Here is a 67,905-nt window from a genome sequence, read left to right on the forward strand (position 1 = left end):
TATGCTGTATTTATAAAAAATGTTTATGGAAACAAGTTCATTGGCCAGTTAGTTCCTGCTGGCCAAAGCACAGTTACTGTTCTAAAAAAGAAACAAAGCTCCAAAATGTTTTCTCCTTCTCTTTTATCCCTCTCTTCCATTTCCACTTGTGATTTTCCTGAGTGTGACCATATTTGGGGAGGGGTAGAAAAGGATTTTGGAGAAGGAAATGGCAACCCACTCCAGTATTGTTGCCTGGAGAATCCCAGGGACAGAGGAGCCTGGTGGCTGCTGTCCATGGGGTCGCACAGAGTCGGACACGATTGAAGTGACTTAGCAGCAGCAGCAAAGGATTTAAAAGTTGAGACAATAAACAGATCACCTGCTTTGTTTAAATTGCTTTGCTGCTGCTGCTGCATTGCTTCAGTCGTGTCCGACTCTGTGCGACCCCATAGACAGCAGCCCACCAGGCTCTGCTGTCCCTGGGATTCTCCAGGCAAGAACACTGGAGTGGATTGCCACTGCCTTCTCCATTGTGTGAAAATGAAAAGTGAAAGTGAAGTCGCTCAGTCGCGTGGGACTTGTAGCGACCCCATGGACTGCAGCCTACCAGGCTCCCCCATCTATGGGATTTTCTAGGCAAGAGTACTGGAGTGGCTTGCCATTGCCTTCTCCAATGACAACCACACAACTCATATTCCCTGGGCATTTCCACTTCAAATGCTCTGTCCTTTTGTTTGCACGGGTTCCTGTGTCATATTCGGAGTTCCCATTTTTAGTTGGGAAATAAGAGACTGCACGAAATTCTATCCGAGGGCCCAGGGAGGGGCCATAGGGCTCCGAGGACCATCCGCGATTCTAAGACCCAGGGGTAGCAGAAGCAGGGCAGTGGGGGTGAGAATGCACAGGATTTGGGGCCAGAACACCGGCTCCGGGTTCTCCTTGGGCCGCTGGTCCCTCCGCTCCGGGCCTCCCCTTCCCCATCTGTAACCAGAGGAGATAATAATACCTGTCTGGGCCATCACCCCGCAGACCCCAGAGTAGCCCGCACGCAGCGACAGTTCGCATCTCCGCGCTGGGGGCTCAGGAGACAACTCTCTTGACCCAGGGGCGGGAAGGCCCCGCCGACTCCGCCGCAGGTCCTGCGGGGTAGCCGGTGGGCGCAGCTCCCAGAGTCCAGGTTCTGAACCTTTCGGAGGTCAAGGTTCCTCTCTCTTACAAGCTGGAAGGCCAGGGCCCCTCACAGGGGTGTCCCGAAATTAATGGGGATGCCACGCGGAGAACCGCCCAGGCCGGCCGGGGGCTGTGGACGCGGCCGCCGCCGCCGATCCCCGGCTTGCGCGGCTGTGGAGAGACGCGACCCCTCCAGCGCCCCGCTAATCCCGTGGACGGGGAGCTCGGCTCCTCCCTGGGGCGCCGCTGCAGGGCGCGCTCAAGATGTGAACACTCAAGGGGCGCGCAAGTACTTTCTGTAGGCATCACCATACTTAAGTATTTAGAAGGTGCAGAAGGACCTGAACTCGCCAATACCAGTTCAGTTCAGTCGCTCAGTCTTGTCCGATTCTTTGCGACCCCATGGACTGCAGCACGCCAGGCCTCCCTGTCCTTCACCATCTCCCAGAGCTTGCTCATGTCCATTGAGTCGGTGACGCCATCCCACCATCTCATCCTGTGTCGTGCCCTTCTCCTCCCGCCGTCAATCTCTCCCAGCATCACGGTCTTTGCCAACCAGCCACTACTAGGGTTAACGCCTTAAAGCAGGGGGGCGCGCGCGGCACACTGTCCCTTTAAGGCGGTGAGCCAGGCCGAGGCGGTCTGTCCCTCGTCGCCTCCCGTAGCTCGCCTCCGAGAGGCCGGCTTTGTGCGTTTGCCCCGCCCCGTCCGCCTCCGCCCCCCGCGCCCGCGCACGCGCACTGCCGCCCAGCCGCCTAGTCAAGCTCGGCCCGGCTCCCGCCCAGGCGGCGGCCGACGCGACGCCCGGAGCGCCCACCTCAGTCCCCTCACCGCCCCGGGCAGGTAAGCGGGGGCCGCCGGGCCGGCGGGCACGTCCCGGGGGGCGCGGGGCCGGCCGGACGCCGGCGCCCCCCGCGCCCCCGGCCGCCGCACGTGTTCCGGCGGCCCGGGCCCGGCCCGGGTCCAGCCCCGCCGGGCCTCGCAGCGCGGACGCCCCGCGCCGGCCGCCTCGCCTCTGGGCGCCCGCGCCGCGCGCCTCCTGCCTGCCGGACGCCGGGCCCCCGGCGGCCCTCTGCCCTGACGCGAGCCCGCCGCGAACGGGCCCGCCCGGACCGCCGGACCCTGGGGGCCTCCCCGCCCTCAGCGGTCAGGTGACGAGCCCCCGGCCCCGGGACTGCGGCCCCCAGCGCAGCCGAGCGCGGCGCCCCCTTTGCTTCCAGAGAGAGAGAGAGACCCCCGACCCACTGGGCCAGCCCGCGCCTGGGTGCCCTCAGCCGCAGAGACGCCCCCACCTCAGCCTGCCGCCCTCCCGCCCCCTGCCCAAGGCAGCCGGGCTCCCTGCTCCCCGGAGGGCCCGGGGCTCCGGGGATCGCGGGGCTGCCGCGGCCACGGGCAGCGCACCGCGCTCCCGCAGTGGAGCCTCAGACCCCTTGCAGCCTGGCCTGCGAGAGCTGTTCTGGGGGTGTGGAAGATGCTGCCCGGAGCCCGCTCACCCAGTTTCTTCCCGCCCAGGTTCCCTGTCGACGCTGGCGGGTCTTGAGCGAGACACTGCCTCCGAGCTTGGCGAGGCTCCATAGGAGGCAGAGAGGTAAGCTGGCGCGTCTGAGAACCCGGGTGGAGTGCCGGGAGCAGGGGGTCCCAGACTCTTCAGCGGCTCGTGGCCCCTCTCTCTTCCCACGGGCGGGGGCCCAGTCTCTGGGGCGGAGCCCCGAGCGTTTTGCGTTTTACCGGTTGACCAAGAGCACTCCCCACCCCCCAAGTCGGTTGGCTCAGCCTTGGGTGGCCAGGCTCACCTGGGTGCCAAGAGGGGTCTGTCGTTATTGCTCTGGAGGCTGGCTCCACATGTGAAGAGTCAGGCGATCGTATTTGCAAGAGCTGGGCTGGATTTCCGCGCTGATGTTTTGTGCAGTTAATGATTTGCTGGCGGAAAGGTAGGGCAAGGGTTGATCTGGGAGGAGTCGGGCACCTTCTCTGTGAGACCCCCTGTGTATCCCTGCTCCTCACCTGAGGGCAGCAGGTTTGCAGGAGTCGAGCCTCACCTCACCTGGTGCCCTTGGCTTTTATGCTAACAGGAGCTACTCAGGCCTCAGAGCTGCCGTCCCATCCCGAACGGAGCCTCTTCTGTTCCCACTTGCGTTGGGCGTGGACACGCCTCGGGCTTCCCCTCTGTCAGCCCTAGCTGTGGTCTGGCTCCCTGAGGGGCCGACTTCTGTGAAACAGACCCTCCAGCTCTGGGCCTTGGCTCTTCTGCCCACCCAGTGTGCCGCCCACCCAGGGGAAGGCAGCGCTTGGGTCCATTGGCGGGGCCTGGTTGCACCAAAGGTATTCACTGAGTAGCCAGCGCTTCCTGAGCCGCAGCTTTGTGCCTGCACCTTGCCCCCGGGCAGGTTTGCCAACCAGCCCCTGGCCTCCCCCGCTCCATTCTGGGTGCCCCCTCTCCGTCCCTAGGCCACGACCCTCACAGCAGGTGGCCGGCCGGGTGCTCTGCACTGCCGTGTTGCGAGATGTTCCTCTCCCCTCCTCCTGGAGGAGACCGGGGATGTGCTCTTTTGGATGGCTTCCATCCATTCCGCCTCGGTGTGATTGCAGTTTTCAGTGCCGAGCTAGAACTTAGAGTGTGTAAACTCCTTGGCTCACGGTGGTGCCAGCTTCTGGACTTGGATGGCCCGCGATGCTTGTGGGATGTCTCGGTGGCTCTGCTCTGGAATAATGCCTTCCCTTGTTTTCAGAGTCACCTGGCTTCTGTGCTATGTATCCCAGTGACGGCATGTCCTCCTGTGATAGGGGAAGCCAGGCTCTTGCCACGCGGTGTTCCCCAGGTTCCCGTTTGCATGCTGCAGTCTCTCCATCCTCTGCAGCGAGCTGGCTTGCAAGGTGTCCGGGCGTGCTTCAGGCGAAGGCTTCTAGGAAGGCCGGGCGGTGGGGACTCCATGGCAGGGCCAGCTCCGGGCTGTGCTTTCCGGCTGCCTGGTCGATGCCTCACCGGGGACAGAGAGCCTCTCGCTGTTAGCATTCTTCAAGGGGCCATGTGTCTGCAGCCTGCACTCGGCAGCCCTGGAGCCGGGACGAGGGCCACGGGGGTGCGCTCCTGCTGTCGGCCCTGTTGCGTCGCTGGGGTGCTGTTGGGGACTTGCATGCATTCCTGCAGCTCAGCTCCTGTCACTTGGCATGTTTGTTTCCTGATCAAGAGTTCCTTGGTTACTTTTATTATCATTAATACACTTTTTTATTTTTAGTACTGCCGAGTCTTGCTGCATGAGCTTTCTCTTGTGGCAGAGCACGGCCCTAGGGTGCTTCAGGGGTTGGCCTCAGTAGCTGCCGCACGTGCTCTCAGTCGTTGCGGTTCCCGGGCTCTAGAGCAGGCCCAGCAGTTGTGGTGCGCGGGCTTTGTCGTTCCACGGCACGTGGGATCTTCCCAGACCAGGGATCGAACCCGTGACTCCTGCATTGGCAGACGGATTCTTTACCACTGAGCTACTAGGGAAGCCCTGATTTGTTTTAAGTGTATCAGGGGATCTTTGAAGAGAATTGCCTTTTGTCTGCCTGGACTTTGCTGTGTTTCTGCAGACGTGTGGGTAACAAAGCAGGAAACGCCGCTGAAGGTGGGTCCTGGGCTCTGATCCACAGGTGGGGCGAGAGTAGCGGTGTCTGAAAAGGACTAGTGAGGCGCGGGTGGAGCAGACCCCTGCCTGGACCAGCGCCCGCTGCAGGCTCAGGAAGGCCATCGCTGTGTGTTCTCTTTCCTGGACACTAACTGTTTTAATATATTTTATTTGTAAGTTTGTTTATTTTTGGCTGGATCATGCAGCATATGGGGTCTTTGTTCCCCTATCAGGGATTAAACCCGTGGCCCCAGCCGTGGAAAAGCAGACTCTTAACTACGGCACTCTGGGCGGGTCCCTGGAGGGCACCCATCTTTGCAGCATGGTTTGTGTGTTGGCCCGTCCCCTGCTGCAGGCTTGGACCAGCAGACGCCCTCCCACGGCGCGTCCTCCACTTGGGGCTGTGACCTCTCTGCCCGGGGTGCTGCAGAGCCATGGCGACCGAGGAGAAGAAGCCGGAGACGGAGGCCGCCCGAGCACAGCCCACCCCGTCATCCTCGGCCACACAGAGCAAGGTGCGTCCCCGGGGGCCCCAGGGAACGGCCAGGGCACGGAGGACGCGAGACGCTCGGAAATGGTATTTCAAGTGCGTAAGCCTGTTCTCCCTCCCCACTGAAACAGTGCCGGCTTTCACTCCAAACCACATCCCCAGCCAGTGCTTTTATGGGCTGTGTTGGGGATGCCCCCCTGTCACCTGGGGAGGGGGCTTTGTCAACCCTTGGTCTTGATCGTAAGAGTCTCTGTGGGACTCAGACAACGTCTCTTGTTAAGCTCCCCAACTCTGGTCCCACCCTTCCCTGTGGAGGTAGCCCGCAGGCAACAGGCAGGTCTGCCCAGGGGCGCAGGATTCAGGGGAGCTTGCGGGGGGCGGACCTTGGCACGGGTTGGGGGCTGCTGAAGCAGGGCTGGCGCTGCTGGGGCTCCCAGCTGCACGGTGGGGGGCAGGTGCTTCCGGGAGGGGTCCCCGTGTTTCTAGTCTGGATGGTAGAGTACGGGAGAAGCAGGGCTGGTGTGCAAAGTCCGGGCTCAGGGTTAGGCACGTGTGTTCAGCCGGATGAGGGCTCTCGGAGGTGCTGTCCAGAGCTTGACCTTACACCTTGGGCATCACGTCCAGACTGGCGATCAGTGGGCAGTGGGATAACTGTTTGCTGACCAGTACTCTCTCTTTAACAGCCCACACCGGTGAAACCAAACTATGCTCTTAAATTCACCCTGGCCGGCCACACGAAAGCTGTGTCCTCTGTGAAGTTCAGCCCCAACGGGGAGTGGCTGGCGAGTTCGTGTAGGTGCCCCCGCCCTGTGACTGCTGGTTGAGACTCTGCAGAGACGGGCCGGGGCGGGGGAGCCTGGTGACAGGTGCTGAGGACGCGGCTCCTTGGGTGCGGCTGTGGGCAGCCCAGATGTTGACTGGAGGCCTTGACTGCCTTTCCTCCCTTTCTTTCAGCTGCAGATAAACTCATTAAGATTTGGGGAGCATATGATGGGAAATTTGAGAAAACCATCTCTGGTCACAAGCTGGTAGGTGTCCGCCCTTCCCCGACTGAAGCTCTGCTGGGCGTGGGGGGCCCAACTCCCAGACCTGTCAGGTTAGGGTCGGAGCCCCCCGCTCGGGCCTTCTCCCCAGTTTTTTAGGTGGTGATTTGCCTCCCAGCTTTGATGTCCTCAGGTGCGTCTGTGCCAGGCTGTAGGCCTGGCAGAGCCCCAGGGAACAGGCTTCTGGGCCTGGCCTGTGTGTCCATCTGTGCGGTCCTCCCGAGCTGAGGGCATGATGTCCGGTTATCTTCAGTTGGACGTTGGGGGTCTGACTCTGGCTGGCTGGTCCCGTTTAGTCAAAGCAATGACCGTGTGTCTCCTCCCGCAGGGCATATCCGACGTGGCCTGGTCGTCAGATTCTAACCTCCTTGTTTCTGCCTCAGATGACAAAACCCTGAAGATCTGGGACGTGAGCTCGGTAAGCTCCAGGAGCGGTGCGGCTGCTGAGCGGCTGTGTGTCGTCAGGCGCTTTACCGCTGTTGCGAGTTGGGTGAGGCGGGGTCACCCTGACACCGATATTTGGGGAAATAATCCCCAGGAACGATGTTATTTCAGGGAAAGTGTCTGAAAACCCTGAAGGGACACAGCAATTACGTCTTTTGCTGTAACTTCAACCCCCAGTCCAACCTCATTGTCTCGGGCTCCGTAAGTGTGTGGCTCCCCTGGGCGGGGGTGGTGGGGCTCCCAGGCTGCTCGCTGAGGGGCTCGGGGCTGGGGGGCTGTCCCCTCTGTTCCCCCCCGCAGAACCTCCGTCACCTGTCCCTTTGCCTTCAGTTTGACGAGAGCGTGCGCATATGGGATGTGAAGACAGGGAAGTGCCTCAAGACCTTGCCGGCCCACTCAGATCCCGTCTCGGCCGTGAGTCCCGCCGCCGCCCCAGCGGCAGAGGCCGTGCTCGGGGACCTGTGCCCGGGGGGTGGGGGGTCTCACGGGGCAGGCAGGGAGCCGGGTCTGCAAGGGCTGAGCTGCGCAGGTGTGACCACTGGTGCGGGGAGTGTGGCACGGAGGTGACTGTAGTGGGTAGAGCATCCCGGGGTCGTGGTGGCCAGTTGTGGGGAGACGGGGGGAAGGTATCCTCCCTGCATGGTCCACAGTGACTGTTCTGGGCACCCACGTGTGCGGGGTGAGTGTGCAAGTGTTAAACTACCCACGTGTCATAAACTGCCCAATGTACGAATTAGGCAAAGTGTCTCTTTGTCAATGAAGAGCCAGAAATGGTTTTTTAGCCAAGTTTACCTTTTGAAAAGTAGAAGGAGTCATGTATAAACAGGTTGTCTGTCGTTACCGAATGGTTGGTCCTTTTCAGGTTCTGAAGTCCTGTAGGTGAGCGATTTTAAGTGTTCTAAGCCATGGACGGCCTTTGTCCTGCTGATGCCGTGCTCAGGGCCTTGACCTTTTGGGGACACGTAATGAGCTAGTTATCGTCACTGTGCTTATTTAACTTAACGTGCAGTGTGCATCATGAGAAACTCGGGGCTGGATGAAGCACAAGCTGGAATCAAGATTACCGGGAGAAATATCAGTAACCTCAGATATGCAGATGACACCAAACCTTATGGCAAAAAATGAAGAAGAACTAAAGAGCCTCTTGATGAAAGTGAAAGAGGAGAGTGAAAAAGTTGGCTTAAAACTCGGCATTCAGAAAACTAAGATCATGGCATCCAGTCCCATCACTTCATGGCAAACAGATGGGGAAACAGTGGAAACAGTGACAGACTTTATTTTTGGATGGCTTCCCAGCCATGAAATTAAAAGACGCTTGGTTCTTGGAGGAAAAACTGTGACCAACTTAGACAGCATATTAAAGAGCAGAGACATGACTTTTCCAACAAAGGTCCGTCTAGTCAAGGCTATAGTTTTTCCAGTAGTCATGTATGGATGTGAGAGTTGGACTATAAAAGAAAGCTGAGTGCCAAAGAATTGATGCTTTTGAACTGTGGTGTTGGAGAAGACTCTTGAGAGTCCCTTGGACTGCAAGGAGATCCAACCAGTCCATCCTAAAGGAAATCAGTCCTGAATATTCATTGGAAGGACTGATGCTGAGGCTGAAACTCCAATACTTTGGCCACCTGATGCGAAGAGCTGACTCCTTGGAAAAGACCCTGATGCTGGAAAAGATTGAAGGCGGGAGGAGAAGGGGATGACAGAGGATGAGATGGTTGGATGGCCTCACCGACTCAATGGACATGAGTTCGAGCAAGCTCCAGGAGTTGGTGATGGATAGGGAGGCCTGGCGTGCTGCGGTCCATGGGGTCACAGAGTCGGACACGACTGAGCAACTGAACTGGATGAGCTGTTTGAAGCTGCCTGGCATGGTGCTGGCCCTCGGGCTTGGCCCTGCTGGCCCCGTGTCGTGACCCGTGCCTGGGGCTAAGGAGGTGCCCGCTGCAGTTTTAACTACGTGTTCTCCAGTGCACCCCTGCTCTGCTCCAGCTCTGCCCGCTGGGGTGAGGGTCTGGGGCTCCTTCCATCTCTGTGCCTGCTGGTGGCCAACACTTTGTGCTGGTCTTCCCGACGGGTGCTGACTGGCGGCTCTCACTCCATGGAGAGGGGTGCGGCCCAGGTCGGCACGCTCGTGCCGCGGCGCCCGTGGGCGGGTGTTGGCAGAGCCCGGGCCTGCATGCCGCTTGGTGTGTGGCCCGCACTGTGGCTGTCGTGCCCTCACCCAGCACTGGTGCAGAGGGGCACCTCGCTGCGTTTGCTGGCTGTGCCCTCTGAACGTGGGCAGGAGCAGGGCGCAGCGCTGTGCGGGCTTTGGGCCCGCTCAGCATCACCTGCAAGGGGTTTCCATCAGATCACAGTTGACAGGTTCAAAGGGTGTAGTGTGATGAGCTCAGGTGCTGCGAGTTTGAAGGTCGGTTTGGGAGGCTGAGGAGCTCGTGGGGGGAGCCGGGCGGGGCCAGCGACCAGGGCTCCTCAGGGGCCACGTCGTCCACACGGAGGCCCCCAGCCACCCGGGGCAGCGTCCCGACTGAGGTGTGAGGGAGTGTGAGACAGCGAGCCTCTCAGGTTTCCAGGACTCCGTGCACCGAAAGGGAGAGTCAGGTGCCGCTGGGGTTTCTAACCCTGGTGTGTGCCGAAGTGTGTCAGATGCAGGCGTGTGTGTGCTGAGCCGCTTCAGTCATGTCTGACTCTGCACCCCCACGGACTGTAGCCCCCAGGCTCCTCTGTCCATGGGATTCTCCAGGCGAGAACGCTGGCGTGGGCTGCCATGTCCTCCTCCAGGGGACACTGGGTGAAATGAAATACCTTGGGCTCGTTTCACCTGTTACTGCCCTGCGCAGCGGCTGAGAGGCGGAAGGGGCGCACGTGGCCCCGTCACGGGCCCTGGGCCGTGTGGACGGCGGTTCTCCCAGCTGTGGTCCCGGACCGGCCTCCGCCGGGAGCGTGGGAGAGACGCAGGCTCTCGGGGGCCTCGCACAGGGCAGGCACCACGTGCGGCAGCAAGCATGGTGTTTCCCCCGGGGTCACGTGTTGTGAAACGGCTTGTCCTGCCCAGGACTCGAACTTCTGACGTGGATTGCTCTTGCCGCTCAAGCAAAGAGTCAGTCAGAAAAAAGAAAGAGGACAAACCAAAGACCCACCAGTCGGGAGTTGGGGCTGGTCCGGTGGCTCTTGCTTATCAGCTGTGTCTCACCTGTCCCCGTTGTGGGCAGGGTCAGGCATTCAGGTGGAGTCTCTGTGTGGAGACAGCACAGCCCGCCTCCCACCTGGGGCTCCACCTCTCCCCAGACGCGCGGTTTGGAGTAGCCTGGGTCGTGCTCCCGCCTAGTCTGGAAAGCTCACGCTGGCTCGCGCATCCCAGGGGTCGGTGTCTGGGCACTCGGAGCAGCGATCTGGGTGTCTTGTGGTTCTGGGGGGTGCTCGGCGGGCAGGGGTGCACCCATGAGTGACACTTGGAGTGTCTGAATAGGTAGGCGTCTCTCCTGACTTTTCCCTCTGGATGGAGGCTGTGGTCAGTCACGTCTGCGTCCACAGACAGGCTCCAGCCAGCTGGGCTCTCCCCGCGGAGCAGGGCGTCTGGGTTGGCCGTTTGTCGTTTTCCCGGGGCGTTTTTTTTGTTTTTTCACGGGGCGTTTTGTAGTCCACGATTGAAAGACCCCAGACGCTTCAGGGTTGGTTTTCCTTGTGTGGTTCAGTGTCCGTCATGAAACAGACTTGCTTGAGACGCCAGGTGAGAACGATCACTTCATCCCTGTTGCTTGTGCGTCTCCGTTAGAGGCTCAGGAAGCCGGGGGAGTTCAGAGCTGCTCCGTGTGTGTGTCTGTTGTGGGGTTGGAGTGCGGGAGCCGGTGTTGGTGATCGTGTCTGTGTTGACCTCAGAGCGAGTCTCCCCCTCCCTCTCCTTCATCCTCAGGTTCACTTTAACCGAGACGGATCCCTGATAGTTTCCAGTAGTTACGACGGTCTCTGGTAAGTAACAGTCTTACTTGGCTGAACCAGCGAGCATTTAAAGGCCTTTCCTTGCACCGTTTGTGCCTCTCGGCGTCCGGCGGGGTCTGTGAGGCAGGTGGGGTCGGGGAGGCGCAGCTGTCCCAGACGTGGCTCCTTGTGGGCCCTGGAGGGTGGGCGTCCTAAGCTTGTGGCCCCGGTAAGGGGCGTGGTGGAGGAAAGGTGTGCCAACATGCGCATCCTCGAGTGCCCTGTTGGGGATGTCAGGGTCCTGAGCAGGTGCTGAGAGCCCAGGTCCGTCCCAGGGGGTGTGTCGGGGAGGGGAGGTGGGGCACTGTCTCGAGAGCATGCTGTCTGAGGTCAGGCCTGTGGCCTTGACACTTGGAGTGGAAGTGTTGTCTGGACGCTGTGAGACGTGTGGGGAGCTGTAGGGAGAATGTTTTAAGCTGACCTTAGCATGTAGAGTGCGGAGCGTCAGGAGGTGTCTGGGAGTGCAGAGTGGTGTCACAGCAGTCACTGGCCAGACCCAGGGCCCACAGGGGACCTCCAGCTATGAGGGAGAAAGCAGCCTTAGAAATTTGTCCACGTTTAGTGCCAATAACAGAGAAGCTAGAGTAACGAAAGTGATGTGCGCAAGACACCGCGGCAGCACCGGAGCGCGCGGCGAGCGCTGCCGTGCCGTTCGGCCTGGCTGCACACCGCAGGAGAAGCTGTCACGTGTGGGTCAAAGCCCTCTGCCCTCTGACCGCTTGTTTTCAAGAAACACACCTGAAACAGGGCGTGTCGGTCCAGGCTCGAGAGAGAAGGGTGGGTAGGTGGGCCGGGCAGAGATGGGGCCTCGGCCAGGGGCTGAGCCGGGGTGAGCAGGTGGAGCTGCAGGAGACCAAGGGGGTCAGGACCGGCTGGGGCTGCGCCAGGCCTGGCCACGCAGGACCCGGTGTGTGTGAGCACGCTCAGCCGGCGGCGGCTCTGCAGTAGGGCTCCCGGGGCGCGGCAGGGCTGACCGTGCTGCAGGCCATGTGTCTGCTGCGTGTGAGGAGTTGCGTGTGCCTGTGGACAGTCCACCTGTCCCCGTTTCCTTCATCACTCAGTGCAACTTGGGATTTCCAGCTAACGTGATGAGAAGGTCATTGCGTGAGAAGTGGATCGAGGCTGATCTCTAGGTCATGGGGTGTCGTGCTGGCAGAAACCGCACACGCACCGAGGCTGGACTGGCGTGACGCCTGCATGTCCAGCCAGGGAGTGTCGGCTCTTAGAACAGGCTCTCTTGTCCCTGAACCAGAGGCCATCCAGACAAGTGCCATGATAACGCTGCTTGTGTGAGAAGCGCTGCCCCCGGGGCTGCGTGCTTGGCGTGCCGGTGCCTGGAGAGCCTGTGGGGTGGCAGGTCGGGCCGGTGGCCATGGGTGCGGAGCGGGCCGGCCATGCCCTCCTCCGCTGTCTCCCGTGGCGCTGAGAGAGTGTGCGAGTGAGCGAGGCGTCAGATGGGAAGCGGCCGGGCCCGTGCTCACCGCTCTGCTGTTGCTTTGCAGCCGCATCTGGGACACCGCCTCGGGCCAGTGCCTGAAGACGCTCATCGGTGAGTGGGGCGGCCTGTGGCCGCGCCCTGCGCAGACACCCTCTCTCCCACAGGGGCTCCTCCTCTGCTGCCGTCCCTCCTCCCCCGCTCCTTCCTGCTCAGCTCTGCCGTCCAGCCTGGCTGGGGCCCTCAGTGAGCCCTGTCTGCTGGGGCTGGGGGCTCCGGGGTCTCCGCAGACGGTGTGGGGCTGTGCCGGAGTGGGGTGGCACCGTGGGAAGGCAGCGTGCTCTGTGTGGCCAGAGGCGCCGCCGGGCAGGGTGTGTGTCTGGCCAGACGGTGGCTGAGGGGCCCCCAGGGCCTCGGGCCTAGGAGGCTGATGGGGGCGGGGAGGGTTTACTGTCAGGGAGGCCGATCTCTGAGTCCCGATGGAAGGCCTCTGCTGTGTCGGGTGAGTTGGCAGGCTCCATGGGCCAGGCTTGCCTCCTGCCCTGGGCTGTCATGGGAGCAGGCGTGGCTCTGAGGGTCTGCTCCAGCCACCATCACAGGAGTCTGCAGGCCAGGTGGGTGGCTTCAACAGCAGAAATCTGTGCCCATGTCTGGAGGCTGGAATCCACGGTCAGGGCATGGGCAGGGCTTGCTCCGCCTGGGCCCTCTCTGTGGCCTTCCCCGCGAGCCCTCTGTGGGTGTCCTCACCTCCTCCTGCAGGTCACAGGACGCTGGTCAGATTGGCTTGGCCCCCGCGGCCTGCCCAGCTGCCTCATCTGACGTAACCTGCCTCTGAGGCGCGGTCTGCGCGGCCAGGCTTAGGCCAGGAGGGCGGGGCGGGTCCCCGGTGGCCTTTGAGGCTTTCTCACTCTGCACGCTCTGACTGAGACGTTGCCCCGTGTGTCCTGTGGCACCGTCCCCCGGGTCTGGGCGCCCCCACTGGTGCTGTGTCCTCGTGCCCGTGGCTGAGTGAGGGCTCCTAGCTGAGTTTGTGGCCGCCCCATGACTGGGCGGGAGCCGAGGCCCGAGATTACAAGCAGCTGCAGCTGCATCCCGCCCGGGGCGTCACGCCCTTAGGCCTTCCTCAGAGGAGCCTGTCCCAGCTGCGGGGCGGCTCTCACACACCCCCCATGTGCCTTTCCAGCGTCCGCCCAGCAGAGGGAGCAGCGGCCCCCCGCGTGCGGGGCGCAGGCCTGGGGCCCCCGAGGTGGTAATGGGCGGGCTGCCCCGGTGCTCGGGACCCAGGGCCACGCGGCCCCTCACCAGGGTGCACTCGGGCTCCTCCCCAGGTGGGGGCGGCACGGTCACCAGGCCACATGCCTCCCAGGCCGGCCCTGCTCAGCCAGCAGCTCCGCCCCGCCTCCCCAGGGCCCCCGGGCGCGCTGCACCCCGAGTGTCAGGAGCGGGGGTGTGGGCATGGCATTGCTAGGTGGTTTCCAGAGAGAACCTGCGCTGACGCAGTGAAACCTTCAGGAGAACGGCCGCCACGATTCAGCAGGCCGGCCGTGTCCTCAGGGCAGCTGGGTTGGGCAAGGCCCGTGCGAGATGGCTACCCCGAGGCTTTCTCTGTGCCTTGACTGGAAGCGGCCCGGGGGCGGCTGAAGACCCGGCCTCCTGAGGCCGAGTGGCCACAGGGCCTTTGTTCTTGAAGCTCTCCTGCCCGGGGGTCACGGGGTGGAGCGGCTCTCACGCTGGCATGAGTGGTGGGTGGTGGCAGCGTGGGCACGTGTGGCGGTGACCTCACTGGGCAGTGGTGGGGGAGCGCCCCTGGCAGTCAGGGCCCCCCGGCAGCCATGTCTGTGCTCCACACAGATGACGACAACCCCCCCGTGTCCTTCGTGAAGTTCTCTCCGAACGGCAAGTACATCCTGGCCGCCACCTTGGACAAGTAAGCGCTGCCGTGCCCACCCGGGGTGGTTGTGTGGCCAGGCCCCAGCCCGAGACCCGCCCTCCCTGCCGGGGCCATGGCGGAGGCCCATTTGTGCAGCCAGGGCTCAGATCCTCGGCTCTGTGGTCACTGGGGACCCTCCTGTCCGAGGGGTGGTGGGCACTGCTCCCGCTCCCACTGGGCACCCTGCTTCTCCCTGGCAAGCTGCGGGCAGGTGTCACCGGCCGTCAGCTGCCCTCCTGGGGGTTTTTGGGGCTCGGCCTCCTGTTCACGGAGGGCTGCCCGCAGGTGGGCTCTCAGGGTCCACCCCGGGAGGAAGAAGGACCGTAGCTGACACCTGTGCTGGACGGGCTTCCCCCGCCCTTACTGGTGTGCCTGGGGCTCCCACGGTCCGCTCGGGTGTCCTCAGCCCCGGCCGCTTCACGGGGCCCCTGCCCACCATGTGCTGACGCGGCCCCTCTGCCTTGCAGCACGCTGAAGCTCTGGGACTACAGCAAAGGCAAGGTGGGTGACGGGGCAGGGTCCCCGGGGCTCCTGAGGGTCCTGGGCTGTGGCCGCAGGGCACAAAGTGCGACTTTGTGGAGTTGGTTTGGTGCAAATGTCCCCATGATGCGGGTTAAACTCGGCCTGGGTGGGCTGTGGGTGGGGCTCAAGGTGCTCACAGAGCCGTCCAGTCGTGGCTGGGGGCCACCGGCGGTGCAGGGCGGCCCTGACTGAGCGGCGGCCATGGCTGTTTCAGTGCCTGAAGACGTACACAGGCCACAAGAACGAGAAGTACTGCATATTCGCCAACTTCTCCGTCACCGGGGGGAAGGTGAGTCGTCTGCCCCCGCGGCTCCCCGGCCCCTCCTGCAGGCGGGCCCAGTCCTCACCCACACAACAGGCGGGAGCTTTCTGAATGTTACTGGTATGAAGACTGCCTCTGCAGACTGCTGGTTTGGGGACATGCTGCTCCCTCTGCCTGGGCCCCCCTGGCACCCTCCCGACCCTCAGGCTTAGGCAGGAGCCTTGTGATGAGCAGCTGGGCCGTGACTGATGGCCAGCGTCCCAGAAGCCGCCCCGAGGCGAGCGGCAGGCGGTGGGACGGCATCTGGACGGGGTAGTTTGGGGGCTGCATGCCCTGCCGGGGCCGTGGGCGCAGACCGTGGTCCGGCCGCACGGGCGCCTGACCGGGCTCTGTCCCCGCGCCCCTGCCCCGTGCTGTACCCAGTGGATCGTGTCGGGCTCGGAGGACAACCTGGTCTACATCTGGAACCTGCAGACCAAGGAGATCGTGCAGAAGCTTCAGGGCCACACAGGTGAGCGAGCCATCTGCTGCCACCGTCACTTCCCAGCTGCTCTGGGAGCCCCTCCTCATCTGCGGGTGCCAGGGTGGTGCCTCCCGATTCAGGGCTGTCGGGGGATGGTCTGACGCCTCCCCTTGCAGGGCTGCGGGGGGACGGTCTGGCCCCAGCTTTAACCGCTCATTCCCGGCAGCTGGCTGCCCAGCTCTGAAGTCCCTGTGGCCCATGGCCTCCCGGGAGTGGCTGGGGCCCATGTGGAGGTGGCGCCGTCGACACGGGCTCCTCCCGGGCCCCTGCTCCATGCTCCTCTCCCCAGCGCTCAGGGGCCAGCAGTGTAGAGCCCTTAGCTGCCCAGGGCAACACCCTCTCCCTAAGAACTCAAGTTCCCCGGGAGCAAGGCCTGCCTCTACCCTCCACCTTTGGCCTCCACTGTCAGCTTGCGGCTTCTGCTGCGTGGCCGGGACGCTCAGAGGCTCACTTGAAGTCGCCCCAGCCAGAGGGAAAATGCTGGGGCTCCGTTTCCTGAAAAGCTATAAACGCACTGAGTTGCCTGATGCCGGGGCCAGCTCACAACGGGATCTGCTGTGCCCGCCCTGGATGAACTTGCAGAGCCAGCCCCACAGGGCATCAGGGCCCACGCTGGGGTGGGGGGCAGTGCAGCTCTGGTCCAGGTCGGGGGTGCGACCTCCGCTCTGTGAGCTTGACGGCAGCCCTGGCACACCCCTGGCCCGTGGGGCACCCCTTGCCTCTCCAGGGTCTGGGCGGGGCCCCCTGCTGTCCTCCCACCCTGAACCCCGGCTCTGTGTGCTGAGCGTGGGGTCGGCAGCCCCGTGCAGAGGGCCGGGCCCAAGGGGGGAACCAACGTCGACCATCTGTTTGCAGACGTCGTCATCTCGACGGCGTGCCACCCGACGGAGAACATCATCGCCTCGGCCGCCCTGGAGAACGACAAGACGATCAAGCTCTGGAAGAGCGACTGCTAGGCCCGAGGTGCTGGGCGCTGCCGGGAAGTCCACCCGGACTCGTGGGAGCGCAGCTCTTGGAGGGGCTCCCGGTCCAAGCCCGGGGACCTGTGGGGCTTGGCCCTGAGCTGCCTCTGAAGAAACTTGGCTGGGGCGTGTCTCCCACTTGAGGGTCTGGAGGTTGCTGGTGACGTTTCTGCCAATCCCTTTCTCACCGTCCGGGGGAGAGTTCCTAGTCTGTGTTGTGTTCAGAGTCCACAGAAATATTGTGTTCAGAGTCCACAGAGATTTTTAATTTTTTATTACAAAAAGGTGAAGTTCAATTTATCACGAGTTGTGTTTTTTTCCGGTAACTATTCTGTACCATTTTTGCGATTTTATCACCCAGCGCCAGCGCTGTGCCATCGCCACCACGGGTTCTGGCTGCCAGCCTTGGAGGCTGTCCCTTGCGTGTGTTCAGTGACGCTCTGGCGACAGCGTCCTGCCTGTGACCACGTGTCCTGAGTCTGTCTGGGGAGCACAGAGCGCTCACTGTGTGATGGCCATGGAAAAGCCTGTGCTTTGGGGTCATTGCCCCCCTGAGGCTGGCATGGGGACCACCCTCAGTGCTTCCTTTGGTGCCACGGCTGGTCACACGACAAGCAGCACCCTGAGCCGTGCTGAAGGCAGCCGAGCACGCGTGTGCACACGTGGCAGCCGAGTTCTCACCCGGCGCTCTTCTCTGTATGGCTCTTTTACGAGAAGTCTCACAGTCGGCAGGAGGTTGAAAGGATTTTTGACAGATCCCCCTAATGACATGTCCACTCCATCCCGCATAGCCCAGGACCGCAGAGGACTAGCCAATGCCCTGCCGGCTCGCGGCGCGTAGGTGTGGGGCTGCAGGCAGGCAGTAGGGTTCCTCGTTGCAGAGACGCCCAGGCCTCTGCGATGTCTCGTGGTCTATGGCAGACGCTGGCGAGGGCAGGGGCGGGGAGCCCTGGTCTGGTCCCCCCACCACCAGCCTCAGGACGGGTGGGCTCAGGAGCCGGCTCCTCACAGGGAGATGGTGTCATCCACCCGCCTTGCCCACCTAGGCTCTGATCAGGGGCCTCTTCCTGCCAGCGGGACCGTGGGAGTTGGGGGCGCCGACTGCGGGGCAGCGCGGTCAGGGAGCTGCTGCCGTCCACGGGGGCCCCTCTCTGCAGTGGGTCCACCTGGCGTCCCGAGGCCTCTGCGGTGGAGGTGTGTCCCCTGCCTGGGTCCAGGTGGCGAGGCCAGTCCTTGGCCTCCAGGGAGCCCTGCAGGTGGGGAAGCAGGAGGCACCATGGACAGTCACAGGTGTCTGGGGACAACCTGGCCGCTGCTCCCCCAGCCTCCCCTTCAGAAGCAGAAACGCCGATGGCTTGGCTGTCATAGGAATGAACCGCTCCAGCGCAGGGAGCCCCGAGCCTGCAGCGCCTGAGCGTCTGGGCGGGAGATGCTGAGGCCCCATGGCAGGGGCGGCCTTGGTTTTCCCTGGACCAAGGTTGAGGTTCTTTGGGTTTTGTTGGTTCTGGTGTCAGACTTGCCCCAGGGCAGGGGCGTGTGTGCAGAGTGCCGTGTCCTTCAATATAGTTTATTTTTTCTACATTTGAATTCTCTGTTGTAGATTTATGTAAAAATGCATTCTCTTTTTGAAAATAAAGAATTTCCTGTCTTGTAATTTTGTTCCCAAAGAAGCACTTAACCTTCCTTAACATGCAGCTGTTACTGGGGTGGGAGGCGGCAGGGGTGGCACGGAGGCAAACGACCACTCAACCAGCGCACACTCGGCGGGGGTTTCCTCAAGTCAGGGAGGAAACTGTAAGAGGCAACGACGGGTTCAGAGGAGATTTCTACACAGGCAACAGGAAGTGGGTTTGCAGAGGGATTCAAAACTGGTAAAAATCCATAGGACGCTAATGATGGACATCCCACGGGGCACAGTTTGACGTTTCTGAGGATGAGGGTCTGTGGACGGCTTGCGATGATGGTTGTGAAACAGCCCTAAGACCACAGTGGGGACCTCTGCACGGCACTCTGGACTGGACACCTGGCCATCTTACTTTGGCCTATTTCAAGGTCACGTGTTTTCCTGACATTATACCTGTTCATCAAAAGATTGGGGTGCAGGGGAGTGGGGAAGGTGGAGGTGAGGCCTTCGGGAGATGGTGGGAGGGCCAGAGAGCCGGGCTGGTCGGGGGGAGCAGACTGACTCCCCGAGACTGCGGGGACGGCCCCGCCAGGCCTCAGGCCTCACTCACCTCTGTCCACGCTCTCCTTCTAAGTGGCCTTACCAGCCTCGTGGCTTTAAACATGGCCTGTGTGCTGACGAGTTACAGCGTTAGATCCACAGGCCAGACCCTCTTCCTGGAGTCCAGGCTGAGTCGCAGCCCCCCAGCTCCCCAAACCTGCTCCTCCTGCGCCCGACCGTCACTGTTAGCAAGTCCCACAGACCTCATATGTGTCCCAAGTGACCACTTCTCGTCACCTGGACCAGCCCCCGGCCTTCTCCCACCCTGCCCTCCGAGCTGCCAGGCCCTGTCCCTCAGCTGTGGGAAACCCTCTGCTGCTCCCTGGTACCCTGGCCAATAGCCCTTGCCCTCTGACCCCACTCTGCAGCCACACTGGCTGGGCAGGCCAAAGCCTCTGCACTTGGCTCTCCTGGTCTGGACCATCCTCCCAGAAGTCCCCGTGGCTCCTCACTGCCTCCCTTAAGTCCTGATCCCGGGTGTCTTGGGCCCCACCTTCCCAATCACTGCCGCCTGCTCTGCTTGCCCCACTTAAGTGTCCACTAAGACTCTGGAATGGTCTAGGATGTGAGCTCCTGGGGCTGGGGTCCTCTCCTGCCTGGACCGTTCCCCAAAGAGTGGGGCTGCTCAGTTACTATTTGTTCCTTGAATGTCTGTGATGCTGAAGTGAAAGTGGTGTCCGGCTCTTTGCGACCGCGGACTATACAGTCCAAGAATTCTCCAGGCCAGAATACTGGACTGGGTAGCCGTTCCCTTCTCCGGGGGATCTTCCAATCCAGGAATCGAATCTAGGTCTCCCGCATTGCGGGCGGATTCTTTACCAGTGGAGCCACAGAGAGAGAAGCCACCAGAGTCGCCGACTACAGCCACCTGCAGGACCCGCTCTGACCACCCGGGCCTCCTGCCTAGCCTCCCCGCCCCTGCGCCTGCGCCCATGCTCAGACATACTGACGGGAAATAGAAGCCACCTGGCTGTCCTGATGCCCGGTGTCCGTCCCTGGCCGTGCCCCTGACTCTGTGGCTGGGTGGGGATGAGGAGGTGAGACACACCTGCTCCAGGTACACGAGAGCCGTGGGCCGCTTTGTATTATGAAAAAAAGCCAAGCAGCTCCAAGAGCGGAGGGAGTGCAGTCGCATAGGTGCCTGTCCCCGCGGCACACACGTGTACCACAGCCTCGTGTCACACGCCCTGCCTGCGCTGTCGCGGTGCAGTCGCGTGCCGCATACGCCGTGTATCCATGTGCCGCACACGCCGCGTACCAACGTACACCACAGCCGTGTGCCCACATGCCGCACACGCCGTGTACCCACGCGCATCACAGGCCCTTGTGTGCACAGCCACGAGCCGTGCAAACAAAAAAAACAGTGGTTAGATGCCACGAAGTAGGTGGCAATGCCTTAACCGTATGCGTGTTGTCAGGCCCGAGAGCCTCTTCCATCCTTGTCAAGGGGAGTGCTAACCTTCTCTCCTTTCATACAACACAGTTTAACTTCTGCGCGCTCCATATTTATAGCCCTGTAGCATAGCCACCTTTTGCTTATGGTGACTGACTTCGCGCCGCTGGAGGCGGCTGCATCCAACATGGAGGCACAATGAAGCCCATCCTAAACTTCTACTTATTGTAGCGTGAAGAAAAAAGACTGCTTCCGTAAAAGGGAGAAAAATTAAAAAAAAAAAAAAAAAAAACTTCGTGCTCTAATATATTCATAAAAGCAGCCAATCAGAGGCTGAGAGGAATACCCGGAAGCCCAGCGTCCCGCAAAGACAAGAGATTCCCCCGGAAACAAAACAGGGCTGGCGCGCACTTCCTACCGCGACACGCCTCGCGGCCCTTCAGGAGACGGCGCGAAACCGTCTGCGGAAACGGAAGTGGTTTGTAGCGAATCAGAGGGCGAGGAAGGAAGGGCCGCCGCACGAACTTCCGGACGTGGCCCCGCGCTTGGAACTGTGGGTGTGGGCGTGTCGGGGCGCGCTGTGCGCATGCTCCCGGGGTACGGCCGTCGGCTTCCGCGCATGCTCGGGGTCGAAAGGCGGACGGTCTGTTGCCGGCTGCTCGCTGTGGTCTACACGGTGCCGGCTTCTGCGATTCCTGTCCCCCGCCCCGCCCTTAGCCTGTAGCTTTAAGATACAGTTCTGCAGCTTCGGGTGCTGGCCGTCCCTGGAGTGCAGACGGCGAGTTATGCGGCTCCCGGCCCGAGGCTGCAGGCGCGGGGCCGCGTGTGCGCGGGAAGCGAGCCTCCGGTAAATCACGTGTTTGTGCGTGTGCACGTGTGTGCAGACACGCCCGCGTGTCCACAGTTTCCGCGCGCGCCTCGGCGCCCACACGCGCCCAGTGTCACGTCGTATGTGTGCGCGGAGACAGCACCCGAGGTGTGGCCGGTGGGTCCAGCCTGGGGACGCCGAGCGGTCTGGGGTGGAATCGGCCTGCAGGACGCCAGCCGCGTCCCGCCAGCCAGCCGCCCCTTGAGAAGTTTCAGGTTGGCCGGTTTCCTTAGACCTCCTCCGTCCCTGGAATTCTCCAGGCAAGAATACTGAAATGGATTGCCATGCCCTCCTCCAGGGGATCCTCCGACCCAAGGATTCACCCCCGTCTCTTAAATCTTTGGCAGGCAGGTTCTTTACCATTAGCGCCACCCGGGAAGATCCCGGTTAGTTCCAGGTGGAAAGCTCACCGGGTCCTCAGGGGTCAGCTGTACCCAGTTTGCAAATTATCCTGGGAGGAAATAGCCTAGACCGTGACCGGGAGACAGGCGGGCAGCCACTGGGGACTGGGTCAGCTGGGAGCGGGTGTGCTGCCCCGTGTCTGCACTCCCCAGGTGTAGCTTGAGGCCTGGCTGTCACCCTGGAGCCGGTCAGGACCGTGGGCAGCTGCAAGAGGCATCAGCCCTGTCTGGGTCACTGCTTTGTCCACCTGCCCGCGCAGTCCCAGCGGCCGGGCCCCCTTAGTTCCAGACCTCGGGGGCTGTGACTCGTACCCACCGTCAGACCACTGCCAGCCATGCTCAGCAGTGTTCCGCGGCTCTTATGGGCAGCCTGCCGCGCCTTAGCATTTTGCTTCCAGACCCAGCACGTTGCTGTCACTTACTACCTGAAGGGCCCTGGGCCACTTCTCCAAACCTTGGCTGTGTTGGAACGCCTTCTATTCCTCTGTATTCCGGGCTTGTCTGGGTCCCGCCCCTGCCCAACCTGGATGCCCCCTACCTGGGGGGGCATTTCAGGGCAGGGCACTCGCCCGCTGGAGAGGAGCCGCTGTCTTCACTCAGCACCCGCTGTGTGTTTGTGTTGAGGCCCTGGTGGCCCCACACCACTGACCTCCTGCGAGGATGGTGCCATCAGCACCCGCACGTCTAGCTGACAACATGGGCCGAGGTGTGTAATGTGGACATCAGCCCTCCAGTGGGCAGCAGAGGGCTTCGAGCCAGGCTGCAGGGTGAGAGGTTGGGGGAGTCTACGGTCTTGCTCCACAGCCAGGGCTTCTGCACACGACCCCCCAGCCTTGGGCCTCCCGGGACCCTCGGGTCTGGGCACATGGGAGGCTCCATTCAAAGTGGTCCAGAGCCCTGGTGACGTCACCTCCCCATTGCCAGGTTCCCGGTCCCCATGGGCAGCTGACTGCATGCAGATTCCTGGGCAGAGTCTGACTCTGGGGGTCCAGGGTCAGGCCTAGGAATCTGCATTCACAAAGCCTTTCGGGCACCCACTCACCCCCGTCTTGACAGCCTACGTTTGCCCTGGGTGGAGAGTGGATCACTCCACCTCATGCAAAGGACTTTGAGGTGATGACACTGACCAGGGAAAACTTCAGAATAAGGTGGAGGCTGCCTGTGAGGGAAGGCAGCCAGAGGGTCTTCACAGGGTCTAGAGGACCAACCGGGGAGGACCCTGGAGGCAGCAGCTTCCTCCTGGGACTGGTGCAGACCGGGGTTCCCGGATTGCATTTACCGAGGCTGTTTCTCCTGGGGCCTGCTGGTGCCTCCAGGACACCCATCCCTCACCGGACCTGAGTTCTCTGGGAGTGAACTCACTAGACCATCCCCAGCAGTCATCCCTAAAGGCCCCCGCATGGAATCAGGGGCTAAGCCCAGAAAAGTCCCAGAAGTAACAGAGGGTGAGATCACCCAGTCCTGCCTGTTTCTCAGAAGCTGCGGGAGAGGCGTGGCTTGCGGAGTGAGCTTCACCCCCTCCACCTGTAGTTGCCTGGGTTGTTGGGAGGAGGGTACCCAGACCCGGAGGGTGAGAAGTGTGGGGTCCCCTCCAGCCCTGGTGAAGCCTGGGGCCCCTATGAGTCTTTTCTCTGCAAATGTCCTGGTGGAATTGCTAGATTAAATACCGGACTCCGGTTGGATTGGAATGTCAGATAAAAGGTGAGGGCTTAAAAGTGTAAGGATGCCTCAAACATTTTTTAGGACATGGCGTATTCATTGTTTCTGTGATACTGCCCTGGGTTTTACTTGCTACATTTGGCAACTGCAGGAACAGGGGAGGGGGGCTCTTGTCATCTGCCCAGGAATGAAGCACCTTCCAACGTGTCTGAGTGACTCTAGTTCTTGGGATGCCCTGTGGGAACAAGGAAGGAGCTTGTTTGGGCACTTCTGTGTTGAACAAGGGCTTCCCAGGAGGCGCTAGAGGTAAAGAACGTGCCTACCAGTGTGGAAGACACAAGAGATGGAGGTTTGATCCCTGAGTCAGGAAAATCCCCTGGAGAAGGGAATGGCAACCTACTCCAGTATTTTTACCTGGAGAATCCCATGGACAGAGGAGCCCGGCAGGCTACAGTCTACAGCGTTGCAGAGTCAGACATGACTGAAGCAACTTAGCACGCACACACAGCACATGTGTGTTGAACAAAGTTGTAGAACGCTTCCCCACCCTCTTGAAAGGAAAGCCTGAGGGGGGGCCATGGAGTTTGTGAACACGAGGGCTTGTCGGGGGCAGGGGTGGGCATTGAGTCATCTACGGCGGTTCTGCAGGTCTGCACAGGACGCGGAAGAGAAGGTCCAGGGGAGGGGAGAAAGTGGGGGAGAAGGGCCAAGGACAGAGGAGAGGAGGCCGGGGCCTCAGCAGCCCTTGGTCCCAGTCGGACCAGCTGGCGTCCACGCTGGGCACACCCCGGTCCCCGAGTCCACTTACGGTCCCCGGAAGCACTCCACCACAGGGACTGAGGACCGCCTCGGGCTGGGTGGGAGCCTCAGCCCTGCTGCTGCCCTGACTGCAGTGCCTTCCCTGCGGGCCAGGCGGCTCTGGACAGCCTCAGTTTTCCCGCTCTCTGGTGAGGCCTGCACTTGGGCTGGGGAACGTCAGAGTCAGGAGCCAGGTGGCTGGAAGAAGCCTGAGGCCAGCTTGGGCCCCCGAAGCAGCTGTCTCCCTTTCCCGGGAAGCCCTCGGTGTGGCGGCTCCGCCTGTCTCACAGCTCGGGGTTCTAGGCCCCTGCAGGTGGGGCAGGGCCATAGGTGGGGGCATTCTTCCCTCCCCTAGCCCCATCCCGCAGAGGCCGGGCCTTGGTGGGACGAGAACTCGGGCTGGACTCAGGACTGGTCTTGGAGACATCAGCGGGCTGCCTGGGGCTGGGCCGACGGCCGTGGGCTGGCCTAGCCTCTGACCCCGTTCCCTCCAGCTCCCAGATCTCCATCTGTCTGCTGACCAGCTGGCCCCCGCGGCCCTTCCAGTTTCCTGGGAGGTCCTCGGTTGGGCAGTGGAGAGCGGTGACATTCTCAGCAACAGCGACAGGTGCCAAGGACCCATTGCTTTTTTGGGACAGAAGGCCTTGGTGACCCGGGAACCTCCTGGGGCCATCACGAGTGTTTCAGAGGCAGTGCTGGGGTTCTGAGGGTCGGCTTCAAGGCCTTTGCTCACGGCCACCCCTCAGAGCAGGGGCCTTTGGGACCCAGCAGGCCCCAGCTGGTGGAGGGCCCTGTTGGCTGGCTCCCATCCTGCTGGCCTTGGAGTGGCCGGCGGGTTGTCCCTGGGTGGGGGCTCCGGCCCCTTGCCTGCGCTTTGCTGTCTGCAGGGAGCACCCGGAGGAGGGGGCGCGGGCTGTCTCCTCCTCTCTGCCGCGGAGGGCCTGCGTCCCACCTCCTGTAAACCTGAGAAGCGGAGCCTTCTTGCTTGTCCAGTCTGGGTCTCTGGGGCCCTGTACGTAGGTCACCTAACGGCCAAGCCTCAGTTTCCTCCCCGACGGGACTGGAGTTCAGAGTTTGGCTCCCAGGGAGGGCTCAGTAGTGGGTGACTGTTACTGTCCCCTTTGCCAGATAGACAAACAGAGGTTCAAGGCGTTTCGAGAGTGCCTGCAGGAGGCACCCCGGGTGCTCTGGGCAGCAGGGTCTGGAGCCCAGGCTCCTGGGCCCCAGAGATGCCAGGAGGTACCAGAGGATGCTGGGGGCTGGTGGCCGTGCCGGTGGGGGAGGCATCAGATTTGTGGGGTTCCTGACGCACAAAACCTCTACCCAGGTGTAGCCTGGACGCTTTTCCTGGAGTTAATTCTTTCAAAAAGTCCGCTTTTTTTTCATAATACATGGAAAACCTCCTCATTGCCTGTGCATTTAAACCACACGGGAGCAAAGTAACCCTACTCTTGCCAACCACCCACTCTGATCAGCCCACTCTCTTGCATTTTTGCTGATTTCATATTTCCTATTAATTGCTGCACGTGAAATGGCCTCTCAGTGACTTGGGGGATGCCCGGGGCAGAACCAGCAGTAATTATTTATTTTTTGTGTGTGAGTTTCAGTTTCTCATGACTTTTCCTGGCAGTAGAGGACTCATCTAGAGGTTTGCTGTGCAGGGGAGGAGGAAGGTCCAGGTGAGTGGCTGACTTTCCAGGGTCTTCTCTGAGTGTTAATGGCCCAGATGCTTTCAGACAGGATGTCCTGTGTGGTTCTGAGACCCTGTCGCTCAGCGTCGTGTTTCTGAGGATGGGGCATGTCGCTCAGCCACAGTACAGAGTTAGTGCAGTTTCTTTCTGCCCCACCAAGAGCTGTTACGAAATTGCTGCCGTCATGCAGTTGATGGTGGGAAGGAGGAGCCTGCTTTTCCCTCTGCTGGGTCCAGAGCCCCGGGCAGGCAGGGTGGCTGTCCCCCCTGGCCGTCCCTCCCGGGGATGCCCCCAGGTCGCTCGGCCGAGCCCGCAGGAAGGGTGATGCCGGTCCAGGGGGCGGGTGACCTCTTCTTGGGGGCTGCTATTAATAAAGTGACCGCTGACCCCGGACGTGCGGAGAGTGGAGGGGACCGTGCGTTCCCAAGGCTGGCGCTTGGCCCGAGGCCGTTCGTGCGTGACTGGCTGGCCTCTCGGGCGCTCTGGTCCTGCCCTGGCCCCCATGGCCCCGATGGACAGGAAGCTCCTTGTGGACCAAGCATGGGGCTGCCCTTCCTCCCAGATATAAATATCCCAGGACCAGCTCCCTGCGAGCGTCCTGAGGCCCCGAGGGGGGGAACCAGGCGGGACCCGGACACAGGTCATCTGCTCTCCGCGGGCCGGCTCACGGCCGCTCCAGAACTTTCCCAGGCTGCCGCCAGCTCTGCTTTAGGCCACAGAAGCAGCCGGGCAGAGGGCTCTGCTTTGTTTCTCCTCAGTCATCTGTGGGACAGAAGGGGGGACGGTGCCCACCTCCAGGAGTCCTGCCCTTGGCTGGGGGGACAGGGAGGATGTGATGGGGGTGTCTGTGTCTCGTGTCCTCTGCATCCGGGCCCGAGCCCTCGGGCTCCAGAAGGGGGAGACAAACGTTCAGACAAGTCACTGCCAGGCCGGCCTGTCCAACGAGCGGCCGTGTGGGCACCGTTGTCCGGTTCCCGCTGCACTGGGTGCTGCGCCTCGTCTTCTCATGGGTCCATGCACCGACCTACTGCCTCCGTCCACCCTGAGCCCCGTGGTCGCCCCCCGTGGCCCTGGCTGGGCACCTGGCTCCTCCCCAGAGGCTGCAGGGGTGTGGCCCTGGAGCCTGGGAGGGAACACAGCCTTCCTCGTTCTTGGCCCTGGTGGGTCCAGTTTGGCAGGGATTCTGGGGGACTCAAAATGATGAAACATCTACGCACCCGTTGCGTGGGGGCACCAAAACTCACCCTGTAAGTGAGACTGGAAAGAATTTAGTTTTAAAAAAAAGGCTGCTAGACAGAGCAAGGCTGAGCCAGGCGTAGGGGAGGGCACCTGCTCCCTGCCGCTCTCCTTCTCAGGCCCGTCGAAGCCGCCCTCGCCTCTGCGTGCAGCTGTGACCAGGGGGTACGTGGAGGATTGCTGCCCTGGGACCTGGGCTTTGCTGTCTCCAGGTGACAGAGGAGAAAGCTGAGATTCAGGGATTTGAAGGCAGCTTTCGGCTTCCCTGGTGGCTCAGATGGTAGAGAATCCGCTGGCAATGCAGGGGACCTGGGTTCAGTCACTGAGTCGGGAAGATCCCCTGGAAAAGGGAGTGGCTACTCACTGCAGTATTCTTGCCTGGAGAATCCCATGGGCAGAGGAGCCTGGTGGGCTGCATCCAGGCCAGGGGCTCGCAGAGCCGGACACGACTGAGCGACTAACACGCTTGGGTAACCACAGTCCAGGTCAGCCCCTGCCGTCTGCCAGGGAACCGAGGCGGCCCTCCGTGGGGATGCAGAAACACCCCCGTGCGAAGTTCTGCTTACGGTTCTCCCCCCGGGCCGGTGAGCAGAGGGCCTAAAAGCTCTAAGTCCTGTGGGAAAGAATTCCGCTCCCCCTTCACCCACCCAGTAGACACTCTGCCTGCAACAGACCCAGGTTCAACCCCTGGGTCGGGAAGGTTCCCTGGAGAAGGGCATGGCAACCCACTCCAGTATTCTCGCCTGGAGACCTCCATGGACAGCAGAGCCTGGTGGGCTACAGTTCGTGGGGTTGCAAAGAGTTGACACGACTGAGCAACTAACGCTTTCACCCATCCGGCACTTCCCAAACCCCCGTCCCCTGGAGTGGCGCCCGCAGCCCCCGTGGGTCTACAGCTGCACAGACACGCACTTTGAGAAGTGCTGCCCTGTGGAGGAGAAAGGTCGAGTGCACCGGTCTCCTGCCTGCAGGTCCGTCCCCCGGCAGGCCAGTGAGGACGGGTGTCGCGCTGGGACCAGCAGGGGAGTTGCCCCGGAAGGTCCAGCCCTGTCCTGTAGGTGTCAGGGCGAGACCGTCCCCTCTCTAACCTCTCTTCTCAGGGGAAGCCTGAGAAACACAGGGGAAGCCCTCACCCTTCATTCAGGGGGTCAGTGCTTGCTGAAGATCCGCTGTGTGTCTTCCCCGACCCAGCCCCACAAGAGGACATTCCTCAAAGACATGTGGCCCCACACTCTGGAGCTCCAGGCCTGGGTGGGGGCCAGGGAGCCGGCAGTGAACAAATGATTCCTGGGTTAGGTTCAGAAGAGCCTCAGGGGCTGAGGGAGCTTGTCTAGGGAGTGGGCAGGGAAAGATAAGACCTGGAGTTGGAGTCAGAGTTTGCCCAGGAAAGAAGGAGAGCGCTCTAGGAAGAAGACACAGCCTGTGCAAAGGCCCTGGGCAGGAAGGAGCAGGGCCCGGCAGGACCGGGAGGGAGGAGACACGCTCAGGAAGACCCAGAAGGAGCAGGGCCCGGCAGGACTGGGAGGGAGGAGACACGCTCAGGAAGACCCAGAAGGAGCAGGGCCCGGCAGGACCGGGAGGGAGGAGACACGCTCAGGAAGACCCAGAGATGGAGTCTGGGCGGCTGCAGAGGCATCGGGGAGGGGCCGGGGGCTGGGTTGGATTCTCAGGGCATAAGTGGGCAGCGTGGAGGACGTGGCCCCCAGGGTCGCCGCAGTCATCAGGTGGGATGCGGGGCTGGCCTGACTGGGAAGAGCAGCCTCTCCGCCTCAGTGCTCCTCCTGGGTCTCACAGCCCCTGCCCTGTCCCTCCGTCCTCCGTCCGTCCTTGTCCGGGGCTCCAGGTGCTGCGCTTACGGAGGCTGGCGGGGCTCTGCCTGTGTGTCTCCGGGGGGAGGGCCAGCCCAGAGCCTGCTCCTCCCAGTGGACTCCACTGGCCCAGACGTGGGAGATGCCGCGCTGGAGAGAAGCGTACGTCAGAAATTTGAACTTGCAGCTCTGGGTACGCGCGCTGGATGGCGGGGACCAGGCTTGGGCCACCACTGTGCCTGGCTTGGAGGGGGCTGGGGGGTCCCCTGGGGGTGATGAGCACGAGGCGTCTCCCTGGGGCTGCCCCGGGTGACGCAGGTGGGGAGGTCACCGCTGTCGCCTCGCCCCACTTCCGGCATTTCCCTCCGCCCAGCCTGGGGTGGAAACAGCAGTGTCCACGCACGGGGTCGGCTCTGCACCATCTCAGGCCTCCCCAGAACCCCGAGGTTGGGGTGTCCTCCCCTTTGAGGATGAGGAAGCAAGCACCAGAGAGGGGAGTCACGGTAGAGCAGGGGTGGGTGTCATCCTTGGGGTCACGTGCCCCGGCCTGGACTTCGCGTGCACAGTGAGGGCTCAGCCCCAGAGGCAGGCGTGACTGAGGAGGTCCCACGGGGGCTGGGGTGGGGGGCGGTGGTGGGGGGCTCCTGGATGCTGCTGGCCCCAGCCTGTCTCCTTGAAGCCTCCTGCCCTGACCCAACGACCCCGCCCTTGCCCCAGCGGCCTCTGCTATTTCCGGCCTCTCTGAGCCTCGGCTGGTCACGTCCCTGGTTCCCTGCAGGCTCCAGACTCAGCCTGCTGCCCGCAGAGGCGACGAGAGCCACACTGGGCCCCTGGGCTTGCTGCAAAGACAGGGAGGTGGTCCCTGGGTACCTCCCGCTTAGCTGGGCCGGACGCTGGAGGGTGTTCGGAGCCTAAGTAAAGGCAGGCGGGCGTGGTCCTTCTCTCTGGGGCTATCTGTCCAGGGTGGCGCACGGCTGCCTTCAGCTCAGACTTTGGGGTCCCACCCACCGTCCTGAATCTCCGTTTTGTCCTCGGGGGCAAGCGAAGCTGTATGCCTGGGCTCTGGCAGCTGCTGTAACAAGACCCCACAGACCAGGGGCCTGAACACCACCGACGCATAACTTCTCCGAGTCCTGGAGGCCTGAGGTCTGAGATCCCGTGTCATAGGGCATCGCTCCTCCAGGGGCTCCCAGGGTCCTTCCCACTTCTTCCAGCTGCTGGTGGCTGCAGATGCCCTTGGCTTGTGGCCGCATCTCCTCCTCCGTCTCCACGTGGCCCCTTCTCTTGTCTCTCATAAGGACTTCGGTCACTGGTTGTAGCTCCCCTTCCTCCCCCCATCCCCCCGGAAATCCAGGATGATTCATTTTGAGATCCTTAACGTAATTACATCTGCCAAGACCCTTCCCCCAATAAGATCGCGTATGTCTCCAGGATTCCAGGGACACATCTCTGGGGCCGTCAGGAAGCCCACTGCCCTCTCCAGCCTCGGTTTCTGCGTCTGTGAATGGGCCCCTCCTGAAGGCCGGGTGGGGCTGAGCAGAGCCCGGACCCTCCGGGGAAGCAGCTCCTCCGCGGGGGTCTGGACCTGGGCTTTGGCCCTGCTCTGTCCCCTCTGGACCTTGGGGAAGCTGTTCCTGCATCTTCGACACCGCAGGGCTCCTGCTGGGCGTTGGTGTCATAGGTCTTTCAGGCTCTGAGACAAGCCTGTTTCCCAGAAGAATGGAGCTATGTTTCCGGTTCCGGGGGCGCAAAGTTCCGCAGAATCTGGGTTCATTTTGTGCTTTCCGTCGGACCCAGAAGGACACGTGGAGGCTGGAGAGGCTGTGAGGGCAGCTGGCCTCCCAGCCCCACCTGCCCCAGGCCAGCTGCAGCCCCGCAGCCCCTCCGAAAGACCGTGCCTGGAGAAGAGGGCAGGCGCCGCCCGAGGGTCCATCTTCTGGTCTGAGGGCAGGACGGGAGGGGCTGGGGCCAGGCAGGCCTCCCCCAGGGCCCCTTGGCCCCGAGGGGCTTACCGTGGGCCTTGTCCTTGCCGGCGGGCAGCTCCCCCAGCCCGCAGCCCCTTGGCCAGAGCGAACCCCACGGTTCTGCCCACGTCCCTGCAGGCCTGGCTGCTGCGCCTGCTGGTCGGCTGGCTGACGTGCTGTGTCCACGCGTCCCTTCTGCCCCGTCCTCTTGTTTATTTAGCCTGGAGTAACCCTGGTGTTGCCTCTGCTCGACTGGGGAGCAGCATCCTCCGCACTTGGCCCATGACCTTGGAATGCTGGGCCCAGTTCTCTCCTTCCATTCTGGGCTGGTGGCCAGAGTGGGCCCGGGGGACCCGAACACGCGGCCCTGGGCTGACCACGGCCGCCAGCAGAGCATGGACTGAGCGTGGCTGGGCACTCCTCTGTAAGAGGGGGTGACCCCACCGGATGTGTGCACAGGAGGCGTGATCCTGAGTGTGCAGGCGCTTCTGTGGGAGTGAGGGCGCATCTCGGGATCTGGGGCACGGGTGGGCCCTCAGCTGGGAGCTCCTGGGGTGAGTGGACATGTGGTGTGGGTGGGTGCGCCAGCTTCTAGAAGGAGGAGGCCAGTCATAACACGGGGACAGAGGAGGCAGGGACACGGGACAGGTGGTGTCGGGGGCCGACTTCAGCCGGGAGGTCAGGGATGGCATCTCGGGGTTCAGGTTCCATCTGGAGGTGAGGGCAGAGCCAGACATCAGGGCCCTGGAGAAAGCGAATCCAGGCCCCGGCCGGCACGTGCCAAGGCCCTGCGGGGGGTGAGCTTGCCGGACGGACAGAGGCCGAGGCTGGAGCGGGGAGTCGGGAGCTGCTGTCCCCGGTCGGGCCTCCCCAGCCCTGACACCCAGCCTGGGCGCCTGATGTCTGCCATGTGGCCCTGAGTCCGTCCATCTCACTGGCCCTCATGTGCCCCACTGGCCCTCATGTGCCCCGCTCAGCGTCTCAGTCCAGGGAGAAGGTTGGATGGACCCGTGTGCCTGCTTCCCTCTTGCCACCCGGTGGCCCTACCCCGCGCCCTGCCCGGGTCACTCCTGCGGGGTCTGCTGGCTGACAGCCGCCCTGTCAGGCCACCTCCGCCCGCAGCGTCCCCGCCTTCACGGCTCGGTCGCACCCAGAATGCTGTCCTCCTGCCGCTCTGCCTGTCGCCCTGCCCCTCTGTTCCGCGTATCCAGGGTCCTCTCGCCGCCCTCAGCCCTGGACCCACGTGCCCAGGAAGCCCTCCCCCGCTGCCCGTGTGGCGGGGTGACACCTGCGGTCCAGCCCCAGGCCCTCCCTGGCGGCCCGTTCTGGCGCTGAGAAGCCGCTCGGTCACCTGGAGGTTTCAGAGTCCACCGCCTGTAACTGAGCCAGTGACATGGCCTCTGCTCCGGGAGACCAAGTCATAGCCACGCTCCAGTTTCACCCTCAGAGACCCCAAGCAGGGGGGTCAGGTGTCACCCCTTTCCCAGGTGCTGTCCGAGGCCAGTGACCTATGAAGTTCAAGCAGTCAGCTGCAGGCCAGGGGACCTTCTGCAGCTCCTTCCTGGGTTCCATGGAGAGCTTTGGAAAGAGGCAAGTTTTGGAGTTTGGTTGTGGGAAAAAACTCAGGTTCAGTGTGCAAGAGATAGAACCGAAAGAAGAGAAAAGTGAGGAAAAAATCGATTTTGCCACCCAGAGAGCATGGCCTGTGGCACAGGTGTTTAAGCCTTTCCCGTGTGTGTGTGTGTGTGTGTGTGTGTGTGTGTGTGTGTATATCACGTATCCGCACTGAAGTGCCGTTAGGATCGTGCCTCTCTACGATGTCCGTCTTGTGTTCCTTGTATCCATGATGAGCTCTACCACAGGCCTTTAAATAACCATGAGGTGTCACATTATACAGGCTTCCCTAGCGGCTTTGCAGTAAAGAATCCTGCCGCTGCAGGAGATGTGGGTTTGATCCCTGGGTTGGGAAGATCCCTGCAGGGCACGGCAACCCACTCCAGTATTCTAGCCTGGAGAATCCCATGGACAGAGGAGGCTGGCAGGCTACAGTCCACGGGGTCGCAGAGACGGACACGACTGAGCAACCAAACCATCATTGCTGTCACATTACATAAAAACACCATAATTTATTTACCCCGCCCCAGCCCTCGATTTGACTGTTTTTGCCATAACAAAAGCCAGAATTCATTCAAATAGCCTAAGGACCCACTCCAGTGGGGCGAGCCAGAAGTGAGGTGCCCAAGTCAGCCGGTGCCCACACGTGACCGTGTGCGTGTGTGTGGGTGTATATGTGTGTGAGTGAGATGGTGTGTGTGTGTGTGAAAATTGCCCTGTTTCCTTCCAGGACAATAAATAGGAAAACAGAGTGCCTTTTCCCTCCATCTTATTAGTTTAAATGTGGACAGTCATGCTGATTTGGGAGGGGTAAGTTCAGTTCAGTCGCTCAGTCGTGTCCGACTCTTTGTGACCCCATGAATCGCAGCACGCCAGGCCTCCCTGTCCATCACCAACTCCCGGAGTTCACTCAGACTCACATCCATCGAGTCAGTGATGCCATCCAGCCATCTCATCCTCTGTCGTCCCCTTCTCCTCCTGCCCCCAATCCCTCCCAGCATCAGAGTCTTTTCCAATGAGTCAACTCTTCACATGAGGTGGCCAAAGGACTGGAGTTTCAGCTTTAGCATCATTCCTTCCAAAGAAATCCCAGGGCTGATCTCCTTCAGAATGGACTGGTTGGATCTCCTTGCAGTCCAAGGGACCCTCAAGAGTCTTCAACATCACAGTTCAAAAGCATCAATTCTTTGGCGCTCAGCCTTCTTCACAGTCCAACTCTCACATCCGTACATGACCACAGGAAAAACCATAGCCTTGCCTAGACGGACCTTTGTTGGCAAAGTAATGTCTCTGCTTTTGAATATGCTATCTAGGTTGGTCATAACTTTCCTTCCAAGGAGTAAGCGTCTTTTAATTTCATGGCCGCAGTCACCATCTGCAGTGATCTTGGAGCCCAAAAAAATAAAGCCTGACACTGTTTCCACTGTTTCTCCATCTATTTCCCATGAAGTGATGGGACTGGATGCCATGATCTTCGTTTTCTGAATGTTGAGCTTTAAGCCAACGTTTTCACTCTCCACTTTCACTTTCATCAAGAGTAAGAGATGTCTTTTTAACATTTGCATCCTGTGAACTTAAACAGTTTGAAATGCTTGTTGACTGTAAGTAGATGGGTATTCAGGCGCTTTGCCCACTTTTCGCTGATGGGATAACCGTCCTCATTATGTGCCTGTAGGACCCTTTTTTTCTTTCAATTTTTTTTAATGAACTGGAGAGTGCGTTTTTGTATTTATTTATTTTTCGGCCGTGCCAGGAGGCCTGTGGGATCTTAGTTCCCTGACCAGGGATTGAACCTGTGCCCTCTACATTGGAAGCACAGAGTCTTAACCGCTGGACCACCAGGGAAGTCCCTAGGACCTCTTCTGTTCTAATAATGGAGAACGCTTTCTGGCTGTACACGCAGCAAATATTTCTCCAAGTTTGTTTTTCTTTTGTCCTTTGGGTTTGTCTATAACTTGTCCGTGTTTGAACGTTAATGTTTCTGGACCCACTCAAGTGGCTCTCTCCTCAATAGTGGGGGCTTTCAGCGAGTGGGAGGATGCCCCCGTGTCATCAAGCTCTTCCTGGAAGTGCATTTCGTGGTGGGACAGTCTGGGGTCATCCCTCTTGGCTCATGTCAACCTAAACAGGACATTCTGTGCAGTAACACAGATCACATTTTGTTTGTGGGAAAATCAGAGATATGTGAATGGGTGTGTGCGTGCGAGCCCATGTAGGGAAATGGGGCAAGATTTACCCAATTAGCAAGTTTTAAAAAACGCCCTTTGCCCAGTCTTAAAACTCCACTTCCTTTTCAGCATAGAGCATGGCCTGGCCCTTCCCAGAGCCCTGAGCCCTCCCGAGTCATGGGGGAGCCCCTGGACGGGGAGGCAGCCAGCCAGGGGAGGGTTGACTGAGGGCAGCATATGGCCGTCTAAGGCATCCAGGCTTCCCCCAGCACCCGGGGGCTCCCCAAAGGCAGGCGAGGACAGGAGTCCTTGCGCCCTTTCCAGCACATTGCGTCAAGTGGGGTAGAGGTCGCATTTGCTCCAGACAAAGCCTATCCTGGCCAGCAGGCTTCCCAGCACAGTGTCCTGGGTGGTGGCCACTGCCTGGGTTTCTCTCCACACCCACTTCACAGATGGGGAAGCTGAGGCCTGGGGATGACTGTTCAGGAGGCAGACACCCTCTTGCTGCTCAGCTGTGGTTTTGCCTCCGGGAGACACGGGGCAGATGCCTCCAGGCTAGGGCCTTGTTCGCAAAGGTCCCATCAGAACTGAGAATAGAGCAGCTGGCATATGGCAGGTGCTGTGATGACAGAGGAGGAAGGAGTCGAACGCGCTTTCCACTGTGGCTGTTTTCATGTGAGTGATGCCCCTGAGGCCCCGGCCTGGGCAGGAAGGGATGAAGTCATGGTCTCGTGATGGGCCTGCTGGGACACATACTCTGCCTCCCGAACAAACCTTCAGCCACTTGGGAAGGTCAGATGGCCAACCTCCCAGGAGGCCTGGGAGTGGGCCTACCTGATGTGTCCCCACGGTTCCCCTGGGTGATGAGGAGGAGGACATCATGGCCCTGGACTCCTGGGGACCAGCGGCCTCAGGACAGAGCCCTGGCCCTGGGGTCCTGAGACCGCTTTCTGGTCCTGGCATGCCTTCTCCAGCCTCAGTCTTCTCTTCTGTAAGATGGGTCTGCAGCTCTCCCCATCAGTGAGAGGCAGGCAGACTCGGTGTCTGCATCAGCCCTACAGACGCAGAGCGTCCGGTCACTTCCCTGCACATCCCACCTGCCGCTTCCTGGTTCTCCCGGGCCCCAGAGGTCAACTGATGCTCCTGGAACATCAGAGAGCCTGGTGCTTGGACCGCTGGACCCAGAAGATGCGCCCTTAGGATTTACGGCCGGCCATCTCGAATGGGCACAGACTGGCTCTGAGACCCGAGTGCCTGCCTCATTCCTAACAGCCCAGACAGCAGACGGGCAGCTCCAGGCCAGCCCAGAGGCTTTCTGGTGAGGGGTGCTGGGTGGAGGCCCTGTCGGCACCGGCCATGGGACCACGTGCCGACCCCTTGGCGTGGTGGTCTGGACCTCCAGCGGGGTCAGACCCAGCCAGGTGGGCAGTGGAGAGGGCAGTGTGCGGCAGAGGTGTGCCCTGGTCCAGCCTTCTCAGACAGGAAGGGGGTCACCCCAAAGTCCTCCAGGGAGTCAGGAGTCCTGGCCTCCAGCTGGTGCTGGAGGCAGTGAGAGGGGCCCCGAGCCCAGGCCCCCCAGATGCTCCTCGGGCTGGCAGGGATGGGGGCGGGCCAGACCCCGCCCGTCTGCAAAGCTCTCAGGCGCTTGGAGTGCTTGATTCCCCCGCTCCCCTCCCCTCCCTGCTCGGAGTCCAATTAATCAATAGAAGAATTCTCTGCTGTCGCACCTCTCTGAGCCCCGCAGGCTCCTACAAGATTGATTAACACAAACATCAATTTCTCGGGCTGCACGCCTCCGAAAACACGGCACTTTTTCAGATTGAATTGCTACTGTGTGCCCGGTGTAAATAGAGGAGAGGGTGTAGAGTGGAGGATTTGTGGCTGCCCCCGCGGCTGTGCCCTCGCAGGCGGCTGTTACTGCAGGTTGGAGGGGGTGCAGGGTGGCGGGGAGAGGAGTGGGGAGGGAGGGGAGGGGAGGGGTGCTCAGGAGCTGGCAAAACCCAGGAGGTGTGACAGGGTCATGCGTCGGGGTCGTGAGTCGGGGTCGTACACTGGGGTCGTGGGTTGGGCGGGAAGTGCTGTTTGTTGGCTTCTGGCAGTCTGCCCTGTGGGGGGTGGCAGCCCCAAGGGGCGCTCTGGCCTTGCAGTCGCTGGTGGGGTGGCCAGGACAATGGCACCGGGCTCCCGCGCCCTCCCTGCTTCCTGCACCCCCCGCAAAGCAGGCCTTCTGAACGGAGGGCTGGGCCCCAGGAGCACAGGGCCCTAAGGCCTGGCCAGGCTTAGCCTGAGCCTCAGGAGCCAGGAGGCCTCAGTTGCAGCAGGGAGCCTGGGAGCGGGAGCCCAGGCACGGGCCCTGCCCCTCGGGCAGTGGGGTTGAAGACCCAGAGCCTGGGAAGCTGCTTCCCGCTGTTTAGTGCCCCTGCCCCCAGGCGTGCCCTCTCCCTCCAGCCTGGTCCCCAGTTTGCTCCGAGCTTCTGGGCTCCTTGTCCCTGCGGTGGAGACACCACGGGACCCAGCATGGGAGTTGCAAATGTGATTTTAGATTTCCAGCAGCTGCATGAAAAACAAAAAAAAAGCTGGTGACATTAGCTTCAATAACATGTTTTATGTAACCTGAGTTACCTCATCTTCCCAAGTGGCACAGTGGTAAAGAATTTGCCTTCCAATGCAGGAGACGCAGGAGACTCGAGTTCGATCCCTGGGTTGGTGAGACCTCCCTGGAGGAGGAAGTGGCAACCCTCTCCAGCACTCTTGCCTGGAGAATCCCATGGACGGAGGAGCCTGGCGGGCTGCAGTCCAGGGGGCCGCACGGAGTCGGAGGCGACCGAGCCGCACACGTCACCTGTGGACGGCATCTCAGCGCGCTTTCAGCCTGTGATGACTCGGAAACGGCGACTGGCGCGCCGGTTGTTCGGACTTGGTCTTTGGGCAGGTCGGGCTTTGCCTTCCGCCTGGCATCCTCCTCCTGGCCAGCCCGTGACGGGCGCTCAGTGGCCAGCATGGCGAGGGCCGTGGTGGACGCTGCTGCTCTGGCCCTGGCCCTGGCCTCCCAAGAGAGCGCGCCCCGCTTGGTCCTGGCGATGGCAGGTCAGGGAGCTTCGCAGGCGAGGGGCGGGCCCAATCCCAGCTTGGTGAGGGTGGGGGCAAGTCTGTTGTTGAGGGAAGGTAGGAGGCTTGTGCGGGGAGAACCCAAGTTCAAGGTTGGAATCCCGTCTCTGGTCAGCTCCAGGCTGGCCCCAGCCTTGGGGGCCCTGGGTCCTCGGAGGGACGGGGAGCAGGGCTGGCGGCCGGGTGTCGGGGGGGGGTTATGTTTATTTTGTCGTCGTTATTTTATTGCTGCTGTTGGAACCCACCTGGAATCCCTGAGGTGGGCCCCAGCCCCCTCAAGTGGAGCTCGAGGCCCTCCCCTCACCGCCTAGATCCTGATGGGTGGCTTGGCCTCCGGCTCACCTGTAGGCTGTCCCTCCCGCTCCAAAGGCCAGCTCCTTGCTGTCCCCTCAGGACCTGGCTTCCTAACAGTCTGGTGACATGTGCTGAGGGCGTGCTGGGTGCTGGGTGTGCCCTGGGAGCTTGAGATCTGGGGGTCCTGCCTTCCTCCCAGAGGCCCTTTTCTGTTGACAGGTGGGGCCCCCTGGGTTCCCCTAGGACCTGCCTGCTTGGCCCCTGCATGTCAGGAACTACAGGATTACATGCCCATCAGGAATCCAAGGAGCTGGGAATCTCGACTCGAGTTAGAAAGTGCGGGAAGGGATGCGGGTGGGCAGGGGAGCCTACTACTGGAAGTCCATGCCCTCCCCAGCTCGCCCTCCCACTCTCCAGATGCGTCCTAAGGACTGACCTGCGTCGAGGGGACGTGTATGTTGGCTGTGCCCAAGGTAGCTGTCAGGACAGGACTGAGTGAGGGCTGAGCTCGTGTAAGGGCTGGGTCTGTGGAACATCCTGGCAGGCTTCCCGGAGGAGGTGACTCCTGGGAGTTGAGTGTGCGTTACCTGGGGGAAGGAACCAGGCCCAGGGACTCACAGGTGAGAAGCGAGGGGACTGGGGCTGCAGGCCAGTGGATGGGGGACCGGAGGTCACAGGGGTGGACGCCCAAGAGGGCATGGCCTGGACCACGGGAGGAGGAGGCAGGAGGAGGGCAAGCTGGAGGAATGCTCGGAGGCAGGGGGCTGGCCCGCGAGGGGAACGGCGGGAAGGGGGCCAGTGCTTCCTCTGCCCCTTGCGGAGCCCCTCATTGTGTGCCCTGCGGGCTGAACCTTCGGAGGGAAAACCTTCCAGCCGTCTCCCTGTCTCCCTTTTCCCTTGTTCCGAGGCACCTTGAAGCCTACCCCCCACCCCCACTCTGCTCTTAGCTGAAGAGAAGGGCCAGGGACCAAGAGGACCTGAGTCCTTGGTGACGCCCCCGGGGGCCCAGGGCAGCTTCTGCTGCTGGGTTTCCCGTTATAATCGAGGTCAGTGGGCTCTTGAGAGTCCCCAGCGGGTGGCGAGCCCAGAACCTCGGATGATGCGCCTTCGCTCTTCAGGGGCTTCTGGGGGCTTCCTGGAATCAGGGAGCCTGTGGCCCAAGAACCTGAGGGCCCCTGTTACGTCCCCTTGGCCCCGAGGGGCTGCCTGAGCCGAGAATGCTCTCCGGTTTTTTCTGAAGTTTTGGTTGTGCTGGGTCTTTGTTGCGATGCGTGGGCCTCCCTCTTGTTGCGGTGTGTGGGTTTTGGTTGTGCTGGGTCTTTGTTGCGATGCGTGGGCTTCCCTCTCGTTGCGGTGTGTGGGTTTTGGTTGTGCTGGGTCTTTGTTGCGATGCGTGGGCCTCCCTCTCGTTGCGGTGTGCGGGTTTTGGTTGTGCTGGGTCTTTGTTGCGATGCGTGGGCCTCCCTCTCGTTGCGGTGTGCAGGTTTCTCCTTGTGGTGCTTCTCTTGGAATCTTCCTGGACCGGGGATCAAACCTGTGTCCCCTGCATTGGCGGGAGGATTCTAATCCAGGGAAGTCCTCTCTTGGCATAATAGATAAAGGACATGCTCACAACGGTGAAGAGCTGCCCGCGAGGGGAGGGAGGGCTCCCAGGGCTGCTATCTGGCTCCTTCCTGAGCTGGCGCCCCCCGCACCCCGCCCCCCTGGCCTTGCCTGCCTGCACCTGTCCCGGGGCTTTCTGGGTCCTGGAAGCGCTGAGTTTCCTGCCAGAGCAGCACCTCTAAGTCCCTGACATCCCACAGTGGGAACAACCCAAGGTGACCCAGGATGTACCTGTTCCCAGCCCCCTGTGAGCCACCTGTTCTAAACCTGCCTCCCTGAGGCCCTCGGACACTAGTGCCTGCCCTGGGAACGGAAATCAAATGAAGAAAAATGTTTATTTGTTCCTGTAGGGATGGATTTTTGTCCAGTGGGCACAAATGCTAAGCTCTGTGAGACTTTACACGTTTTCTAGTATAATTTTTCAAACAGATTTTAGAAGAGCCTGAGTCATCTCCGCTCTGCCAGGTAGGCAGGCAGGGACACTCCGGACTAGCCCCCCTTGGCTGAGAACTTGGCCCCCGTCCCCGCCCGGCTGTCCTTACCAGCAGTGAGAATCGGGGTGAACCGGTGAGGAGCAGACTCAGAGAAGCAGGAGTCACGGGTGGGAGGAGACCAGACTTGGGCTCTGGACTTGCAGTCCAGTGCTCTCTGAGCCAGTGTGCTGGGTCTCGGGTCCCTTCCCCGGGAGGCGCCCTGGTGACCGGGGCCGACAGTGCCGTTGCCCGGGGCATGCAGAGCCCTGTCAGCCTGCCCACGTCCGTTCCTTCATTCAGTCATTCAACAAACACCCGGAGCCCGTGGTGGTGCCAGGCACTGGGCCGCCTCTGTTAGAGGCAGCAACTCTTTAATACCCGGCGGTGTGGGGACTGTTGTGCCCCTGTGGCAGAAGAGGAAACTGAAGCTCAGCGAGGGCAAGGGACTTGCTCCCGGACAAACAGCCGGCGGGATGGGGCGGGGAACTGAGCCTGGGCAGGTCTTCTCCCCAAACCCCCGAACCTGTTGCCTTAAACATCCACCCTCTCTCTGTGGCTTGGCCCCAAGCAGCGAGACTCCTGCCACTAGCTCAGTGCCATCGGGGTGAGGACAGCCGCTCTGCAGAAGGGGGAGCTGCTGGCCAGGCGGGCAGGGGTCTCGCCGCGAGGGGGCTGGCGAGACGACAGGCAGGGGGGCTCCAGGCTGCTGTGTCACGTCTGTGCTCAAGAGGTCTGGTTTGCCCCAAACCCTGGCTTCACGGAGCAGGAGCGGGCCCAGGAGGGGTGCACACTGCCCCTGAGTCACACAGCAGCTAGCTGGGCCAGGCATGGTTGTCTCGAGTGCGGGTGGGGGCAGGGCCACCGCTGCTTGTGAACTTGCAGGGGCACAGGTGAATGAGTCAGGCCTGCTGCGGGCGCGGCGTGAGGGTGGGCAGGCAGGCGGGCGGGCGGGCAGCAGGCACTTGAGTTAAGTGTGGCTAATTTGGTTCAAGAACACGGACGCTGCTTGCGATTCCTGCATCTTGGAGAAGCCGGGAACATTGTGAGGGGTGCTCAGGCACAGCAAGCGGGGGGCGCGGGGGGGCGGCACAGAGGGGCTGCTGTGCACCGGGTCTGCTCTGTGTGCGGGTGGACGGAGGGCCTGGGCCTCCGCAGCCACGTCCCCCCCGGGCGCCGGGCTGGGCTGCCTGCAGCCAGCGCTAGAGGCAGTGTCTGCCCGTGGCCTCGTGCCCAGGGCGGTCCCGCGTGCTCACGCTCCCTGTTTCTCTCTCCCACTCTTTCCTCTGAGGGTCCTTGGGACCCTTTGCTGCAGTGCTTGCACCCGGAAAAACATCTCCTCTAGCAACAAAATACAAAGAAACTATAAGGAACTAAAAATAACCACGCGCAGGCACAGTTGGAGCAAATTGCGGACAAGATACAAGAGACCCAACGCCCAGTGTCCACTTCTCAACAACTGAGAGCCAGAGCAGGAGCGGTGCCTGACCCCTGCACACGGCACCCTAGAGCCGGGTACCTCCCGCTGACCGCTGGACCCACCCTCAGCCTCAGCCTGTACCAGGAGCTCCCTCCTCCTCTTCCTACTGTTTGTCCTCACCCCCCACCCCCCACCCCCCCCCCCCCCCCCCCCCCCCCCCCCCGGTTGCAGCAGGGGCCCCAGTAAAGCCTCGCCTGGATTTCTTGTCTGACCTCTAGTCACCTTCTGTAGGTTAGGGGAGGTCAAGAGCCCTGTTTGCTAACACCTGCCTTGCACGAGGAGCAACCTTGGGGCCCTGGAGCTGAGCCTGGTGTGTGACCCCCCCACCCCCGGAGGGGCCGGCCCCCCAGGTGGGCATCTGCGCCTGTGCTCAGGCCCCAGCTGGCTGCAGGGTGAAGCTGCCCATTCAGGACTTGGCCTTTCTGCTGAAAAATGTCCATGCCCTTGAGTCCAACTTCAATACCCACCCAGGTTCTAGACTGGAAGGAAAGAAATTGGGCGCCGGTGGGCAGGGTGCTTCTGAGCTGTGCCGGGGAACGAACTGGACGGTCTCGGGAGATCTCCATGAGCCGCACAGGCGCACCTGTGGCTTCTGCTCTAGCCCAGGGCCCTGCTGGCCTGGGCACCACAAGGAGTGTGGAGTAGAAGGAACCACACTCACTCTGCCTTGAAAGGAACACCGCAGACTCAGGCTTGGCCAGCCTGCCGTCCTGGGGTAAAGGGAGGGCTTCTTGGCTGCTGGCACTGTGTTTGCCCGAGCTGGTGGATAAGGAACCACAGAGGTGAGGAGTCCCCCTGGAGCACGGGTCGAGTGGCCCTTGGGTGCCACATGCTGCAAGCACATCGGGAAGGCTGCGGCTGTAATGCGCACAGATGGGGGTGCCTGAGAAGGGAAGCGCAGAAGCCAGGTGTCCGAGACGGCCCGAGGAATCCAGCCCATTTTCTCCCCAGTGAACAGCACTTTGGGGATTGGCCTGGGGCAGCGTAGAGTCTTAGCCTGGATACTGGACGTGGGATCCCAGAGTCCCAGATGGTGCTATTGTGCTTAAGTGTCCCCCGACACACACCCCAAACTCCTGGTCATCCCATTGGCCCAGGGCCACACAGCCAGCCTAGAGGGCTGGGTAAAGGGCCAGGGAAGGACCAATCATTTTGGATCAAATGAAAATGAAAACCCAACATAGCAGCTTTGTGTGATGCGGGTAAAACGATATTTAAGGGAAAAATTTACAGCTTGAATTTGCTTAAGGAAAATTTAGATAGAACAAACTTCCTTAAAGGAAATTTTAGAGCTAAATGCTTACATTGGAAAAAAAAAAAAAAAAACCAGTGATCTAAGCTTTCACCCTAAGAAACTAGAAGAAGAGGCAAAGTCAAAGCAAACAGAAGGAAGGAAACAATGAGCAGAAATCAGGAAGAAGAAATCAACAGGACAGAAGACAGGAAATGGGAGAAATAATTCATGAAACCAAAATTGCCTCTACAAAAAGGATTATGCATAAGTAACAAATCTCTAGTCAGATAGACTGACCAAGAGAAAAAGAGAGAAGGCACAAATGATCAGGCACAAACCTCAGAAATAGAAAAGGGGCCATCACTACAGGCCCTATAGACATTAAAGGCGCAGTGAAGAACATTGCAAGCAGCTTTATGCCCTACATTCTGCAGCTTAGACAGAGTAGGCAAATTCCTTGAAAGACATAAGCGATCAGGGGTCACACAAGAAAAAGTCTCATACGTGTGAGTACACGCTAAAGCGCTTCAGTTATGTCTGACTCTTTGCAACCCTATGGACTGTAGCCCACTAGGCTCCTCTGCCCCAGGGATTCTTCCGTCAAGAACACTGGAGTGGGTTGTCATTTCCTCCCCCAGGGGCTCTTCCCAACCCAAGGATTGAACCAGCATCTCTACATCTCCTGCATTGACAGGCAGGTTCTCTACCAGTAAAGCCACCTGGGAAGCATATATATATATATGTATATAAAGTCCCGTATATACTAAACTGCTAGATGTTAAAAACCTCCAACAACAACAACCACCTCTAGAGTTAGAGGACTTTTCTGGCAAATCCTAACAAACACTTAAGACAAATAAGACCAATAATATTTTCTCTTTCAGAAAATAGAAAAGGAGGGAACAATTATCAACTCTTTCTATGAGGTCAGCATTACCCTGATACCAAAACTTGACAAAAACATTACAAGAAAACTATAAAACAAGCCCATATCCCTCATGAACTTGGACATAAAAATTCTAGTGAAATATTAGCAAATTAAATCCAGCAGTATCCCAAAGGGAAAATCCATCCTGACCAATGAGATATGTCCTGGGAAGGTAAGTCTGTTTCAACATTCAAAACATTAATCAATATAACTCATCATATCAACAGATTAAAGAAGAAAAACCACATCACTTACATAGATACAAAAAAACACATTTGCTAAATTTGACATCTAGTCATGAAAAAAATTTTAGCAAATCGGAAAGAGAAGGGAATTTTCTCAATCTTATAAAAGGTGTCTACAAAAAACCTATGGTTAATGTCATAATTAGTATAAAATACTGAATAGTTAATGAAGAAATGGTCATGAAGAAAGTTAATGAAGTTGATGGTCCCCTAAGATCAGGACTCGGCTTTCCAAGTGGCTCAGCGGTAAAGAATTTGCCTGCAACAGAGGAGCCACAGGAGACGTGGGTTTGATCTCTGGGTTGGGAAGATCCCCTGGAAGAGGGCATGGCAATCCACTCCAGTATTTTTGGCTGGAGAATCCCATGGACAGAGGAGCCTGGTGGGCTCAAGTCCATAGGGTCACAAAGAGTCAGATATGAATGAAGTGACTTGGCATGCCTCACACAAGATCAGGACCAAAGTCAGGACACGCAGTGACATTATTCCTGTCAGTACTGTTCTAGGGTAAGTACTGCCAGTAGACTGAGGCAAGTGAAGAAAAAAGAGATGGGCAAGGAAGACATAAAACCGCTTCTTTTTACATTCGACGTGACCTGAGTTTCTCTATTTAGGAAGCTGGTTTTTTGTTTTGTTTTTACTGATTAAATCCATGTAATTGTTATAGGTGCAGGAGTGGCCAAGAGGAGATGCCCCACGTCCAAGGTAAGAGAAACCCAAGTAAGACAGTAGGCACTAAGAGAGGGCATCAGAGGGCAGACAGACTGGAACCACAGTCATAGGCAACAGGCCGATCTGCTCACACGGACCACAGCCTGGTCTAACTCGAAACTAAGCCATGCCGTGTGGGGCCACCCAAGATGGACAGGTCATGGTGGAGAGGTCTGACAGAATGTGGTCCACTGGAGAAGGGAATGGCAAACCGCTTCAGTATTCTTGCCTTGAGAACCCCATGAACAGTATGAAAAGGCAAAATGATAGGATACTGAAAGATGACCTCCTCAGGTCGGTAGGTGCCCAATATGCTCCTGGAGATCAGTGGAGAAATAACTCCAGAAAGAATGAAGGGATAGAGCCAAAGCAAAAACAACACCCAGTTGTAGATGTGACTGGTGATGGAAGCAAGGTCCGAAGCTGTAAAGATCAGTACTGCATAGGAACCTGGAATGTTAGGTCCATGAATCAAGGCAAATTGGAAGTGGTCAAACAGGAGACGGCAAGAGTGAACGTCGACATTCTAGGAATCAGCGAACTAAAATGGACTGGAATGGGTGAATTTAACTCAGATGACCATTATATCTACTACTGTGGGCAGGAATCCCTTAGAAGAAATGGAGTAGCCATCATGGTCAACAAGAGAGTCCAAAATGCAGTACTCGGATGCAATCTCAAAAACAACAGAATGATCTCTGTTCGTTTCCAAGGCAAGCCATTCAATATCACAGTAATCCAACCAGTAATGCTGAAGAAGCTGACGTGGAACAGTTCTATGAAGACCTACAAGACCTTCTAGAACTAACACCCTTAAAGATGTCCTTTTCATTATAGGGGACTGGAATGCACAAGTAGGAAGTCAAGAAACACCTGGAGTAACAGGCAAATTTGGCCTTGGAATACGGAATGAAGCAGGGCAAAGACTAATAGAGTTTTGCCAAGAAAATGCACTGGTCATAACAAACACCCTCTTCCAACAACACAAGAGAAGACTCTACACATGGACATCACCAGATGGGGAACACCGAAATCAGGTTGATTATATTCTTTGCAGCCAAAGATGGAGAAGTCTATACAGTCAACAAAAACAAGACCGGGAGCTGACTGTGGCTCAGATCATGAACACCTTATTACCAAATTCAGACTTAAATAGAAGAAAGTAGGGAAACCACTAGACCATTCAGGTATGACCTAAATCAAATCCCTTATGATTATACAGTGGAAGTGAGAAATAGATTTAAGGGACTAGATCTGATAGATAGAGTGCCTGATGAACTATGGACGGAGGTTCATGACATTGTACAGGAGACAGGGATCAAGACCATCCCCAAGAAAAAGAAATGCAAAAAGGCAAAATGGCTGTCTGGGGAGGCCTTACAAATAGCTGTGAAAAGAAGAGAAGTGAAAAGCCAAGGAGAAAAGAAAAGATATACCCATTTGAATGCAGAGTTCCAAAGAACAGCAAGGAGAGATAAGAAAGCCTTCCTCAGCAATCAATGCAAAGAAATAGAGGAAAACAATAGAATAGGAAAGACTAGAGATCTCTTCAAGAAAATCAGAGATACCAAGGGGACATTTCATGCAAAGATGGGCTCGATAAAGGACAGAAATGGTACGGACCTAACAGAAGCAGAAGATATTAAGAAAAGGTGGCAAGAATACACAGAAGAACTGTACAAAAAAGATCTTCACGACCAAGATAATCACAATGGTGTGATCACTCACCTAGAGCCAGACATCTGGGAATGTGAAGTCCAGTGGGCCTTAGGAAGCATCACTACGAACAGAAGTAGTGGAGGTGATGGAATTCCAGCTGAGCTATTTCAAATCCTAAAAGATGATGCTGTGAAAGTGCTGCACTCAATATGCCAGCTAATTTGGAAAACTCAGCAGTGGCCACAGGACTAGAAAAGGTCAGTTTTCATTCCAATCCCAAAGAAAGGCAATGCCAAAGAATGCTCAAACTACCACACAATTGCACTCATCTCCCATACTAGCAAAGTAACACTCAAAAGTCTCCAAGCCAGGCTTCAGCAATACATGAACTGTGAACTTCCAGATGTTCAAGCTGGTTTTAGAAAAGGCAGAGGAACCAGAGATCAAATTGCCAACATCTGCTGGATCATGGAAAAAGCAAGAGAGTTCCAGAAAAACATCTATTTCTGCTTTATTGACTATGCCAAAGCCTTGGACTGTGTGGATCACCATAAACTGTGGAAAATTCTGAAAGAGATGGGAATACCAGACCACCTGACCTGCCTCTTGAGAAATCTGTATGCAGGTCAGGAAGCAACAGTTAGAACTGGACATAGAACAATAGACTGATTCCAAATAGGAAAAGGAGTAAGTGAAGGCTGTATATTGTCACCCTGCTTATTTAACTTGTATGAAAAGTACATCATGAGAAACGCTGGGCTGGATGAAGCACAGGCTGGAATCAAGATTGCTGGGAGAAATATCAATAACCTCAGATATGCAGATGACACTATCCTATGGCAGAAAGTGAAGAAAAACTAAAGAGCCTCTTGATGAAAGTGAAAGAGGAGAGTGAAAAAGTTGGCTTAAAGCTCAACATTCAGAAAACTAAGATCATGGCATCTGGTCCCATCACTTCATGGCAAATAGATGGGGAAACAGTGGAAACAGTGGCTGACTTTATTTTTCTGCACTCCAAAATCACTGCAGATGGTGATTGCAGCCATGACATTAAAAGATGCTTACTCCTTGGAAGGAAAGTTATGACCAACCTAGATAGCATATGAAAAGCAGAGACATTAGTGTGTGAACAAAGGTCTGTCGAGTCAACGCTATGGTTTTTCCAGTGGTCATGTATGGATGTGAGAGTTGGACTGTGAAGAAGGCTGAGTGCTGAAGAATTGATGGTTTTGAACTGTGGTGTTGGAGAAGACTCTTGAGAGTCCCTTGGACTGCAAGGAGATCCAACTAGTCCATTCTGAAGGAGATCAGTCCTGGGTGTTCATTGGAAGGACTGATGTTGAAGCTGAAACTCCAGTAATTTGGCTACCTGATGTGAGGAGCTGATTCATTGGAAAAGACCCTGATGCTGGGAAAGATGGAAGGCGGGAGGAGAAGGAGATGACAGAGGATGAGATGGTTGGATGGCATCACCGACTCAATGGACATGAGTTTGAGTAAAGTCCGGGAGTTGGTGACGGACAGGGAGGCCTGGCGTGCTGCAGTCCTTGGGGTCACAAAGAGTCGGACACGACTGAGCGGCTGAACTGAACTGCCAGCCCCATGCCCCTAGTCCAGAGCCAGGTCCTGAGGTTGTGTCCATGGATGCTGGGGATCAAGCAGACCCAGTCCTGGAGGCAGCTTGGCTCCTCGCTTCGCTGCCTGGCGTCAGCCTGTCTGTCCCCACCTCCATGGGGTGCCGCCCCTCTGAAGGACCCTTGGTGTGGGGGCTGCGGTGCTCTGTTCTTGTCTCCTTTTATGGGCCTGTGCCCCACCTGGACTCAGGCACCTGTTCCCCACAGCAAGCGCCAGGAGTCCAGGCTCCCAGCACCCGCAGCCTTCTGTTCCTTGTCTCTGGAGGTTCCTGCGTTTTCAGTCCCACCATGCCTGTTGGGTTCATCAAGTGGCTTTTATCACTGGAGCGGCGGACGGGAGAAGGGTCCTCCTGAGAGCTGGGTGCACCCTTGTTCTGGGATGCAGCCGGCTCCGTGTCTGTCTTGGTTTCTGCAAGTTGGAGTAGAGGAGGTGGTCTTGCCCCGTGGAGCGAATCGGCCCCGCCACGCCAGGATGCAGACGCGGCCGTGGGCTCCGAGCTCATGTTTTCCTTCCCTCTTCATGTATCTCCTCTGACGCGGTTCTGCACGTGTGGCATGTGGAGGCGGTGATAAGATCGGGGCCTCTTTCAGCTTCGCTCAGACTCAGGGCCTCCTGGCCCCTCTCTGACCGCAGCCTTCCTCTCCCTGTCCTCCACCCCCATGAAGCCCCTTGCCCTCCCAGTTTCAGCTCAGACATCGCTCCTGAGAGAAGCCCTCCCCACCGCCAGATTGGCCCCTTCATACTCCCGCCCTCCATGCTCCCCCTTGGCCCCCGCTTGGCCTTGTGGCACCTGGGGGCCTTGCGGGCTCTGGGTCAACCTGCAGGCAGGCGGCGCTTGTCTGGAAGGCTGGCCCCTGCCCGTCCTGCTGCAGGACCACAGCGCATCTCTCTGGCGGGAGTCTGGACGGTCCAGGCCCGGACTCCCCCGCCTCCTCGCCGTCCTCGGGCGCTACCTCTGTGGGCGAGAACTGGCTGGGACCGCTGATTTGGGTCCTTGTAGCCTCGACCGGGTCTCTGGCTGCGCGGTCTCCTTCTCCAGGGACCGCTCGCAGGCCTGACCTCCCTGCCCCTCGGAGGGGAGGCCGAGGCAGCTCCACTCTGGCGCACGCCCCGAAGGGCTCTTTCAGGGGTCCAGGGTGACTTCCTGTTTGAAGATCTGCAAAGTTTATGGAATTTGAGAAACGCTCTGTTAATAAAGACAGAAGCAACCTTTGACCCCCTCCCCCCCCACATCCTGTGACAGGAAGCAGTGATTCTGCCCCACCCACCAGAGGGCAAGAGCACATCCCTGGGAGGAAGGCCGTTGCCTTTTCACCCCATCCTCTATCTGGAAAGTTCTGTGCTCTCTTCCCCGGGTGGCGGGGGCGGCGGGGTGAGTAACACAGCTGCGAGAAGCCTTAGGAGTTTTAAAATAAGGGCCAGAGCCCTGCAGAGCCAGGGGCTGGGGGTCCCCCTCTCTGGGCGGGGGGTGCCCTTTAGGAGGCGGGGAACTGGTGGGTCGGCAGGGGGCGCCCAGGAATACCTATCTGGAAGGGAGCTCAGGTCTCCACCCGGGGTGGGGGGCGGGGAGAGGCCATCAATCTGAGAGTTTTATTTACCTTGAACTACTCAGGCAAGCAGACACATTATTTAGGGACTAGAATAAAAAGCCATTCACTTTACTTCAATTGACCATTTAGTTCAATTTGTGTGTTACTGCAGGTAATTACTCCAGTAATAACGTGCCGTAATCCCCGCTGATTGGGAGCTGGCCCCTGCTCCGTGTTAACACCGCGTGCAGTATACACTAATTACCCATGTGTTGCCATGGTTATTTGCGTGGACGCCGTGTTAATGACACCCTGGAAACAGAAAGCAATAGAGAGTTTTGAATTAAATCTTTGTGTTCTCTTAGAGCTAAAAGTGCATTTCGCATCAAATAATCATGAATAAAATGAGATCACCTCGGCGGAGTTGCCAGGAAGCTGATTAACTGAATGCAGAAATGTGACTTTACTCTGCTGGAGAATTAGCGCCTCCCAAACGTTGTCGGTTGCTAGGCAACCCCCAGGATGACATCACTCACGCAGCCACGCTACCCGAGATGTCATCTCTGCATATTTATAGCGTCTCCGTGGAGAGGCTGTGCATTATAGAAACGACATTATTTTTCTCCCGGATGATGGGTATGAATGGGGGGCGGGCTTCAGAGGGCCGCGCAGAAAGGGAATTTGGGAACACCTGTGAGCCTCTTTCTCTGGGCAGTAGATGCTTTATTTCCAGCGGTTTACAGTAAGGGGTCCACGTGAAGAGGCGTGTGTCACTGCACGTGTCTGAGAGCTCGAGCAACGGTGGGTCCACCTCCTGCCCGTGAGCAGGCAGCTAGGCGTGCGCCCAGCCTGGGGGGCGGGGAGGGGTGGAGTCCCCCAGCGGGGGCGTGCGTCCCACCCCTGGCCCTGCTGGCCCTGGTTCCCTGCTCTAGCTTAGAGCCAACACCAGGAGGGAATAACCAGAGCAGGGACAGGGTGCCATGTGTGGTGCTGAGCACCCCGTCATGGGGGGCATCCAAGGGGAAGCTGGACAGTGAGAGCAGAGAGGCGGAGGGGTTAGGGGTCCGCGGTCAGCCCGGCTGACCCCAGCAGTCTCTCCTGGCTGTGCTGTGCTCTGGTCCTGTGGCGGTGTCTCCGCGCTCACTTCCAGCCAGGCTGGCCACGTGGTCGAGGCCTCTGGGAGCTTGAGGTCTGGCAGGGGGCAGAGGTGAGTGGACTCCAGTGAGGCGTGAGCCTGACCTACCTCCTCCCAGTGGGAGGGGGCGAGCTTCCTGGAGGAGCTTTAGGAGGTCACGGCCAGAGTGTGGGTCTCCCAGGGCAGGCGGGCAGGCTCTGGACTTCACCTAAGGGCACTGGGGAGCCACGGCGGCTTTAGCAGGGGAGGGCCACGTCTCCATCCAACCTGAAAATCGGCTTGCTCCAGGGGCGGCGGTGTAAAACTCGCTGTGGGTAGCTCCAGGCACTGAAGTGCACCTGGTCTCAAGATCTGGGCCCTGGACAGGGCTTCCCTGGTAGCTCAGTTGGTAAAGAATCCGCCTGCAATGCAGGAGACCCCGGTTTAATTCCTGGGTCAGAAAGATCTGCTGGAGAAGGGATAGGGTACCCACTCCATTATTTTGGGGCTTCCCTGGCAGCTCAGCTGGTAAAGAATCTGCCTGCAATGAGGGAGACCTGGGTTCAATCCCTGGGTTGGGAAGATCCCCTGGAGAAGGGGAAGGCTACCCATTCCAGTTCGTTGGAAGGACTGATGTTGAAGCTGAAACTCCAATACTTTGGCCACCTGATGTGAAGAGCTGACTCATTGGAAAAGACTGGGAAAGATTTTTCCAGATGCTGGGAAAGATTGACAGAGAAGGCAATGGCACCCCACTCCAGTACTCTTGCCTGGAAAATCCCATGCACGGAGGAGCCTGGTGGGCTGCAGTCCATGGGGTCACGAAGAGTTGGACACAACTGAGCGACTTCACTTTCATTTTTCACTTTCATGCACTGGAGAAGGAAATGGCAACCCACTCCAGTGTTCTTGCCTGGAGAATCCCAGGGACGGGGGAGCCTGGTGGGCTGCTGTCTCTGGGGTCGCACAGTCAGACACGACTGAAGTGACTTAGCAGCAGCAGCAGCTGGGAGATTGACGGTGGGAGGAGAAGGGGACGACAGAGGGTGAGATGGTTGGATGGTATCACCAACTCCATGGACACGAGTTAGAGTAAACTCCGGGAGTTGGTGATGGACAGGGAGGCCTGGCGGGCTGCAGTCCATGGGTTCTCAAAGAGTTGGACATGACTGAGCGACTCCCTTTCACAGCTCCAAAGCCACCTTGTTCTTGCCTGGCCATCAGCTGCCCTCCCTGTGGGCTCAGACTGAACAACCTACACCCCTGCTCCCTTCCCCCCACGTCTTCAAACTCCTCCTGCTCACTTCCATCAACCAGCCCCTCATTCCCCCCACGTCTTCAAACTCCCCCTGCTCACTTCCGTCAACCAGCCCCTCGTCAGGGAGGCTCTGGGTCCTCGCCCTTGCTCCACTGTCCTCCTCCCTCTGGGCAGGGCCTTCCCTGTGTGGTCCTTCTGTCTCTTTCCCGCTGGGAGCACCGGGCTCAGCCCCATCACGCCCCTCCCCCAGCCCTTTAAATGCCATCCGCGTGGAGAAGGCTCCTGGGCTCCAGTCCACCCTAAGATCCAACCACCCACTCCGCTCCCCGATAGTGTCAGCCTCTCACAACCTTGACTGTGAGATTACCTAGCAGCCCGTCCAAACCGAAGCCTGCTGTCTTCCCCTTGTCCATCTGTTCCTTTAACACCGCTGTTCTCCTCCGTCCGGCCCGGCTGACGCTGCTGCCCTGGTGGACACCCTCAGACACTGTTCTCCATGCACCCTCTGCCTCACTTCGCCCTCCATCCCACCCCAGGGCCTTTGCACCTGCCATGCCTCTTGGGAGCCCTGTGCGGGTGTTCTCACGGCTCCTTCCCTACCTCCCTGGCTCGTCTGCTGTGAAACGCCCACCGCACTTGCGAGAAACAATATTCTTTATTCACAGAGAAGCCACCTGTCTCCCTCCTGAGGGTGGCAACTCTGCTCTGCTCACGTCACAATAGGAGCTGGTGTGTCGGTGGTGGCAAGTGAGACACCAGGATCCCAGGGCCGGGATCCCCAGGCTCCCAGCACAAAGCGTGGACGGCCACCTGGGGTCCTACAGCAGCTCGCTTCTCCCGTCACGGAGTGAAGACCCTCAGACAAGCAGAGCAAACACCCAGCTTCCGGCTGCCGCCACCACGAGTCCATGACACAGAGGCCACCTCTCCCCACACGGAGGGACAGTGGCGTGAGGTCAGAGCAGAGGACGGCCCGCCACTCGTCCTGCCCTCGCTTGTCGCTGACGGCAGAAGAGGCTGGTGCCACTGGAGCCTGGTCTGGGGACCGGGGCTGGCGAGGCCCTGGATCTAACGCGGCCTCGCAGAGGTCCTGGGCGTCGGGGTGATACCCGGGGTCCCGGGACGGCTGCCGCGGTGGTCCCGTTGCCGACGCGGATGGAGCCCACGGTCCCGGAGATGCCGCAGAGCTGTGCACTCGGTCCCAAGGCCTTCGGCAGTGAGGTGGCTGTTCCCGGTGGATTTGGAGCCTGAGCCCGGACACCATCCCCTGTTTCATCAGCACGTCGCCCGTGAGCAAGTCCAAGCTGACGTTCAGGCCCCTGAAACGCTCTCCAGGGTGCGAACAAGCCTGTATTGCTGACTGCCCACTGTCTTTGTCTTTAGAGGCAGCTCCAATACTCTCGGCCAACTCTCTCCTAAAACCCTCTGTGGCTATTCATCTAACAAGGAAAAACTTGGCGTCGCCTTACAATCAGGGCAGAGACCCCTGCAGCCCCTGCCGTGAGGTCTGCGGTTCCTGGGGCCTGGCCTCGGGTACACTCCGTGGGGGGCCTCTCCCTCCGGGACCTCTCGAGTCTCCCCTCACCGCATCTGAGCCAAGTTGTCCTGCTCACGGGATATGTCCATCCGTCCCCGGCCCCTTGTCCCTGCTGCCGCAAGCCGCCCCAGCCACATGGGCAAGCCGAGGCCACCCTCGCTGGACGCTGCTGGGGCTGAACCAGGCGTGGTCCAAGGGTCCGTGCTACCACGGAGGCCTGGCGGCGGGGAGGAGTCAAGACCAGCTTGGTGGATGGAGGCCTTAGAGGGTTTGCAGCAGAGGCTGGGCTTCGGGGTCTAACTCAGGAGCTGGGCCAGAGAGTGGTCCCTGAGAGAGGGCGCCAGAGGTGACCATGGAGGCACGTGGAGAGGACGGGGGTCCTCAGAGGGGTGCACGTGACCCAGGGTGGGGATGTGGGCTGCCGCTCATGGGGCTCTGGATTGGGGAGAGGGCTCTGAGACCAGGAGGGGAGGAGACAGCCTCGTGCCCATTGCTTCCGCCCAGCTCGGGGGGCACACTCCTTGCTCTCCTCCGAGAGGCTCGGCCCACGGGCTCCGCACCCCGGTCTGCTTGGCCAGGAGGTGCCGGAGGGTCAGTGCCGCCCCCGTGCTTGCTGCGGCGGTGTCCCCCAGCTCTGGTCCAGAGACGGCCCTGCCTGGCCGGGCAAGGGTGTGCCCCCTGGCAAAGTGGTGACTCCACTCTGTTGGCTGCTGTGGGCATCTGGCAGGAAGCGTCAAGGGCAAGTCCTTCTGGACCAATCATGCAGCGTGATGTGTGTGCGCTCACTCAGTCGTGTCTGACTGTGCGACCCCATGGACTGTAGCCCGCCAGGCTCCTCTGTCCATGGGGATTTTCCAGGCGGGAATACTGGGGTGGGTTGCCGTGCCCTCCTCCAGGGGATCTTCCCGACCCAGGGATCGAACCCGAGTCTCCTATGGCTCCAGCATTGCAGCGGATTCTTTACCACGGAGCCGCTGGGGAAGCCCTAAAGCCTGGCAGAGGCGCCAAGACCTTGCATTCAACCAAACGGAGGCGAGGGTGTCCAAGACCCACTTCATAAATCACATGTGCCCTCTGTGCGGGGGACAGTTAACAGCCCCCAGGGCTCCGGACCTGGCTGAATGGGGCTGGGGGGGCCGGGGAGGCTGGGAACCTTGCCACCTGGCCTTGGACTTGCCCTCTGGGGCAGGCGCTGGCCGTGTTTGAGATGGGGCTCTGCCCTCTGATGCTTGCTGACAACCTGCCACCTGTCAGGTATCCTGGGGCCGGGGCAGCGTGGTGTAGAGAGCCAAGTAAGAATTTGCCTCTTGCAGGCTGCAGACTCTGCTCAAGCAGTCTCACCTAGCAGAGCCTCATTTTTCTGGTCTCTAACTGGGGAGGCCCTCTGCCTCCGAGCTGCCACGGGGCTCCTGAAGGCTGTGAGGGGACGAGGGGACAGAGAGCGAGCAGTGGGCTCGGCCAGGCCGTGGGGACCCCCCGGTGAGTGATGGCTCCCTCCCCTCCCCCAGCCCTGCTTGCCCCTTCTCCTGGGGCCCCCGGGAACATGTGGGTGCCTGGTCTCCGGCTCCCCTGTGGGGGCAGTCTCTCTGTGACTCCAGAAGTTATCCAGTAGGTCGGCATTTTTGAGTACCTACTGCAGGCTGTTTTCCAGGAGAAAGAAGGAGACCACAGAGATGCCGGTTCCAGGGATGTATCACCTTGGGGGAGGAGGTCGGACCGTCCGAGCCTTCTTACGGGAGTGAGCACACGGGCTGTGTGGGTGAGGGGTCCCCAGGGATATTCGGGGTGTGGAGTCTGAGTGGCATAGATCCAGAAGGCTCCCTCCAGGTGGCAGGGCGCCAAGGGAGCCCTTCACGCCTCAGTGTTCCCATCAGCAGAATGGCACTAGAGGTGTGTGCCTTGTTCTCAAGGACTGGGGAAACACAGGAAAAAGGAAGGTGGAAGGGGTCTACCCTCGTGGACTGTGTGACGATGGTCAAGGGCGTGGATTCTGGAAGTGGCCCCACTCCCCAGGAGATGTGTGACCTCGAGCTAAGGAGCTTTATCTCTTTGTGCCTCTGTGTTCTGGTTTGAAAAACAGGGCTGATGATAAACCCTGCATCCTGGGGTTGCTGTGTGGGTCAGGGTGTTCACAGACCTCTGACCCTTAGGGAGTCCAGGCCCCCAGGGAGGACCCCGACCTGTCAGCCATCATCACTGGGTGTTTTGTGTCAGCTACAAGTTGGCACTTACCAAGAGCATTGCCAGTGACTGAACGACAAAGGCCTTTGCCATCTGCCTCTGCAGAGATCGGACTCCGGGCTGCTCTAGCTGTTGACCTTCAGCGACCCTGAGGGCGTTCGGGGTGGAGGGAGGCGCTCTGTGCTCCAGGGAATCTGGTGGGACAGGTCTTTAGATAGTTGGATGTCTTTAGGAACAGATTTTGTGATCTCAATCCTTGCATCTCCTCATATCAGAGAAGCACTAACTCCCTTCATGGTGACATCAGATCCTCATGACTAACCTTCTGTGAAATGAGTGCTTCGTGGCATTAAACTCCCCCTTGACCAAAACCTTGCGTATTGGCCTTCCCCCACCGCCGCTTTGGAGCACACTCTCGGAGCCCTGCCTCCCGGGCTGCGGCCCTCGTTTTGCCCCAAATAAAACTCGGCTCTCGACTCTCGAGTTGAGCATCGTTTTTAGTCGACATTTGTTTCCTCTCTGCTCTCAGAGTGGGACCGACTGGAAGCCGCTCAGGTGCATGCGCGCTCAGGGGGTGGGGGTCACTTGGAGTGACAGGGAGGCAGCAAGCCGTCAGGACAGTGGCCCTTCTGGGTTGCGCTTGGAGCCGGTGAATCCGAGTGCTCCCTCTTCCCCGAATCCCAGGAGAGGCCAAGGAAGGGGGAGTACAGAACAAAGACGCGGCAGGAGGGGCCGAGCCAAGGTTTCCGGCAAGGTGGCTGGCCTGGTCCGTCGGCCCAGGAGGGTGGGAGGGGGCGTGCTGGCTGAGAGGGTTCGGCCCAGAGAAGCCGCTGTCCTGGGTCTGGTGGGGGGGTGGGGTCTGAAAGCCCTCCCCCGTCTCTCCCCCCTACCCCGACGTGACTGCAGGGTCTCATTTCCCAGGCGCGCTGGGGACACTGTCTGCCTTCGGGGATGCTCTGGGAAGGGGCATAGAGGGGAGGAAGGTCCCCCAGCCCAGCCCAGCCAGGAGAGTGGGCGCAGGCCCACCTGCTGGGGACCCTCTCCTGCCCTAGGTCCGTACCAGCTCCCAGCCGGCCAGTGGCTGCGGCTGGAGGCCCCGCCCTGCCTGAGGTTGGACTGGGCGCCCCTCTGGGCCATACCAGGGTCAGCCCGGATGTCTGTGCTTGTAGGGGTGTGGCTGCCCGGGGCGGGGAGAGGGGCTGCCGTGAGGGGAAGGGGGGCCCCAGGGAAGATGATGGGCTCTGCCCTTGGCCTGGACTCTCTGTGGGCCCAGAGATGGGTGCAGACAGAGCAGGGCTGGGCAGAGCCCCCTCCTGCGGGGCAGCTGCCGGCCTTGAGGGGCCTGCTCGGGTTCAGAGATGGCGGTGAGGGGGTGGGGCCTGGCGCTGAGCCTGAGCTCCTAGAGGAGAGCTTGGGGCATGAGCGGGTCCTCCCGCCCCGGCCCAGGCAGAGGGTCTGCACCCCGGTTCTGTGCTCACCTTTGTCGTACGATCTGGCGATTGAGGGGGGCGGTCACTCCAGTTTCCTCATCTGAAAATGGGTTGTCGACAGCCCGGGGTCATGGGCTGCTGGGGGGACAGTGGGCACACCAGTGGGTCTTCACTGAAGCTGATGGTTCTTCCTGGAGGAGCCAGAGAGGCTGAGCTATTCAAGATGGGGAAACCGAGGCTGGGAATGGGTGGCCAGTGGGCACCTTGGCCCAGGCTGGATGGAGTGTCCTGGCCCGCTGAGGACAACCCCGTGGGGCTCCCTGACCGCCCGACGTAACAGCTATTCTCAATCTCCCTCCCTACCCCCGCTCCACCGAGGTCCCCAGACATGCCCCCAGCTCTCATCACAGCTTGGACCCAAGGTCCCTGGCCATGGGGATCTCTGTCCCTTCAGGGGTCCCCGGCCCCCATCACAAGGGGGCCAGCGTGGCTGGTTGGCCCGCGGTGGGGGCAGGGCGGCCTGCAGCCGGCGGGGACAGATGGACGGAGGGCCACCGCACAGGGCCCTCCCCTCTCCCCCGCTGCAAGCCACAGCCATTCCCCAACTCCTTGATTTTTCATTAAAACAGCCACCGGCTCCGAGCTGCCAAGGTCACGGGGCTGCCAAGGGAGCTGAATGCGGGCCATTACGCTGGCCGCTAATGTCCTTGAGGCAGCGGCTGCTGGCGCGATCAGGCACCCGGGACACTCCAATCTCCGCCTGTCCAGCAGCGATGGTATCGGGGCCTGAGTGATCTCCCCGCGGGTAGCCCTCCCTGGGGAGCAAAGGGATGCTGGTGGGCTGCTGGTCGGCCCGAGGGGCTAAGAAAGGGGCCTCTCCCCGCTATCCTCCCCGCCTCCCCCAGCCGAGTTCGTGCTCAGTTCATTGGCTGCTGGGAAACATCATTCATTCCATCCTCTTCTGGCTGGAAGGCCTGGGCCAGGGCGGGCACAACCCCTGCGTGCTGCCCACCCGAGGTGGTGGGGGTGGGTGGGGGACGCTGAGGGGGCAGCGGCCTGCCCTTAGGCCTCCTCAGGACCTGGGGTCCCATCACCTCCTTTACAAAAGGGCTGGGATTCTAGGTGGTCCTCTCGCCACCGCAACCTGCCAAGTAAAGGAGCGTGCAGGGGTGGGGGTCCCACAGCCCCCCCAGCAGGAGGCTCGGGGTGCCCGAGCCTCGCTGACCACCCCAGGGATTCTCATGGTGGCCCACATGTCAGCGCACAGCGGCCCATGTGCAAGGGGCTGGAGCCGGGGGCCATGAAGCCTATTCTGGGCTGAGAAACCATTGATCTTGGCTAAGCAAAAGCTAGCAACAGCCAGAATGTCCGTGTCTGGGGAACGGATCGCCGGAGGCCAGGCCAGTGGGGAGCGCCTCTGAGCAGCGAAGAGGCTGCAGGGCTGGGCCCAGACTCTGGTGCCCGCTGGGCCCCGAGGACCAGGCACTGTCCGGTTCCACTCAGTGGGCTGCCTGCCAGACACAGCGGGCGGTGACCCGCCGCCAGCAGCTGGGGTGGGGCGGGCTGACCGTAAAGGGCGCAGTGGGGGTGCGTGGGTGCTGGTTGTGGCTAGATCTGGACGCTTAGACGGCTGCACAGACGCGTCCCGGCTCTCAGAAGGGTGCACAGCAAAGGGCGCGTTTCTCTGCCTGTAAATTATACCCGAACCGAATGACGAGAAAGCTCCCTTCCCCTGTACCAGACACAGTCGGCACCCGGGGTGGGTCCAGGCGGGACACCCTGCTTGGAAACCAGCCACACTGGAGCAGGGCCTGTGCTGTTCGCCCCTGGGTCCCCACTCTGGGCCCGGAGCCACTGCTCCTTGTGAGGGTGGGAGGGCTCCTGGGGCGAAGGTGGCTTGGCTGCCAGGGCGGCGGGAATGGGCCTCGGTGGCCCGCCTCCCAGTGTCTGGTTCCACCACGGTCTGGGAGAGAGGGGTCTCCAGGAGACAGAAGGCGGGGCTCTTCTGGGGACGTGCTTTCCTCCTGCAAAAGCAGCACGCTCGAGTTTCACCAAACAGGCAGACCACGCCAGAGGAGTCCAGGTGTGGGAAGGGGTAGGCAGAGCTGGCATGGGGTCTGAAAGCCACTCAGCTCCTGGGTTTTCTTTCTGATCAGATGGTGGGGAAGGTAACAGAGTAATGAAGCCTCAGGAGCTCTCTTGGGGAGGGGGCTCCCCTTTGCTCCTATTTAATTGACCCTTCTCAGCTTTTTGGCTAAGATCAAATGTTGTATGGGGGCTTCCCAGGTGGCTTAGCTGGTAAGGAGGAGCCATCTGCCAGTGCAGGAGATGCCAGAGATGCAGGCTCGATCCCTGGGTCAGGACAATTCCCTGGAGAAGGAAGTGGCAACCCACTCCAGTCTTCTTGCCTGGAGAATCCCATGGACAGAGGAGCCTGGCGGGCTACAGCCCAGGGGGTCACACAGAATCGGACACGTCTGAGCACAACGGGGAGGGGTTTGTCCCTCTCCCTGTCTCGTCTCGGGCAACGCCACGACCTCTCAATCTCTCCCATCCCCTGACAGCCCCCCACGGGGCATTCTGTGCTGCAGAACATAGCCCCCCCTGGGACGTGAGGAGGGAAGGGACCGCCATGTTCCTGAGTCCTGGTGCTCGGCTCTGTGTCTGGGACATTCTCATCTCAGATGAGAAGGCTGAGTCTGGAGGAGCACAGGGAACCCAACCAGGCTGGCACTGGGCGCTTCTTAGGCGCTCCCCTGCCCCCCGCTTCCCAGACCAGCTGCGCCAGCTTCCCCGCCCGGGGCCTGGGCACCAGCATGCTATCAACGCCCTGGCGGTTTGCTGGGCAGCCGGGACTCTGCGTTGACCTGCTGTCCCTCATCAGACCCGTCCCTGTAGTGTTTGATATGAAAATCATAGGAGATACAACTCAGCTCATACATAAGTTTGAAAATGAAAGCGGTATAATGTCCCGACTACGATATAAAGGAGGGACTGAAGGGAAGTCATTGATAATAACATTGAAAGTGAAAGTCGATCCGTGGTGTCCGACTCTTTGCGACCCTGTGGACCATCCAGTCCGTGAAATTCTCCAGGCCAGAATCCTGGAGTGGGTGGCCTTTCCCTTTGCTCTCCCAAGTCAGCATAAAAAAGCCAAGCCAAGATCATGGCATCCAGTCCCATCACTTCAAGGCGAATAGAAGGGAAAAGGTGGAAAAAGTGACAGATTTTATTCTCTTGGGCTCCAAAATCACTGTGGACAGTGACTGCAGTCATGAAAGTAGAAGTCGCTCGCTCCTGGGAAGGAAAACTGTGACAAGCCTAGACAGTGTATTAAAAAGCAGAGACGTCACTTTGCTGACAAAGGTCCATCCAGTCAAGTTGTGTGTGAATGTGAGAGTTGGTCCATAAAGAAGGCCGAAGATTTGGTGCTAATTGTGGTGTTGGAGAAGACTCTTGAGAGTCCCGTGGACTGCAAGGAGATCAAGCCAGTCCATCCTAAAGGAAATCCATCCTGAATAGTCATTGGAAGGGCTGACACTGAAGCTGAAGCTCCAATACTTTGGCCACCTGAGGTGAAGAGCTGACTCATTGGAAAAACCCTGATGCTGGGAAAGATTGAGGGCAGGAGGAGAAGGGGACGACAGAGGATGAGATGGTTGGATGGCATCACCCACCCAATGGACATGAATCTGAGCAAACTCCGGGAGACGGTGAAGGACAGGGAAGCCTGGTGTGCTGCAGTCCATGGGGTCGCGAAGACTCAGACAGGACAGCAACTGAACAATAGCAGCAACAACGGAAAGGAATCTGAGAAAGAATGTGTGTGTGTGTGTGTGTGTGTGTGTGTGTGTGTGCGCGAATCCCTCTGCTGTGTGCCTGAAATGAACACAACATTGTCAAACACCTGTGCTTCAGTTTAAAGAAGAGTTAGAATCTCCAGCCCCCGAATGCCTTGACCACCTGTGCGGTCGGCTGTTGGAAATCCGTCATTCAAGCTGAGCAGGATTGTGCCCGGTTGCCACACCGGCAGCGCTAACGTCTTGGCGTCCTCACCTGGGCTGGAGCTCTGCAGGTGTGGGTGTTCTTGGAGCCCAGACTGGCAGAAAGGGGCGGAGGAGCACAGCCTCGCTCCAGGCCGTCCCAGCCAGAGCCTGGGTCCCCCCTGCCCCGGCCGGGGCCCCTCTGACCCTCAGAGCGAGCCCTGTGTGTGCTCTGCTGCTGTTGCTGGGAGCCCGAGAGGGCAGCTCCCCCTGCGCCGCCCGAGTGATCTGCTGGCTGGACCCGCCGCCCTGTCCCCCCCACGGTGATTGCATTTCGCACCGACTGGCTCAGAGTCACTGGGTTATTGGCTCATTTTTCATTTTGCATCTGTGGTAACCAGACTTGGAAATAAAAAGCAGGGCGAGGCCTCGGCCTGATGGGGAAGGGCTGCGTGGATGCCTGGAAGTGGGGTGAGGGCGTTCCACGGTGGTGGTGCGGTGGGGCGGCCGGCTCCCTCCAGGCCCACCTAGGGTCCGGCCCCGGCCTCGTCTCAATGCCAGGCCTGCGTGGTCGGGGTTTTCCCGGCTGCAAAGTGGGAGAGTAAGACCCACCTTGAGAGCTTCACAGCACATAGTAGGTATTCAATAAGTGCAGTTGTTATGGTAATGGCTATAGGATGTTACGACATTATTTTAGAAGTCATGAAAGAATAGAAGTGTTTCACTGGGGGTTTTTTTAGAAAACACAGATACGAGACTGAGCCGTGGAACGGCTGACCTGAGACTAGGTTCCTCTCTGATATTCAATTATCCTCCCCTCGCCCCCTCGCTCCTCCTGTGATTTGATTACTTCGGTGCCCACGAGGCACTCCTGTCGACACATCGGGGGAATTAGTTGCAGCTCTTCTCTTCGGGGTGGGGCTGGTCTCCAGACCTCCTAAAAAAAGCCTTTCGTTCTTGAGATTGGCTGCAGGCAGAGTGAGGGTCCATGCATCTCGCTGTCTCGCTGTCTGTCTTGTGGACAAGAAGGAGAAAATGATCAGCTCAACCAAGGTGGCAATACAGCAGCCTGGCTGGGGTTCAAACTCAGGTATCTGCATCTCAAGTGTTTGCTGTTTTGGGATCCAGTCCCCATTCAATATTTACCTCCCTCAGGGCTCGGCGCTTGGCAGACACAGCGGGGAAGGCTTCAGGCCCCACAGAGGCTGGGCCAGGGGACACAGGCGGACAGAGCACAGAACGGAGCGACCGGAGAGCTTCTGGGGGCTCTGACGGCGGGCCTCGGGGGGGACGCCCCTGTGGCCAGTGTTGGGGGGCCTTCTTTAGGTGGGACCGTCTCAAGGAGGTGACCCAGGGATGGGACGGAGCCTGCAGGCTCTGGACAGGAGGGGCGGCGAGGCCCAGAGGTACAGAGTGGCCAGCGGGCTGTTGCTGCTGCCGGAGCCGTGCTTAAGGTCACTGCGGGCCTGACTGGTGGGGTTCGTCCTGGCGCTTGAGCCGGGCACCGGGACTAGGGGCAGGGCCAGCCGGCGTGCGGTGCCCAAGCTGGGCCGTCCAGCCCCGGGCTTCAGCGGCCTGGTCTCAGGGTCTTGGGCATCCGGATTTGATGGAACCCGCTTCTTTGAGAAAATGGCAAGCCCACTCCAAGAAAAGCCAGGTGCTCAGCAAATCTCTCTCCAACTCCTGTGCAGTTATTACGGGCCGGGGGGGATCATAAGCACTTTTCCGTGACGCTTGCTCGCCTTTGTGGGGTCATGGGCCCGTTAGAGCGCTTGTGAATTTGAAGATTTTGTAGGTTCCTCCGTAGGTATGTGTATTGCTGGTCAAGTGATATTGCAGATCCTGGGCGACTCCCAGCCTGGTCTGGGCAGACCTGGGCACCTGCGGCTCACAGCCTCCCTGAGCCCTGGGGTCCCACTGGGCAGTGTGGTTGGTCAGGCCGCGCCTCACCCGGCTGAGTGCCCACGTGGTCCTCGGGCACCTGAGTTCTGAGTGACAGCGTTGCACCTCCCCCCAACGTGGATGCTCCCCTGTGCCTGGAAGCACGTGGCCTCTTTTCATCCTTTATGCTGGTGGCCAGAAGCCCAGGATGCAGTCCGGGGAGTGGGCCCCTGGGGGGAAGCCCAGCACTGCCTCTGTGTCAGCCGCCGTGGCCGGTGCTTCCTCCGCGGGTGCGGGCGGGGCCGCCTTCTCCCCAGGCAGGTGGGCTCACACCGTGTCCAGGGTGCCTCCGGGCTGGGGGTGGTGGTGATCACAGCACAGAGACGCCCAGCCCCAGCTCCACGGCCCCCCTCGGTGGGATTGGGACGGGAAATCTGGAGGGATCCAGAGGAGCCAGGATTGGGGCTTGGCTGGGGGGTGGGCAGAAATGCAGAGCGCCCCCAGGGCCTGGGGCGGGTGAGGCAGGGGGTTCCCACTGCCCGTGGCCCCCGGGTAGGGGCTCCCTGGCAGGCGCAGTGAGTGTGCCTGAAAGCGAGTGCTTCTCTCTTTCTAACGAGCCCCCATAAATCACACCTTTCATACACAGCAGCCCTCCAGCAGTCCCGGACGCAGGCCTCTCCAGCGCCCTCCCTGGGGCAGCTGACGGGCACCCTCCCCAGTGCCTGCCGAGTCCAGGCTCCGCCGGGCACTGCCGGTCGGGCTGCAGGTTCCCAGGGCCGGAGCGGGGGTGGTGGGGGAGACGCGGCAGCTCCACCTTCACAGGCTGAAGGAGCGTGTCTTCACAGAGGGCAGCGTGTCTGGGGTCCGGCCCGGCAATCTTTCCACACGCTGTGTTTGTCAACACACGTTCCTTTCTTTAAGAGCAATTTGTGTCGAGGTGGAATTCACATGCCATAAGACGAGCCGCCGCCAAGTGGACCATCCGGCGGCGCTCAGCCCATTCAGTGCTGTGCTCCCAGCCCTCTATCTGGTTCCAGAACCTTGTCATCACCCCAAAGGAAACTGCCCCCTCCCAGGCCTTGGCAACCCCCGGTCGGGCTTCTGTCTCGAGGGATGTCCTCAGGCCGGACACTTCCTGGCCACACGTGGCCGCTCGCGCCTGCTTCTCTCGCCTGGGGGCTTGTCTTTGAAGTTCATCCACGTGTTGGTGATGCGTCTGAAGCCCCAGTTCTGGCCGGCATTCCACATGCTTCACCTGATGTTACCCCGACACCGACCCTGAGAGGTAGGTGTGAACACTTGGTCCCACTTGAAAGACAAGGAAGCTGAGGCTCCCTGAGCTCGGGCGACGCTGCCCGGGGCTGCAGCTGGGGCTTCAGGCTCTCCTGTCCTTCGGACCCCGCTTCTGGCTCCTGCTCCTCCCTGGAGCCCCGGTCCCACCTCCGCCGCCTCCCGCAGTCTCGGGCAGGGCCGCCTGGGTGCAGAGCCCGCCCGTTTAGTTTAACCTGCCGAAGGGAAGCTCCTCGCAGGCAGTGAACTCCTGTCCTTGGTCTTCATGGGCCCCCCTGGACCTTTGCACGGTGGGTGCTTTATCAGTTAGCAGGTAGTGCCTCTTAACGGGCTCCCCGGGTTGGGGCTGAGCCCCGGACGCGGCCGTGGCCTGCATAGACTTCTGGTGCTCCGAAGCCGCCCAGGGGTCCCTGTGCCTGAAGGGGTGTTCCTTCTGTGAACCGCGGGTCAGCTGGTTTCTTGAACCTCTTTTTGACTGAAAGGAAAATCGTGTGTTTGGAACATAGGATGCTGCCAGGAGGGCCCGAATCTCTCACCTCCCTTCTAGAAAAATAGATCGTTATTTCCCTTCCCTTTTCTTTCCGCCCATAGCGGAGCAGATGTTAGCTTTCCAATAAACAGGGGAAAAAATAGATGAGAGACGTTTAGCAAACTATCACCGTGCAGGCCAGAGTTATCACTCTGATTTCAACTGGGACCATAAAATTTTATGAGCTATTAAATTGTCCTAAAGCTCCTTTAACATACAAACTTGAGTGTCTGAGATTACCCATTAAGAAAAAGTGGGTTACATCAGGAGAACTTTTACTGCTAACACTCAATTGTGTTCAATCAATAAAACTTTTAACTAGCTGTGTTGCTCTGGGCGGATTACACGGGTCCTGCTGGGGACGGGCCAGCCGGTGGTCCTAGACCCATCCTTGAGCGTGGCCTTGGCTGGGGAGCAGGACTCTCAGCCAGGCCCATCACCTCTGAGCATTCCAGAAGGTTGTGCTTCCTGCCTGGGCATCTGTGATCAAGCAGTAGCTTGAGCTGGGAGGTGGGCTCAGAGGCCAGCATGTCCTGGGGGTTCCCACCAAGAACTCGGCAGGGAGCCCAAGTGCCAGGCCCCACTGTGGGTGGGAGTTATGCCTCTCATCGATGGGGAACTGGGGGGCTCCTTGGCTGTGGAGGCGCCTCCTCTGGGGTTGACCCCTCAGCCAGAGGGCCGTGTGAAAGGAGCCATTGCTACCCGGACGGTGCCCCTGAATCCAGGCGGGACCCTGACCTCAAAAGGGGACGGGGGCCCAGGAGTCACCGTCGCTGCGGGTCTCCCGGCCCTCGGTCCTCCGGCAGGGCTGTGGGCCTGTGTCCAGTCTGCTTTGGCTGGGGCTGGGCCACCCTGGGCTGGGCTGCTCAGAGAAGATGCAAGGCCCGAGGGCTGCCCTACTGGGCCAATGGGCAGGGCGCCGCTTGGAAGGAGGAGGAGGGAGGAGGAAGGGCTTGAACCGGGGGCTCTGTGGTCCTGGCTGGACCCTTCCCCTCTTTCTCACCCGTAGGGTGGGGCGGGAACCTCTGCTTCCTGGCCTCGTACCTATTGTAAAGTGCTTGGAAACCGTGGGTGGACCAAAAAAAGAAATTAGATTCTGCAGAACAAAAGGAGGGATTTGGTAAACACCTGTAGAAGGAATTGGAGAAGGAAATGGCAACCCACTCCAGTGTTCTTGCCTGGAAAATCCCATGGATGAAGCCTGGTAGGCTGCAGTCCATGGGGTCTCACAGAGTTGGACACGACTGTAGAAGGAATGGGGTTGCTTTGCCCCTTCCCCGGGGAGGTGGGGCAGGGGCTGGTGGATGGGGGCCAGGCTGCCCTGTGTGACAAGCAGGTGAGGCCAGGGCATATGGCCTCCCGGAGTCCTCGTGAGCCCAGAGGGCCCTCGTGAGGCCAGAGGGCATGTGCTGGGGCAAGTTTAAGATTGCTTCTGTGGGCAGCGCGGTCATCTGCCTCCACCCTCCGCCCCAGGGTCCACATGACGGAAGACAGCAGGGCTGCAGAGGGGTGGGAGTGGGTTGGGGAGCCCCCTGGGCCAGGGCTGCAGAGCTGCAGCCGGGGCTCATGGTCGTCAGGCATGGGCCTGGGTCTTCCATGTTTCCTGGGGGCAAGTGGGGGGCATCTTGGACTGTCCTGGGGTGAGAATGGTCGGCCCTGAGCTGCTGCTGCCCCAGAGGCCTGATTCCTGCCCCTTGCCCCAGCCACAGACAGCAGGGCGTGGGGCCCAGGAACGCTGGGCTTTCCCCATGCCGGGCAGCCACTGTCCCCACACCCTTGGTGCTCAGGGCAGCCAGGAGGCCCGGCCTGGGCAGCCATCTGCAGGGCTGACCCTGGAATCCTAGCCCATTGCAACAGTCCAGTTGGGCAACTCCCGGGGGAGAGCTCTGCCTGGAGCTGGGCTTCCCATCCCCGCATCTGGGTCAGTGCAGACGCGTCCTCCTATCCGTGTTTATGAGCCGCCTCTAGTCTCCCCTGCACGCCTCCGGGGCCCGCCTCTGTCTCCGGCTGGCTTTGCTGCAATGCTCTGGCCCCGAGGTCAGGGAGACACATCTCCCAGGCCCGCAGCCCAGCCGCTGTGGTGCCTGCCGGCTGGGAGAGGGCCCGGTCAGAGGCTTCCCGGGGCGGCCCAGGCAGTCGGGTTTGGGGGGCTGTCGTAGAGGGGGGTGGTCAGCTTGCAGACCTGGCAGGAAAGCAGGTCGGGGTCAAGGAGTGTGCTCTGCCAGACGCCAATTAGCCTGGAATTCGGGGCCTGTGGTGGGGCCTGAGATCCACTCCCCACCAGACCATCCCTGTGGGACCCTCTCTGGTTCCTGAAGTCCCACGACCCAGGGGCACGTCCGGGATCAGAGGGTCCTAAGCCTCGGGTTGGGAATGAGGGAGGGGGGTGTCTGGAGTGCAGGCCAGACCCCTGCCGGCCTGATCCAGCCCTGCTGCCAGCTCCAGGAGGGGCCCAGTGAGGTGCTGGCCACTGTGGGCCTTGGAAACGAGGGGAGCAGGAGAGTGCCCCCCAACTTGAAACCTAAACTTCCGGGCCTTTGGCTCTAGGGTGACTTCTAGGAGCTCCAGATAAACAGTAGTGTGTTTCCAGAGCAAATTCACCCCGAAGCCACTTTTAGCTAATTCCACTCTAGTATGAATGAGCTTTCCAGACCAGCTTGAATGCAGAGCTGGGAGGGGCCCGCTGTGCTCGGGCCCCTGTGAAGAGGGGAGTGGGGCGGACCGGGAGGTGCCTCCTGGCAAAACAGGACATCCCAAGGGCCCTCGGGGGGAAGGCCCAGGAGGAGGGGGAGGTGTGGCCTCAGTGTGGGGAGCTGGGTTGGGAAGGAGAGTCCGGCACTGGGAGCGATGAGAACATTCATGCGGGGGTAATGGGGAGCCAAGGAGGGTTGTGTAGCAAGGGGGTGGACCTCCAGCAGCCTATTTCGGGGAGGTGATGCCGGAAGGTCGCATGAGGGCTGCAGGTGGGAGGGATGGAGGTGGCACCCTGGCTGGGCTCTTAAATGTCCGCTGAACCCGGTGAGAAATGCCCAGCAGGGAGGGTGACGGTGAGGACTTGGGATCTCCCCGCCCTTTAGCCGAAGTGGCTGTTTGACTTGGTGGCTTTGTCTTATGGAGTTACCCCCAAACTCTCAAGGACCCCCTGCCCCAGAAGATGAAGCTCTGTGTTCCCCTGGGGGCAGGGAACACACCCAGCTGCCCTGAGGCTTCCGGAAGCTGTTCCAGGAACACGGGCTCCGTGAGGTGTTAATGGGGTCCCCGGGGAAGGGCTACGGGGCACGGAGGTCTCAGTCATCCAGTTCAGTTCAGTTCAGTCGCTCAGTCGTGTCCGACTCTTTACGACCCCATGAATCGCAGCACGCCAGGCCTCCCTGTCCATCACCAACTCCCAGAGTTCACTCAGACTCATGTCCATCGAGTCGGTGAGGCCGTCCGGGTTCAGGTCAAACCCTACGTCCACTGTGGGTTGTCCAGCCTCAGTCAGCATCTCCTGGGCCGCCCAAGCCCTGTGCTGGGCAGGCCCTGTTCCTCAAACGTGCGCACGGCGGGGAAGGCCGGGAGCTGCTGGCTGCAGGGTGCCCACGCTCCTCCCTTGGGCGGAGTGACTGACCACTGCAGCTGGGGGATCACGGCCCCGACT

At 59.9% G+C, this 67,905-nt stretch overlaps 1 protein-coding gene, 1 long non-coding RNA gene and 2 other non-coding genes across 5 annotated transcripts in view; 2 read left to right on the top strand and 2 right to left on the bottom strand.

Annotated features, from left to right (window-relative positions):
• The first annotated feature begins 1,859 nt into the window (after positions 1-1,859).
• WDR5 (WD repeat domain 5) lies at positions 1,860-16,643 on the top strand. 2 transcript variants are annotated; one of them, XM_070799661.1, is made up of 16 exons: positions 1,860-1,995; positions 2,665-2,740; positions 4,780-4,927; positions 5,110-5,269; positions 5,928-6,036; positions 6,199-6,272; positions 6,616-6,705; positions 6,843-6,932; positions 7,062-7,145; positions 10,645-10,700; positions 12,212-12,258; positions 13,996-14,071; positions 14,542-14,575; positions 14,811-14,885; positions 15,282-15,369; positions 16,237-16,643. In XM_070799661.1, exons 4-16 carry the CDS (start codon positions 5,189-5,191, stop codon positions 16,335-16,337), a joined length of 1,005 nt encoding a protein of 334 aa, XP_070655762.1. In that variant the 5' UTR covers positions 1,860-1,995; positions 2,665-2,740; positions 4,780-4,927; positions 5,110-5,188; the 3' UTR covers positions 16,338-16,643. The 2 variants fall into 2 exon arrangements, with proteins under 2 accessions (XP_070655762.1, XP_070655761.1); XM_070799660.1 differs by lacking the exon at positions 4,780-4,927.
• Positions 16,644-19,922: 3,279 nt separating this feature from the next.
• On the bottom strand, positions 19,923-20,048 carry LOC139186011 (U6atac minor spliceosomal RNA). Its single transcript, XR_011569588.1, has one exon. It is a non-coding gene; the product is annotated as a U6atac minor spliceosomal RNA (small nuclear RNA).
• Positions 20,049-33,771: 13,723 nt separating this feature from the next.
• TRNAG-UCC (transfer RNA glycine (anticodon UCC)) lies at positions 33,772-33,844 on the bottom strand. The gene has a single exon. It is a non-coding gene; the product is annotated as a tRNA-Gly (tRNA).
• A 33,252-nt stretch (positions 33,845-67,096) lies between these two features.
• Positions 67,097-67,905, top strand: part of LOC139185893 (uncharacterized) — an 8,211-nt gene continuing 7,402 nt past the window's right edge. The window contains exon 1 of the long non-coding RNA XR_011569518.1: positions 67,097-67,905. This exon is cut by the window's right edge and continues 1,847 nt beyond it. This is a non-coding gene — a long non-coding RNA (uncharacterized lncRNA).

This window comes from Bos indicus, chromosome 11 (assembly GCF_029378745.1).
Source record: "Bos indicus isolate NIAB-ARS_2022 breed Sahiwal x Tharparkar chromosome 11, NIAB-ARS_B.indTharparkar_mat_pri_1.0, whole genome shotgun sequence".
Classification (NCBI taxonomy): domain Eukaryota; kingdom Metazoa; phylum Chordata; class Mammalia; order Artiodactyla; family Bovidae; genus Bos; species Bos indicus.

What these genes read in the sequence shown, in the direction of transcription:
- WDR5 (XM_070799661.1), top strand. Translation starts at nt 5,189, where the DNA reads ATGGCGACCGAGGAGAAGAAGCCGGAGACGGAGGCCGCCCGAGCACAG. An exon ending in CCATCTCTGGTCACAAGCTG is followed by an intron (nt 6,273 to 6,615) that starts GTAGGTGTCCGC and finishes CTCCTCCCGCAG; the next exon opens with GGCATATCCGACGTGGCCTG. An exon ending in GTGCCTGAAGACGCTCATCG is followed by an intron (nt 12,259 to 13,995) that starts GTGAGTGGGGCG and finishes TGCTCCACACAG; the next exon opens with ATGACGACAACCCCCCCGTG.